We start from the raw sequence: 67,492 nt of genomic DNA, 5'->3' as shown, positions 1-67,492 counted from the left end.
TAGTTCTTTTAATTATGGCAATAGAGTGGATCTAAAAGGAAGTGTCCCAGCCTCACTCCCCTGCTACCACTTTTCATGGTTTGTTTTTATCTGTATGCTTATTTTTTACCTATGTTAAAAATTCCATTCCCTATTTTTTAAAAAACATAATCACATTTATTTTTAAAAATAAACTTTGGATCACTACCATAAATGGAGAATTATTAACACTTGCCCAAAATAGATGATCTTTAAAAAAAAAAAAAAAAAAAAAAAAAACAGGAGCTTGAAACATGCTTTCCTTGTTACAAAGAGAGGCTAGTGGCTGTTAGGTACTGAAAGCAGGCTAGGACCCAACTGAGACTTTCTCAGGGACATAATCATAAGGACTAAATGAGAAATGAAAAACAGGCCAGGTGCAATGGCTGACACTTGTAATCCCAGCATTTTGGGAGGCCAAGGAGGGAAGATGAGCCCAGGAGGTTCAAGACCAGCCTGGCCGACATGGTGAAATCCTGTATCTACTAAAAAGACAAAAATTAGCTAGGCGTGGTAGCAAGTGTCTGTAATCCAAGCTACATGGGAGGCTGAGGCAGGAAAATTGCTTGAACCTGGGAGGCGGAGGTTGTAGTGAGCCAAGATCACACCACTGCACTCCAGACTTGGTGACAGAGACTCTGCCTCAAAAAAGAAAGAAATAAGAAATAAAACAAACATTCGTCTGTCATTGAATAATGTGTTTGCACACAACCTGAAACCATTTCAGGAACAACTGAACCCCACATTGCAGAAAGCCCTGATTTAAAGCATTCACGTTGTCTGTCTAGAGCTAATGAGAGCCCCTAAGCTGCTCAAGTTGATGTGGCAGTCAGTAGAGCAGAGACTACAAGCATCAACCCTGGAGTCTGCTAGGGTTCAAATCTCAGTTCTGTTGCTTACCAGCAGTGGCCTTAGGTAAGTCACTAAACCTCTCTGTCTTCAGTTTCTGGTGCAGTAAATAGTACCTTTACAGGTGTACTGTAGACAAGGCACTTTGCACAGTGGGCACTCTGTAAGCTGCAGCCACCATCATTACTGAAGGAGCAAATCTCACCTGCCCGTCTGTGCCTTGTCAGCCTCCATGAGCTTCCAAGTCTCCTCCTTCTTGGCTTCGGCTTTCTGCAGCTCTGTGGTGCTATTGTGGTGCCTGCTGATGTCCCCCTATAAGAGGATGAGCTGCTGAGCTGTCTGGAGAAGTAAAGCACAGGGATGTCAACCGCACAGGCACACATGTAAACATATATGAACATGTACACATGTGCAACCCCCACCGCCATGTCATTCCCCAGGGTTATAGGTCCCCAGAAAAAGGGAATGCCTCAGGCAGGAATGAGGCCTGTGGAAAACACAATCTGTGATGATCTCTGAGGGTCTGCAAAAAGCCCATGACCACTGATATGCAAAAACAGTGCGTGCTTTTTTTTTTTTTTAAGATCAATTCTAATTGATCTCAAATAAAAGATAAAACAGAAAGAGCACATCTTATATCATCTTTCAAACATGAAAAAGTTTCAAAATATGAAATATGATGAAAAAATAAGGCAAAGTACCTAGGTTCGTTCAATTTTCTTGTTTTACAAAGGTGGTGGGGGTTGGGGTGGGATCTTGCCCTGGCTGCTCCTTCATGCAACCGTGTTACTCAAAAAGCACTTTTTGGCTGGGTGCAGTGGCTCACACCTGTAAACCTAGCACTTTGGGAGGCCAAGGTGGGCAGATCACTGGTGGCCAGGAGTTCAAGAACAGCGCAGCCGAAACGGTAAAACCCTGTCTCTACTAAAAATACAAAAATCAGGCAGGCATGGTGGCAGGCACCTGTAGTCCCAACTATTAGGGAGGTTGAGGCAGAAGAATCGCTTGAATCCAGGAGGCAGAAGTTGCAGTGAGCCAAGATTGTGTAACTGCACTCCAGCCTCAGCGACAGAGTGAGACCCTGTCTCAAAAGAAAAAAAAAAAAAAGCACTTTCTGTACATCAGTGGTCATTACCTTTATGCAGACCCCAGAGAACATCACAGACTGCACTGCCCACAGTTTTGTGTTCAGTGGCTGAGCTGGTGCCACTGCACTGAACTCTAGCCTGTGCAACAGAGGGAGACTCCATCTCAAAAAAAAAGAAAAAAAAGAAATTATAGAGACCATGCAAAACACAGATGTGGCTCTTTGCCGTGGAACTTTCTATGCCTTCCTCTACCTACTTATCTCCTGAACAAAATTACAAGCTAACTGAGGTCAAGAGCCCCACGTGATTCATCACTGCACCCTCAAAACTGTGTCCCCTGAAAACACTTCCTGAAAGCCAAATAAACCTCCAGCACCTCCCCTCTTCGATCTAGGGCCTGAGGGTGGGTAACCTTTCCTTGCCCATGAGATCTGTGCAAAGGTCTTTGGTTAAGGCCAAGTGAGGTGGAAGTGGCCCTCGAATCCAAAAGCAAGTGTGGGTTTTCAGGGAGCAGCAGAGGGAAGAATCAACCAACTCCGGATGAAATCTAGAATTCAGGTGGGGAGCCGGGGCTTCCTGCTTCATAACCCAAGGCTTCACAAATCCAAGCTAGCACCTGGGACGAAAATCTTACATCCTTCTGCACTCGTGCACTGTCTGGAATCTCCCACTAGAATGCAGGCTGTTTAAGACGATCACAATGGCAAAAGTGACATGTACCAAGGCACAGTGCTAGGCCACATCATCTTTGCCCTCTTCTGACCCCTATAGCAACTGCAAGTCCACCATCCTTTCTCAAATCCACAAGGTTCAGTATGTTTAGGCTCTGACTTTGTCAATGTTTGTTGTTCTTTTGCTTTTTTCTTTTTGTTTTCTGAGACGGAGTCTCACTCTGTTGTCCAGGCTGGAGTGCCATGGCGCAATCTCAGCTTATTGCAACCTCTGCCTCCTGGGTTCAAATGATTCTCATGCCTCAGCCTTCTAAGTAGCTAGAATTTACAGGCATCTGCCACCATGCCTGGCTAATTTTTCTATCTTTAGTAGAGACAGGGTTTCACCATGTTGGCCAGACTAGTCTTGAACTCCTGTCCTCAGGTGATCCACCCGCCTCAGCCTCCGAAAGTGCTGGGATTACAGGTGTGAGCCACCATGCCCAGCCAACTTAGCCAGTTTTTAAAAGCTAACATGGTTAACATACTGCATATGCTATAAATCCCGAGGGATCTAAGGAAGCCCTCTATAATCAAACAAGGATACTTCCTCTTTCGTAGAGATGGGGTTTTGCTATGTTGCCCATGGTAGTCTCAAACTCCTGGCCTCAAGTGATCCTCCTGCCACAACCTCCCAAAGTGCTGAGATTACAAGCATGATCCTCCATTCCTGGCCTTGAGATAGTTGTATATCGAATGCTGCTTCACAAAGATTGAACCTTCCAGGCCCTCCCGAGTGACCTGAGCAAAGACCCACACCATGTAGGGAACTCGAGTATCAGAAGCATGGGCGGATGGTGAAATCACAAGGCCTGCGTGAGTCACGCCACCTCCCTCCACTTACCTCTGCAGTTGCTTCCCCACACCGTCAGTCACCAGCATGTCATTCTCCATTTGCTTTGCTTCCTTCCCTGTACTGCTGATGCCCGTGACCCCTGGCAAAAAAGAGACAAAGGAGAGGAGGGGAGTTATATAAGCCAGATGATAAAACCAAGGGCAAGACAAACTGGCTACTTCAGGGAGGAGATGGCAGAGCACTGGACAGTCAGGATGCTCAGAAAGTAGACCTGCTCTGCAGAGGCCATAAATAGGCTGGCTGGTTGAGGGGCAAGTGGTATCTGCAGTTCAGTCTCTTGGGGCAGGAACAGTGCTTTGCAGCTGTGCAGAGAGCTCCATTCACTGAGGGCACTGGGCCCAAGCCAGCATCCTGTACCAGCAGCGATGAGTAAAACCCAGCCCAGATAACAGTATTAAGCTGTGTTAAGCTTAATAGTATCTTAACAGTATCTGCTGTGTTCAGCTCACTTCCCCAGGATCAGGATGCAAGGAACTGCAGGAGAGAAAGGGCATAGCCCCCTGGCTCCCAACACTGTAAGAAGAGGTGCTATTCAAAATAGATAACCAGTTTAACAAGGGCATCATCCAACAGGCAGAGGTCTAGGGACCCCTGTAGTGCCAGGAATTAACCCTTTAGTGCCAAGATCACAGGGAGCTCCCGAGAGTTCACTGTAAAAGTTACCTGGGGCACTGGCTGTTTCCACAGTAATAAGGAAGTATTTCAACATTTGAACAACTGGGGAACCTAGTTCTGCCAACAAACGGGTGAGCTTCGAAGTGGGCCTTTCCCCGGCTGAGTCTTAAGATAAGACCCCAGCCCTGGCAGATGCCTTAGCTGCAGACTTAGGGAAGGACCCTGATAAGGACACCGAGGGACAGGACAGCTGGGTATCTGCCCCGATCCCAAGAAGAATCCACCCAGCATCAGTAATCACCAGAACATCAACAATGACAATGACGGCCAACATTTATCAAGGGCACTTGGGCACTGTGCTGTGTTCAAACAGATCATATCTCTTTCCTGGTTCACAATACCCCAGTGATGACGACGACTACAGCCCCAACTCTGCACTGGCTGCCTCATTCTTTGGTGCCAGAAGAGAAAGCAGCACAATGTAAGGCAACAAAGGACTGACCCCAGAAGAAGTGGGAGAGGACCCAGGATGGAAGATACAAAGGGATAATATGCAGCCGGCAGCACGGTGAGGGTGACTGTGGGAACATGCTCAGGTGACACAAATAAAAGCATAACTCGAAAATGCAGGTCCCACAGAAACAGCCACAGGGAGACACAGACACACCTGGAAGGGAAGCAGAGGCTGCAGATCATTCCTGGGCTCGGGGAGGCACGCTGCACCAGGGATTCTCAATCTTGGTTGCAGGTGAATCACAGAGGGCTTTACAAATGAGCAGGTGGCAGTTGGGCACAGTGCCTCACGCCTGTAATCCCAGCATTTTCGAGGCCAAAGCAGGCAGATCACTTGAGGCCAAGAGTTTGAAACCAGCCTGGCCAACATGGCAGGCTAAGGCTTTATGTCAGGATGGAAACCAGTGCCTTCTGCTTCCTGCATTAAGAAAGCCTTGTAAGAAAAACAAATGTGAGCTGGGCTGAATGGCACGCTTGGTGCCATAGTTGATCTCTATCATGGTGCTGCCTCCTCATATGATCACCAACTGGTCACAAAGTGTGGACTGTCAGTGTCCGGTGGACAATGTCAAGTGTGGTTAGAACACAGATATGGCATGATCTAAACACACTTATTTTGGGCTGGGTATGGTGGCTCATACTGGTAATCCCAGCACTTTTGAAGTCCGAGGTAGGAGTATCACTTGAGGCCAGGAGCTCCAGACCAGTCTGGCCAACCTGGCAAAACCCTGTCTTTGCTTAAAAAAAAAATTGGTTGGGCATGGTGATGCATGCCTATAATCCCAGCTACTCAAGAGGCTGAGACATGAGAATCCATTGAACCTGGAAGGCAGAGGTTGAAGTGAGCCAAAATTGAGCCACTGCACTCTAGCCTGGGCAACAGAGCAAGACCCTTTCTCAAAAAAAGAAAATTAAAAGAAAGAATTTTTAAAGTATACTTACTTTACTTCCCCACTAGAATGTCAGCTCCAGGTGGGCTGCTGTATCCTCAGTACATAAAACAATGCACAGCAGTTGCTGAACAAATACTTGTCATCCACTGTAGGGGGAAAAAAATCATATAGAAAGATATAAAATAAAAAGTACATTGTCTTCTCTTCCATTAGTTCCTCTCCTCCAAAGTAACAGTTTTGTGCATGCTTTTAGAAGAAAATGTATAAGCATATAGGTTTTTAAAAAATATTTTGACAGATTTAAATGGGATCATATTGTACATAGAGATCTCTCTGTGTAGTATATCATCTGGGTTCATTCTGATCTGCTTTTTTTTTCCTTAGTTTTGGTTTTGAAATGAGGTCACGCTCTGTCCGCCAGGCTGGAGTACAGTAGTGTGATCATAGCTCACTACAGCCTCGAACTCCTGGGCTCAAGCAATCCTCCTGCTTTAGCCTCCCAAGTAGCTGGGACTGCAGGTGCACTGCTGCCATGCCTGGCTTGCTTCATCTGTGTTAATGATACATGCTTGTCTGGCATGTGGATGTGCCCTGCTGGAATTACCTTTCTCCCATTCATTGCAAAAACAGGTTGTTCCCTGTTTTTCACTATCATGATCCATGCCACACTGAGTGTTCTGGTGCCAGTCCTGGGATACGGTGACAGGTCTATCTCTGCCTAGCTGGCTTTGAAAAGTTTAAAGACAACAGTGCAGGCCAGGCACAGTGGCTCACACCTGTAATCCCAGCACTTTGGGAGGCAGAGGCAGGGGTGGATCACCTCAGATCAGGAGTTCGAGACGAGCCTGACCAAAATGATGAAACCTCGTCTCTTCTAAAACCAAAATTAGCCGGGTGTGGTGGCTCATGTCTGTAATCACAGCTACTTGGGAGGCCGAGGCAGGAGAATCACTAGAACCCAGGAGGTGGAGGGTGCAGTGAGCTGAGATCACGCCACTGCACTCCAGCCTGGTTGAAAAGAGTGAAATTCAGTCTCCAAAAAAAAAGAAGAGAGTGAATACATCAATTGTGTTAGATTCCTAATAGAGTATTATTCAGCAATGACTAATGAACAAACTACAGCTCCATAAAACAGGTGAATCTCACAAAACGACACTGGGTGAAAGCAGCCAAGTAAAGAAAACAAACTGAATGGTTCCATTTATACAAAGTCCAAAGAGCAGGGAAAACTACACTACCAAGTCTGGGTGCGATCTTAGACAAGTAAGAAAATGATTCTCATCAAAGTCAGGAGAGAGGTAACATTTTTGAGGAGGAGGAGGCATATCTTGAGACGGAGTCTCACTGTGTCGCCCAGGCTGGAGTGCAGTGGCACAATCTCAGTTCACTGCAACCTCTGCTTCCTGGATTCAAGAGATTCTCCTGCCTCAGCCTCCCAAGTAGCTGGGATTATAGGCACCTGCCACCATACCAAGGTGAGTTTTTTGTGCTTTTTAAGTAGCGACAGTTTCACCATGTTGGCCAGGCTAGTCTAGAACTCCTGACCTCAGGCAATCCACCTGACTCAACCTCCCAAAGTGCTGGGATTACAGGTGTGAGTCACTGTGCCCAGCCAGTGATGCCTTTCGTTAAGATAGTAAACAGCATTTTCAGAGGAAGAATATGAAATAAATCCTGGACATGCTGAGTTTAGAATACTTTTCAGACATCCAAGTAGAGATGTCCAGTAGGCAATTAGGTATTAGCAGATCAAGTTCTCAACAGCAGAAGTTAGGGTAGAGATGAAAATGTTGGATTTGCCCATGAGTAAGGCCATGGACGTGGCTGTGACTGCTTAGGAAAAGAAGAATGACAGAAGGGCCTAGGGCTGATTGGTGGAACATCAACATTTAATGGCCAAATACAGGAGAATAACACAGCAAAAAATAATGATAATAATGAGTGGTAGGAGGAAAATGAAGAACACATCATGAACCATTAAGCAAAAGGAAAGAGCGTCTCAAGAGTAAGAAGTCACTCTCTGGAGGTTGATGTGTAGCTGAGGAGCGGCTAGGGGGACATGGATTGCGTGTAATTCTCAGCAAGTCAGTTGTTACTCCACCTCTTTCTGGCTGATCTGACACAGGCAACAATCCAACAGAAAAACCAATGCTTCTGAGAATGGCTGCGAGTTTTTATGTGCTGTCTTTTGAGGTGAGAAATCAAGGAGCTCTTCTTTCTCCTGATTCTCAGGAAGGAGGAAGGCAGATGTGAGAACACTGATTGGGTCTGTGTGTCACGGGGCAGCATCACTGTTAAAAGGTCAGCACAGATGCAAGCTCATTTTTCTCCTTCTTCCATGTGACTGAAGTGGTTAGGAAGGTTGTCACTTCCTCCTGTACCCCCCACCATCAGGGACAGCCAGGGCCAAACCTACTGCTTTGGCAGAAGAGGCTAGGGCAGGTGTCCAAGGCAAGATCAGCAGTCAGCTAGGGCAAATAGGCTCACTCTGGTTACATGACCCAGGGCAACTGACAGAAAGGAGTGAAATGTGGGGAAGAGCTCGGTGTGTTTGAGAACTGGGGAGATGAAAAAGGTTCATCTCATGGCCTGCTTAAGTTTGAAACAATTTAAGCTTAACTAGATTCCAAAAAACCAGCATTTCCACAAGAACCAGCTGAACTCATTCCAGTCTTCTACCCTGGAGTTTGCTGCGCAAGTCCTAGTTAAGAATAAAATACACAACCCTTTTGTTTTCCATTTTTCAGTGCAAATATATAATACAAATCTTTCTCCCATGGACCCTATAGACCTGAAAATAGTATCTATAGATTGAAGCCAATTCTGATATTCCAGGGATCCCTGACCAGAATAATATGAAATTGCCATAATTTCTCAATTTCTAGTACCACACACATAAATCGCATCTCACACACACACACACACACACACACAGAGGCAGGCTTACCTACCTCTCAGAAAATTGCACAGATTCAACAAGAACAAATAGTAATTAATGTGTTCCTTAATGGTTAGTGAATAATAATGATAACTAAAACAAAAACAAGTATTGTTTTTAAATCCACTATTGCCCCCCCACCAAATATTTAAATCATGAACTCTAAACTTACAGAACAGCAAATTAATACAGTCCTTTGGAAGGGAAATCTCGCGATACATATTAGAAACCAATCCTGTTATTTGTTGCTTTTTTAAAAAAATGACAAAAAATAATTACAAAACGCTGTTTCATAAATCATAGTATATTCTTCCAATGAATACTATGTAAACAATTTAAAAATGAGATGCTTGTGTGAGAACTAGCTTTGAAGGAGACACAAGGTATTTACAAATTATTATATCGAAAGATAGCTAGTATTTGTGGAACACCTATGTACTAGGGCTGTGCTGACTGACTGTACACCTGCTGTTTAATTTTATAATAACCTTACAAGGGAGGTGGCATACTAACCTCATTTAACAGATGAAATGGAAGCAGAGGCTTAAGTTTATTAACTAGTATCACTGAGGGAGGACATAGCAGAATCAGGATTTAAAACCATGAAACCTTGATTTCAGAACCTATACTCACTGTGCCAGTTTGTCCTAAAGTATACACACTTTTGAATAAATCATTTAATATGCATCAATGTTATACATCTCTTAATATACAGCAATATACATAAAACATCAATGTTATATATTTATGTAATATGCATCAATGTACAAGTTCACAGCTCTTATCACTAAGGATTTTTGGATTTCTTTAGTAAATTTTAAGAGAACTGTTACGAACTGACAGTACAGATGATACAAATATATGGCAAAAGTAACAAGAAGGCACATCAATACTGAAAGTTTGAAGGACAAAACTCTCACCTTCTCAAAAGAGACTTTCTTCTTTATATGCAATACTATATCAAATTTTCACAATTACACATTGAGTTTTTTCAAAAAAAAAAAAAACCCCCCGAAACATTTTTCAAGTAAAACATGAGTAAAAGCACTACCTTAATGTGTACCCTCAGAAACTAGAAACATCCTTATCTAACCTAAGAGTTAAGTACAGTTATCAACTTGATTAAATAATCCTTAATCATTAATGACAATAAGAAAAAGATACAATACTGCCAGTTGTTACAAGAGCCTGAGTATACATATACCATACACCATGATAAAGTCTCTTCAGACCCAAAATTAAAGGTGAAACAGGAAGAGATGATATGAGGCTTTTCCCTCAACTAATTTACTCTAATACTATCTTTGTAATACATGGGTTTAGAACAAAACAGTGCTACAATGAGCATCTAGGTTAAAACCGTTATCAGAGAGGCAACTCCAGAATAAACAGACACAGTATGTTCCTTAACGGAAAGACCTGCTAGTGAGAACTGACTCCTTCCGATATTCATCTATAAATTTAGCACAATTCTAATCATAATCTCAATGGGATTTGTCTTAAAACTCGTCAGAATAATTCTAAAATTCACCAGAAACAGTAAATTAATGAGAATAGCTAAGAAAAATCTGAAAACGAGCATATTTGCCCTATCAGATATCAAACTTCTATAAAAAGCCACAGGGGAGGGGAGGTAATGGAATAAACACAGACAGACCTGTCACTGCAACAGAAATGAGAATCCAGAAAGAGGCCTTATGGATGCAGGAAGACCTTGTGGCATTTGAAATATGAACAAATCAGTGAAATATGAACAGAAGCCTATGGAAAAAGTTAGATTCCTACCCTCACACTAGACACAAAAGGAAATTCCATACAAACTAAATGAGCTCAGTGTGAAAAAAATTTTTTCACATAAAACAAATGAAAAATTTTTAAAGATAATCTTGGGATGGTAGAGATTTTGCTAAACAATTAAAAAAAAAAAAAACCAAAGCTATAAAGAAGTGAAAGATTTTCAAGTTGAATAATGAAGAATTTTTTTAAGTGAAAGATCTGACCACATAAGTTAAAACTTCTATATAAAGACACTATAAACAAAATTAAAAGACAAGTAACAAATGAGGATAAAATACGTGTAATATATCACAAAATATTAGCCATTGTGATATCTAAAGAATTCCTATAAAGCAGTAAGAAGAAAAGATAAACAACCCAGAAGGGGGAAAATGGGCAAAGGTATGAATAGGCAATATCCAGAAGACCTAGTAAACCTAGTATTAACACCTAGCAAACTACAGTCTAGGGGATTAAAGAAGTCATTTTTTTTTAAACTAATAAATTACACATATTTACATGATATCAGAATTGGAAATGCCCTTCTAAACTTGAATCTAGAGACAAAAATTACCAAGAAAAATCATTAAAATGTTCATAGACTTAAAAAGACCTCTGTACTAGCATTTGTCTAAATCAATGTGAAAAATTCTAAGATTTATCTAAGCAGGAGAAGAAACAGTTAATAAAAACATGAAAACCTCATTATCAAACAAGGTGAATATAAATTAAAAAATACTTTTTTAAAATGTGAAAACCATTAAACCTTGCTGATGCTTGGGGAAAATACAAATCAAAACAATGACATGACAGTTTTCATATATCATATTGGCAAATATCTAAAAAGTGAGAATGCCCAATATCGGCAAAGGTACAGGGCACCCAATATTCTCTTACATTACTGGTGGAATTTTTAACATGGGAAAATAGTTGTGATATTTTTGTTTTGTTTTGTTTTTTTGAGACAGAGTCTCACTCTGTCACCCATGCTGGAGTACAATCTTGGCTCACTGCAACCTCCGCCTCCCCAGTTCAAGCAATTCTCCTGCCTCAACCTCCCAAGGAGCTGGGATTAATTTTTGTATTTTTACTAGAGACAGGGTTTCACTATGTTGGCCAGGGTGGTCTCAAACTCCTGACCTCAGATGATCCACCCACCTCAGCAACCCAAAGTGCTGGGATTATGGCCACTGCGCCCAGCCGCAATATATTAAGTGAGGAAAAGACATATTAAACATAAAGTAAGATCTCAACCATGTTCTAAAATAATAATATGTTTTATGAGTACCTTTATGCCAGGGACGAAGACTGTTTACACGTACTAGTGCACTTCATATTCACAGTAATCCTATGAGTTAACACTATTATTACCCCCATTTTATGGAGGAAGAAACTGAGACAAGAGATCAAGTGACGGAGCCAAGACTTCAACTCAGGTTAACTCTGGAGTCGCAGATCTTAACCACCAGCACAATGTATGGAAATTAATTAAAATCTTTAAACACAGTGGAGTTGAGTATACCGTCTACTTTAATTCTCTATTTCGTCATAGATTTTCTACTACTTTACTTCTCAAATACAATGATTTTTAAAAGGATCAATAATCATAAGACAGCAACACTGTCCCTGAAATTCCCCTAAAGATGCTAACTACAAAATAAAACTTATAAATCATAATCCAATAGCTTTAAATATTTTAGTACAGTAACATTTGTCTAAATGAATTTCACGTGGATCTATAACATAAGAAACAGATTAAAGCAGTATTTTATTCTATCAGGGTATTTTAAAGCTCAAATGTGGCCAAGTACAGTGGCTCATGCCTGTAATCACAGCACTTTGGAAGGCTGAGGGCAGATCATTTGAGGTCAGGAGTTCGAGACCAGCCTGAAAAACATGGTGAAACCATGTCTCTACTAAAAATACACACACACACACACTCCACACACAAAATTAGCCAGGCATGGTGGCACATGCCTGTAGTCCCACTTAGGAGGCTGAGGCAGGAGAATCGCTTGAAGCTGGGAGGAGGTTGCAGTGAGCCAAGATTGTGCCACTGCATTCCAGCCTGGGTGACAGAGTGAGACTCTGTCTCAAAAAAATAAAAGGTTGGGCGCGGTGGCTCACGCCTGTAATCCCAGCACTTTGGGAGGCTGAGGCGGGCGGATCATGAGGTCAAGAGATCAAGACCATCCTGGCCAACATGGAGAAACCCCGTCTCTACTAAAAATACAAAAAAATTAGCTGGGTGTGGTGGTGCGCGCCTGTACCTCAGCTACTCGGGAGGCTGAGGCAGAATTGCTTGAACCCGGGAGGCGGAGGTTGCAGTGAGCCGAGGTCGCGCCACTCCACTCCAGCTTGGCGCCTGGTGACAGAGTGAGACTCTGTCTCAAAAAAAAAAAAAAACCCAAAAAAAAACCAAACCTCTAATGTAGAACATGTATAATGAGAATAAAATTCTTCTGATTAACACAAACTTTAAATTATGGATGATTAGGCAGTCTTATGTCAAATTTGTTTTGATTACATGATACCAAGAAAAACCTGATTCACAAAGATGAGTAGATGATAAAGCATGTTTTACAAATGTTTTCTGTTTTTTAAATAGTACATTAATGCTATCTAAGGATTTAATTACACTTGTCCAGAAGTTTTAAAACTAGAACATTTCTAAATTAATTCTGTAATAGTGTTAAGGAATGTGAATACTTGGTAGTTGTAAACTTTTTGGTAAAAAATAAAAACTTTACAATATGCACTAATGCTGATATATGCATAAGGCAGTCACGTTATTGCATAATGCAACTAGTTCTGATAGTACTGAATGTGCTTACAAAATGTTACAGGAGCAAACAAACACCACCCTAAAATTTCAAAACATCAACATAAAACTGCAGTCTTACTAATCAGTAACATTTTTATCCTTTCTGAGGAGGAAAAGAAAAAAACAATTTTAATTAAAAAATAAAATGGCTTTTTTTTTTTTTCCCTGAGACAGAGTCTTGCTCTGTCACCCAGGCTGGAGTGCAATGGCATGATCTCAGCTCACTGCAACCTCCACCTCTCGGGTTCAAGCAATTCTCCTGCCTCAGCCTCCCTAGTAGTAGCTGGGACTACAGATACGTGCACCACGACCAGCTAATTTTTGTATTTTTAATAGAGAAAGGATTTCACCATGTTGGCCAGGATGGTCTCAATCTCTTAACCTCGTATTCCACCCACCTTGGCCTCCCAAACTGCTGGGATTACAGGCCTGAGCCACAGCACCCAGCCTAAAAAATAAAATGGCATTTATTTCAAGTCTATACACAAAGTGAGAAACTCTATTCCAAGGATTGTTGTCCTGTGTATGAGCATTATAGACAATTTACATTTTCTTCCTTTCGCTTTTCTCTCAAATATTCTAAATACATGTTTTTGTTTTTGTTTTTTCCTTTTTTACTTTTATTTTGTGACCGAGTTTTGCTCTGTTGCCCAAGCTGGAGTGCAGTGGTGCAATCTCAGCTCACTGTAACCTCTGTACCCCAGGGTCAAAGCAATTTTCATGCCTCAGCCTCCCAGGTAGCTGAGACTACAGGTGCACACACCACCATGCCTGGCTAAGTTTTGCATTTTTGGTAGAGACAGGGTTTCACCATGTTGGCCAGGCTGGTCTCAAACTCCTGACCTCAGGTGATCCACCCACCTCAGTCTCCCAAAGTGCTGGGATTACAGGCGTGAGCCACCATGCCTGGACAACTGTTTATTTTAAAAGTAGTATAATTACAAACCACAGGAATTTGCAAAAAAAGTACACAGGGAGGTCCTAAGTACCCTCACCCAAATTCCTCCAATGTTATAACTTATGTGACTCTAGTACACTGTCACCATCAGGAAACCGACCTTGGTACAATCCCAAGTCTATTCAGGTTTCAACAGTATTGTATGCAAAATGGGACTTGAGAATGCTAGGATTTGTATGCAGTGTGTGTGTATGTGGTTGTACAAAATTTTATCACATTTGCAGCTTTGTATAGTCACACCTGAGACAGTGAACTGCTCCATCCTTACACAGCTCCCTCATGCTACCACTTTATAACCACACCACCCCTCGCCTCCCATTCTGAACTCCTAGCAACCACTAAATCTGTTCTCCATCTCTGCAGTGTTATTTCAATAATGTTACATAAATGCAATCATACAGTACGTAACCTTTAACTCCTCTTTTTTTTTTTTTTTTTTGAGACGGAGTCTTGCTCTGTCACCCAGGCTGGTGTGCAGTGGCGCAGTCTTGGCTCACTGCAATCTCTACCTCCTGGGTTCGAGAGATTCTCCCACCTCAGCCTCTCAAGTAGCTGGGATTACAGGTGTGCGCCGCCATGCCTGGCTAATTTTTGTATTTTTTGTAGAGACACGGTTTCATCACGTTTGTCAGGCTGGTCTTGAACTCCTGACCTCCGGTGATCCACCCACCTTGGCCTCACAAAGTGCTGGGATTACAGGCGTGAGCCACCACACCCAGCCTTCACTCAGTATAACTCTCTTGGGGATAACCTGGCAGTACAAATCAGTTGTCCTAATATATTAAAATTTAGCATGATATGCACTTGAGTGTATATAAACATTTATAATATTTTAAAGTTTAAAACATTAAAATGTGGGCCGGGCGCGGTGGCTCACGCCTGTAATCCTAGCACTTTGGGAGGCCGAGGCAGGTGGATCACGAGGTCAAGAGATCGAGACCATCCTGGTCAACATGGTGAAACCCCGTCTCTACTAAAAATACAAAAAATTAGCTGGGCATGGTGGCACGTGCCTGTAATCCCAGCTACTGGGGAGGCTGAGGCAGGAGAATTGCCTGAACCCAGGAGACGGAGGTTGCGATGAGCCCAGATCGTGCCATTGCACTCCAGCCTGGGTAACAAGAGCGAAACTACGTCTCAAAAAACAAAACAAAACAAAAAAAAACATTGAAATGTGACTCAAAGGCACATGAAATCCCTGTTTCACTGACACAAAACAAGCATTCTGAGATACAAATTTTGAAAACTGGTAATCTAATATATGTCTAGTACAATCCATTACAGATTGATTATTCCTTATCTCAACGCTTTGGAGCAGACATACTTTGGATTTGGAATTTTTTCAGATTTGGGAATATGTGCATTATATACCGGTTGAGCCACCCAAATCTGAAAGTGCAAAATCCAAAATGTTCCAAAATCCCAAAACTGTGAGTGCCAATATGACACTCAAAGGAAATGCTCACCAGGGAATTTCAGAGTTTGGATTTCGGATTAGGGATCCTCAGCCTGCAGAAGCACTTTATAGAAGCAAGGCCCCGGGCTCAGTGCCATGTCTTATCAGTGTTTACAAGAACGCCTGGTTTTGCACTTTTTACAGGCAAGCTCTAGATTCCGGTTCTTTCCCAACCCAGTTGAGTATGTTACATTCAAATACGACCACTTGCTCTTCTTCTCAAGTGACCACAGTTTGCTACCCTTTCAAGTTCTTCCTAATGATCAAGCAAATGAGCTCCTGTTAAATTTCCAGATCCGTGTGGTGCTTTAGCTAGCACCACACCTCAGGTCCAGTTCTCCCGTCTCTATGTGCAGCAGGTCCACATGACAAGGCCTCCCTCAGAAAGGGCTACCCCAACCTAGGACAGATTCAAACAAACTCTTCTCCCTCTCCCTCCCTCCAGGTGCCTAGATTCCCTATCTCCTTCCTCCCGAGGCTAACCAGCTAAGTCTTCTGGATAGCTCACCCTCAGTGCCTATCTGTTAGCTAACTGGATGTGACAAACCAAGTCCTCACACCTTCAGGTTTAGAAGGCAAACACTCCAGGAACTTACTTCTCGAGTATCAATACCTTCGCAGTAATTTCCGTGCCTTTCCAAAGAGTGCTCTAAACAGGTAAAAGTTGTAATACAAACTTTACATATTTTTGTGATATAGATACCAAAAATGGCAGCTTTTTTTTTTTTTGCAATTTCAAAAATCTGGTTGATATGGTTATCACTCTAACGATATTAGACCTAAGTGGATTTGAAGTAGTGGTAAAAGGCTGGTTGTGGTGGCTCACAACTGTAATCCCAGCACTTTGGGAGGCCAAGGTGGGAGGATCACTTGAGGCCAGGAGTTTGAGACCAGCCCAAGCAACAAGGAGAGACCTTGTCAGTACGAAAAATAGAAAAAATGAGCCAGGCATGGTGGGGTGTATACCTGTAGACCCAGCTACTTGGGAAGCTGAGGTGGAGGGATTACTTGATGTGGGGAGGTTGAGGCTGCAGTGAGCCATGACTGCACCACTGCACTCAGCCTGGGGAGACAGAGTGAGACAATGTCTCAAAAAATAAAGGAAAGGAAAGGAAAGGAAGGGAAGGCAGGAAAAAGGAGAGGAGAGGAGGGGAGGGAAGGGGAGGGGAGGAAAAAGAAGGAGAGAGAAGCAGGGAGAGAGAGAGAGGGAAAGGAAGAAAAAAGAAGGAAAGATGGAAAGACAGGAAGACAAAGTTTTAGAGAAAGAAAGAAAGAGTAGTGGTAAAGAGCTTGGACTCTTGAGCCAGACTGCCTGGGTTAGAATCAGGCCTCTGCTACTGTACTACCTGGATCAAGTGTTAGTTTGTGTGGCTCAGTTTACTCATGTGTAAAATGGTGATAAAAGCTACCTGCCTCATGGGACTGTTGTGAGACTTTAATAATATATGTAAAGCATTTAGACCACTGCCTAGCACATAGTATTATCTGTAAGTATTAACATTTATCTCTACTACAGTTCAGATTCACTTCTTTGTGATATTTCTCTATTCCTCTTGGACTCTTTTCAGTTCAACCTGCTTCTAAAATTTCCATACCAAGAAACAATGACAATGTTAAGAGTTTTATTTCTTAAATTCATCTTGGTTAGTCAAAACTACTAGAACAAATTCTCTTTTACGTCCTAGCATTTATTAACATTTCACTAAATATAAATACAAGCATTTAAACCACAGGAGTAATGGAACAAATGCCAAGCCAAAAGAAGGCTATCAGAACATATACATGACACTCCCATTAAAAAAAAAAAATGGGAGGAATAATATGGTCACATGGATGTTTGTCTATGCGTCAAATGGCTCTGAAAAGTTTTACAGAGGCCCACTGACAGGGAGAACTGTCTGTTTGGGGGAAGGGATACGAAGACTTTTCAGTGTACATGCCTTGTTATCTTTCAAATCTGAAGGAGCAAATGCATAACCTAGACAAGATTTAAGTTTTAAAATGGGGGTGCAGAGGTGACTCTAAGTAAGTACTCTGGAAGCCAGGTGTCAAGTATCAACTTGCTACTACCTATGTTATCTCAGGTAAGTTGCTTAACCTCTGAGGCTCAGACAAAGCAAGGAGCAATAAATACTTCTAGGTTCTATTTTTTTTTTTTTTTTTGAGACAAAGTTTTGCTCTTGTTGTCCAGGCTGGAGTGCAGTGGTGCGATCTCGGCTCACTGCAGCCTTCATCTCCTGGGTTCAAGTGATTCTCCTGCCTCACTCTCCCAAGTAGCTATTACAGGCGCCCCCGCCCACCAAGTCTGGCTGTTTTTGGTTTTTTTTTTTTGGAGATGGAGTTTCGCTAGTTGCCCAGGCTAGAGTGCAGTGGCATGAACTCAGCTCACTGCAACCTTTGCCTCCAGGGTTCAAACACTTCTCCTGCCTCAGCCTCAGGAGTAGATGGGATTACAGGAGCATACCACCACACCTGGGTAATTTTTTATATTTTTAATAGAGACGGGGTTTCACCATGTTGGCCAGGCTGGTCTCAAACTCCTGGCCTCAGCTGATCTGCCCACCTCAGCCTCCCAAAGTGCTGGGATTACAGATGTGAACCACCACACCTGGCCCTAGGTTCGATTCTAAAAGTTTTACTATCTAAATGGGGTAGTAAATAGATGGTACTTTCAAGATATGAGAGGTAGCAATCCAACATTTTGTAAAACAAGGCAACTTTTTCGTGGACTTCATTTTCAAATACAGTGGACCCTTGAACAACACGGGTTTGAGCTGCATGGGCCCATTTATATGTGGATCTTTTTCAACCAAATGCAGACCTGCATATATAGAGGCCCAACTTTTCACACACCCACAGCGGGGACTTGAGTATGCCAGGATTTTGGTAGAAATAGGGGTCCTGAAACCAACCCCCTATGGTGTATGTCCTATGCATATACCATAGGACAACCAGATTACTTTTACAGTGTTAAGAAACATAAATTTGTCAAGCCTATTAACCTTTCCAGATCATTTGTACTATTCTTACATAGAAACCCTTCTCACAGGGGGTCTTACATAAGAAATACAATATTTTGCATATTAGGGCTGGGCACGGTGACTAATGCCGGTAATCTCAGCACTTTGGGAGGCTGAGGCGGGCAGATCACCTGAGGTCAGGAGTTCAAGACCAGCCTGGCCAACATGGTGAGACCCCGTCTCTACTGAAAACACAAAAATTAGCCAGCATAGTGGTGGGTGCCTGTAATCCCAGCTACTTGGGAAGCTGAAGCAGAAGAATCACTTGAACCTGGGAGGCGGAGGTTCCAGTGAGCCGAGATCGCACCACTGCACTCCAGCCTGGGAGACAGAGCGAGACTCCATTGCAAAGAAAAGAGAATATACTGCATATTAGTTTCTCTTGCACAACTTCAAAAGTGTTTTAAATGAACACAACTTTACACTATGCCACGAAGTCAGCAATAAAATACATTAGAACAATTAACGTTTAAACATATAAACGACTATATACAAGAAACTTATCATACTTATAGGCATTTATTATCAAACACTGAAAAAAAAAGTAACATCTCCAATCAATGGTAACAGCTATAACTTAGGACAGACTTTATTTCAGGAACACATATGTAACTGCTTTTCATTTTAACATCCATCTGGCAAAGTAGGTTGGTTTGTTTGTTGTTTGAGACAGGATCTCTCTCTACCACCCAGGCTGGAGTGCAGTGGCACCATCATGGCTCACTCCACAGTGACCTCGGCCTCCTGGGCTCAAGTGATCCTCATGCCTCGGACTCCCAAGAAGCTGGAAATAAAGGCATGCACCACTATGCCTGGTTAATTTTTGTATTTTTTGTAGAGACAGGGTTTTGCCCTGTTGCCCAGGCTGGTCTGAAACTCCTGAGCTCAAGAGATCTACCAGGTGTCAGCCTCCCAAAGTGCTGGGATTACAGGTGTGAGCCAAGCCCTAACTAGGTGTAAAAATCCCTATTTAACATAAGAAATTGAGACACCATGAAGATAAGGCCACAAGTCTAAGAACTGGGAGAGCTGGAAGTCCCCCCAGGTCCCTTATATTTGAGCTCAGTATACCAAACCAAGGCAGAAGGGAGGACCAACTTAATGTTAGCTGGCAGGCTGGTGTAAGTTTGCAGCAGAATTTTCATTGATTTATGGGAAAATGGGGAAAAGTAAGGATACAAAAGTAAACTTTTTTTTTTTTGAGACGGAGTTTCAGTCTTGCAGCCCAGCTGGAGTGCAATGGCACCACCTTCGCTTACTGCAACCTTTGCCTCCCGGGTTCAAGTGATTCTCCCGCCTCTGCCTTCAGAGTAGCTGGGATTACAGGTACACGCCACCACACCCAGCTAATTTTATATTTTTAGTAGAAACAAGGTTTCACCATGTTAGCCAGGCTGGTCTGAAGGTAAACTTTTCAATATAACTAAATGATTCAATTTAAAGATCTTTTTGTTTCTTTGTTTTTGTTTTTTTCTAGGACTAGTGCTACTGAGCAACTTAAAGATCTTTTATTGTGGCCGGGTGCAGCGGCTCATGCCTGTAATCCTGGTACTTTGCGAGGCTGAGACGGGCAGATCACAAGGTCAAGAGATCAAGACTATCCTGGCCAACATAGTGAAACCCCGTCTCTACTACAAATACAAAAATTAGCTGGGCATGGCGGTGCATGCCTGTAGTCTCAGCTACTCAGGACGCTGAGGCAGGAGAATAACTCGAACCAAGGAGGCTGAGGTTGCAGTGAGCCAAGATCGATCATCCCACTGCACTCCAGCCTGCTGACAGAGCAAGACTCCATCTCAAAAATATAAAAAATAGACCGGGCGCGGTGGCTCACGCCTGTAATCCCAGCACTTTGGGAGGCTGAGGTGGGTGGATCACGAGGTCAAGAGATCGAGACCATCCTGGTCAACATGGTGAAACCCCGTCTCTACTAAAAATACAAAAAATTAGCTGGGCATGGTGGCACGTGCCTGTAATCCCAGCTACTCAGGAGGCTGAGGCAGGAGAATTGCCTGAACCCGGGAGGCGGAGGTTGCGGTGAGCCGAGATCGCGCCATTGCACTCCAGCCTGGGTAACAAGAGCGAAACTCTGTCTCAAAAAAAAAAAAAAAAATATATATATATATATATAAATAAAATTTATTGTGAGAGATTCTGTTCTTTCCAGTTGTTTGAGTGAAAATATCCTTTTGTTAAATGAAATGATGGTGACAGGAGACAGTGGTGTGATACTTGTTTTTATTGGCTGTACCTGGTAGAAATAAAAAATCAGGCCAGGCATGGTGGCTCACGAGGTCAAGAGATCAAGACCATCCTGACCAACATGGTAAAACCCTGTCTCTACTAAAAACACAAAAATTAGTTGGGTGTGGTGGCAAGTACGGGTAATCCCAGCTACTCAGGAAGCCTATACAGGAGAATCACTTGAACCCAGGAGGCAGAGCCTGCAGTGAGCTGAGATCACACCACTGTACTCCAGCCTGGCGACAGAGCAAGACTCCGTCTCAAAACAAAAACAAATCAGCATTTCTACTGCAGCCTCCTAATTTTGGGAAAATATTTCTTTAGAAATCTAAAAGTCTGGACCTTTACATCATTATGACCCCAAAATAACAGGGAACTTTATACACAGGTAACACATGCCCCTCAAGATTCTCTCTTTAACCTCTACCTTATTCTGTTTAGATTAGGACATTTGGGGATTGTGAAATGAGAATCAAGCTGAGTATAAGCAATCCAAAACCATGTGCTGACACTGGATCCTGGAAGAGGACTTTCTTCAGAATCTTTTTCATCCGTTAACTTTTCTCTGGGCTCGAACATTTTTTCTTTTTTTTTTTTTTGAGACAGAGTTTCACTCTTGTTGACCAGGCTGGAGTGCAGTGGTGCGATCTCAACTCACCGCAACCTCCGCCTCCCAGGTTCAAGTGATTCTCCTGCCTCAGCTTCCAGAGTAGCTGAGATTACAGGTATGCACCACCACGCCCAGCTAATTTTGTATTTTTAGTAGGGACGAGGTTTCTCCATGTTGGTCAGGCTGGTCTCAAACTCCTGACCTCAGATGATCCACCTGCCTCAGCTTCCCAAAGTGCTGGGATCACAGCATGAGCCAGGTGGCTTCAAACTTTATTTGAGATGGAATTTCACTCTTGTTGTCTAGACTGCAGTGCAATGGCATGATCTCGGCTCACTGCAATCTCTGTCTCCCGGTTTCAAGCAATTCTCCTGCCTCAGCCCCCTGAGTAGCTGGGATTACAGGCATGCACTACCATGCCCACCCACCTAATTTTGTATTTTTAGTAGAGACTGGGTTTCTCCATGTTGGTCAGGCTGTTCTCGATCTCCCGACCTCAGGTGATACGCCCACCTCGGCCTTCCAAAGTGCTGGTATTACAGGCATGAGCCACCAAGACCGGCCTGGGCTCAAACTTTCTTTTCGTAAGAGTCACATCTTTGAGTAGTACTGCTACCTGGCAACCACTACTCAAAAGAAACTAACTTGAGGTGTCCAATAATCAACTTTCATTTAAAGTCTCTTTCAGCTTGACAAAATAAAAACTTTCAATGGTTTGTCTACCTACTTCCAAAAGAAAATTAGTCTATATATGTATATATATGTGATTATATATGTAAATATACATATGTGAATTTGATCAGCCTGTTTATAAACTATTTCCAAAATAAGTTGACCTGTAAATTCATTTATTAAATAAATAGCTTATAAACTACTTGATTGTTCCAAGTAGTTTATAAAACAGGCTGATCAAACTGAATAAATTTCTTAAAATAATTTCACTGTATACACAGCAAGTAAGTTATTTACTTTTCTTATTAGCATATCTTATTTTTACCTATCCTTTCACAAACATCTAAGTTAAACTGTTTTATGTCCACAACTACACACTGAAACACTTTCAGTCACAATATATTAAATTCACATTTAAAACTATAAAGAGATCCAGTTACCTTTAGTCTTACATGTACATATATATACTTTTAACGTACTTCTTGATGTTTTATGATGCACAAACATGCAGCTCTTGCAGGATATATAACTATGAGAATATTTAGAGTGTAATGCTTATTAAATGGTTCAAAACTCTCTTTTTTAAAGAAAGTCAATTTTAAGAACTTAAGTATACAGTAAAGTACTCCTTCCATGCCCCAATGTTAAAAGATCCATTTATTTTATTTTTTTGTTTCAAAAAAAACTCTAAAATTGATCATAATTCTGCTTAAATTCCCTATTAACCTAGGATCAAAAGTTATTTTTAGTTCTTGTTTCTTAAATACTTGAAATGTGCTGCTGCATAATGTTTTCCTTATATATTTATTCATTCAACTAACTTCAGGTGGAAGGTACTTAGGAGTTTAAAAGTCCGTTCCCAAAATGGAAATAACATAAAAATTTTGCATATAAGACACTCAGTGTTTCTCAAAGGGTATCTGAGAGTCTAATGAGCCTATTAACTTGGTTCGGAATAACCACCACCACCAATTTTTTTTTCTCACATCTATGTATTTTCCCCTGTAAACTAATACCTACATTTTAAATGCATTTTCAAAATGTTTCATTTGGCCATGTGATAATTATTTCCCCTGTAAAAAGCTACAGGATTTTGGTTTAAGAGCAAATGAGATAGAGTATCTGGTCCATGAGAAGGCTAAGTGGAAAGATCCGCACCCTGAAGTTTGTAACCAATAACAAGACAAACTCCAATGCTACCTTGTTCATGTAATCACCAATATGTGAGTCGAAATAAACTAGTGAGCTATACATTTCTGTCTACATACCAATTTACCAATCAACAGGAGGGGAAGAAACTGCTCGAATGTGACTACTGTTAACAAACACGTTAACGAACATCTAAATATTAGACATAGTGTCTATTAAAATCGTAACCTATCAATTCTGAAATTATTCCTTCGACTTGTTATGTTTTTAATCCCCCCCAAAAAACAAACAAACAACAAAAAAAAAACAGCAGCCACCTTTAAAATGTAAATTCCTCCCTTTTTCAAAGCAACTGGCCTAGGAAAATTTAATGCGTTAAAATAAAACGTAACAGACAAACCAATTACATTTTTTTTAAAAAACTAAAATTATCAGTAACACAAACCAATCGCTCAAGTTTAGCAAAGCGTGTGTTTTTAATCTGTTGTGGGTATCCTATTATACTAATAAGCAACAACGTTTAAAAGTCATCTCGATGCCTAACCACCACCATACACATAACATACCTGTCCTTTACTCCAATGAAGCTTAAACTCAGACCATTTCCCCTTCCTGGCACACTGAAATATACGAGAGGAAATCCAAGAAATCAGATATGTGAAGTGCCGACATCTTCTTCCAGAGTAGGGTCAAACTCGTGTTTGCCCGCAAATGTCACCGTCCCAGTAAGTCTGCAAATTCTCACTAGCGCTGGAGTACAAAGAGACCTGACCACGGAAACACCTGTCCTAGCACCAGAAGACACTGGGAAACGCAAAAGGCCTCGGCTGCAGCGATGGGGGGGACAAGAGGTGGCCGCTGGCCTCGCGGGTGCGGCGGACAGAGTCCCACACCCCTGGCCCGCCTCCCGAGAACCAGGAAATCTGTCAGGCCGGCTTGGACCCACCCTCCTCAGACTCTCGCGCTCCAGCGCAGCGCGGCCCCCGCCCGACCGCACCCCAACCGCCCCGGCCTCCCGGCTGCACTGTCACCTCATCCCTTCCCGACGGCCTCGGGGCCCCGCCACCTTCGCCGCGCGGCCTGGGCTCGGGCCGCCCCTGGGGCAGGAGCGCCCAGCCGCCGCCCCCCGCCTGGCCCTGGCCGCGTCCGTTCCGCGGCAGCCCAGTCCCCGCCGCCCCCAGGCCCGAGCTTCCGCCTCGCGCTCCCCACCCCCAGCCTCCGCCCTTGCCCCGCGCGGCCGCTCCCGGCCCACTCCCCAACGCCGCCTACCTGGAGGCAAGGGCGCCGGGGCACTTCACCCAGGGCCCCAGGTTGCAGAAGGCCCGGTGCTCGGGGTCCGCTTCTTCTCCCGCTTCACGTTGTCAGCGTAGATAGACAGGAGGATCCCGGAGGCGCACACGGCGTACCAGGCCACACGCTCCCACCGCGGCACGGACACTCTCAGCGGGACGGGCGCCGCCATCTTCGCCCCTCCGTCGCCACCGCCTCCTTCCGCCTCCACCTCAGCCGCCGCTGCCCGTCTGGGCCCGACCCAGCCGCCGCCGCCGCGCCCCACTGTCTCGGTGGCTTGCTCCGAGCTTCGCCCCCACAGGCGCGCTGCCCAAACGCCCCGAAAAGGCTGAGGCGGGCGGAGTCGGGAAGGCGCGCGCGGGCGCGGAAGGAGGGGACGGAGCGCACATCCGCTGGGGAGGCCGGATTGGCCGGCGGAGACTGAGGCGGTGCGCGTGGCGGGCGGGGCCCGGGGCCGCAGCGTGAGGGGCGGGGCCCGGGGGCCGCAGCGTGAGGGGCGGGGCCCGGGGCCGCAGCGTGAGGGGCGGGGCCCGGGGCCGCAGCGTGAGGGGCGGGGCCCGGGGCCGCAGCGTGAGGGGCGGGGCCCGGGGCCGCAGCGTGAGGGGCGGGGCCCGGGGCCGCAGCGTGAGGGGCGGGGCCCGGAGCCGGGTCTGTGTGGCGGGCCCGGGGCCAGGGCGTGAGGGGCGGGACCGGGGCGTGAGGGACGGGCCCGGGGCCGGGGCGTGAAGGGCGGGCCCGGAGCCGGGGCGTGAAGGGCGGGCCCGGGGCCGGGGCCTGAGGGGCGGGCCCGGGGCGTGAGGGGCGGGCCCGGGGCCGGGGCGTGAGGGGCGGGACCGGGGCGTGTGGGGCGGCACCGGGGCGTGAGAGGCGGGACAGGGCGTCAGGGGCGGGACAGGGCGTCAGGGGCGGGACAGGGCGTGAGGGGCGGGCCCGGGGCCGGGGCGTGAGGGGCGGGCCCGGGGCCGGGGCATGAGGTGGGGCGTGAGGGGCGGGCCTGGGGCCGGCGGTGTCAGGGGCGCGCGAGGGGCGGGGCCGGGGCGTGAGGGGCGGACCCGGGGCCGGGGCGTTAGAGGCAGGACCGGGGCGTGAGGGGCGGCACCGGGGTGTGAGGGGCGGGCTCGGGGCCCGGGCGTCTGGGGCGTGAGGGGCGGGCTCGGGGCACGGGCGTGAGAGGCGGGCCCGAGTCACGGGCGTGAGAGGCGGGACCGGGGCCGGGGCGTGAGGGGCGGGACGGGGCGTGAGGGGCGGGCCCGGGGCCAGGGCGTGAGGGGCGGGCCAGTGGCGCGGGCATTAGAGGAGGCACCAGGGCGTGAGGGGCGGGACCGGGGCCGGGGCCTGTGGGGCGGGCTCGGGGCCCGGGCATGAAGGGCGTGAGGGGCGTGAGGGGCGTGAGGGGCGTGAGGGGCGGGCGGGGCGGGCCCGGGGCACGGGCGTGAGGGGCGGGATCGGGGCCCGGGCGTGAGGGGCGGGACCGGGCGTGAGGGGCGGGCTCGGGGCCGGGGCGTGAGGGGCGGGACCGGGGCCCGCGTGTGAGGGGATGGCAACAGGTTCTGTTAAGCCACTCAGTCTACCCAGGCCATTCATTGTGGTGCTATGTTGCAGCAGCTGTATAAAATTAATCCAGAACCTTCCCACACAGGTGAGCACCCATAGCTCTAACTGGTGCACACACTCACAGTCGCACACTCAGTCACACTCGGGCTGTCCTAGAGTCACACACAACAGCACATGAAAACACAGCGAACTACGATGCACACACAACAGCCCACGGCCAGACACAGACACACGGAAAACCTGAACACACACATTCCTGTGGCTCATCCAGGCTGAGATAGAAACATTCAGGCGAAGCATGACAATCACACATGGACATACACAGTCACATCCAGTCATATGTGCAAGACCACACCCCCCAACCACACAGAGTCAGAGAGAAACACAAACACATGCACATACAGAAGGACCCTCAATCCAACACACTCAAGGACACACAATCACGCAGACATGGGAGACAAGCCATTACACAGTTGTACAAGACAGTCATCTCGATATTATTTCCTTCCTTCCTTCCTTTCCTTCCTCCCTCCCTTTGTTTCTCTCTCTTTCTCTTTCTTTCTTTTCTTTCCTTCTTTCTTTCTTTTTTCTTTTTTTCTCTGTTTTTTGAGACAAGGTCTAGCTCTGTCACCCAGGCTGGAGTGCAGTGGCACAATCTCAGCTCACTGCAACCTCTACCTCCAAGGCTCAGTCAATCCTTCCACCTTAGCTTCCCGAATAGCTGGGCTACAGGCTTGCACCATCACGACCAGCTAAGTTTCAGATTTTTTTGTAGGTTGCCCAGGCTGGTTTCAGACCCCTGGTCTCAAGCAATCTACCCACCCCAGCCTCCAAAAGTGCTAGGATTACAGGCATGAGCCAGTGTGCCCAATCTCTTATTTGAAATTTTCTACTTTTTTGATGTAGGAGTTTATTGCATATACTTGCCTCAGTAGTTTTTTTTTTTTTTTTTTTTTCCTTTTTGTGGAGAACCAGGTCTTGCCATGTTGCCCAGGCTACTCTTGAACTCCTGGGCTCCAGCGATCCTCCTTCCTTTGCCTCCCTACAGGATTACAGGTGTGAGCCACCGTACCCAGCCTTGGTACTGGTTTGACTGCATTCCACAGGGTTTGGTATGGTAGGTTTCCATCTTAACTTAAGAAGTAACCAGTAAAATACTCACCTCCTTCAAGAGTGCAATGTGCTATTGATACAGATTTCAGAGGCACAGCTCAAACTCTCAGAGTTCATGACCTGGTGGGGGAAACAGGTAAACAGTCAGTTATATCCTGATGAGGGTCATAGAACAAGAGAACTAGCACACCTCTATGACAGCACTGAGGAAGAATTTGTTCTAACAATTATGGATACAGTGGCTGGTGAAAAAATTACAAAGAAGATGACTCTCTTTACTTTCTTTTTATTTTCTTTTTTGAGACAGAATTTTGCTTTTGTCACCCAGGCCAGAGTGCAATGGTGCAATCTCAGGTCACTGCAACCTCTACCTCCTGGGTTCAAGTAATTCTCCTGCCTCAGCCTCCCGAGTAGCTGAGATTACAAGTGCCCACCACCATGCCCCCACTAATTTTTTTGTATTATTGGGTAGATACGAGGTTTCACCATGTTGACCAGGCTAGCCTCAAACTCCTGACCTCAGGCGATCTACTCACCTCACTCTCCCAAAGTGCCGGGATTATAGCCGTGGCCACCTCACCCGGCAGACTCTCTTCACTTTCTTTTATTTGCCACATTATTAAAATAAAATTATATTTCACATTTATGGTAGAAATGCCCAAAAAACCCCACCTAGCTACTATTTCTTGATTGCTTGCAATGTATTGGTGGGCACCAGGTCAAATCCTTCCCCAGTCCCAGCCCCCATTTGTAGGTGAAGGAGGTGGGCTCAGAAGGGCAAATATCTTCCCTAGGATCACCCACAGAATAAATGTTGGGGCTGCGGTTTGTGAACTCAGGAATCTACGTTCAACTTCCTCATCTAAGAATTCTAAACTTATCCTATGATCTTCCTTTCCAGACACAACCCACCTTGCCCCCCCGAAAAAGGATGTAAACTTATCCTGTATTAAAGGAGTTCTCTGGAAGGCCAGGTACAAATAGCTCAACATACCTTTCACTGAAATTCTTCACTGGGTTAATTATGGTAAGCAGTGTGGAAAATTGATAACAGCAAGACATACCTGGGTTACATTTCCCATGAGAACTGAGAACCAGGGAAGCAACTGGATAGCTTCATAGTAATTTGACATGTGTATGAAAAGCATTGAGTCTGCATATTCTTCCACCCAGCCAGCTGATATCTAAAAACTTAACCTAAGGAAGTAATTCTTAAAGTTTTTAATCTCAGGCCAATTTTGTACATTTTTAATCTATTGAGAACCCCTAAAATTTTTTTCTTTGTATGATCTATATTTACATACAATTATATATTGACACTGAGGAAATTATAAATTTTAAACTTAAAAATATATATATATAAAAACATTACACAATTTTTATAAGCAATTATACAGTATTTTCCAAAGAATTAGTAATAAAATTAGCATTGTCGTACATTTTTGCAAATTTCGTTAATGTTTGCCTTATTACACCAAAGCTAGATTCTCAAATCTGCCACTTAGTTCCAACATTTGCAATATTACATCATGCAGATAAACTGAAAAGTCAATAGGCAAGTACATTCTTAATTTTCTTAGGAAAATGTTTGGAATTATGGACCCCTAGAAAGGATCTTGATTCCCCAGGAGTCCTTAAACTACATTTTTGGAACTACTGGTCAAAAATAGGCAAACAGTTGGCCAGGCATGGTGGCTCACATCTGTAATCCCAGCACTTTGGGAGGCCAAGGTGGGCAGACCACAAGGTCAGGAGTTCAAGACCAGCCTGGCCAACTTGGTGAAACCCCTTCTCTACTAAAAATACAAAAATTAGCTGGGCATGGTGGCATGTGCCTGTAATTCCCAGCTACTCAGGAGGCTAAGGCAGGAGAATTGCTTGAACAGGGACGTGGGAGACAGAGGTTGCAGTGAGCCGAGATCACTCCACTGCACTCCAGCCTGGGCTACAGAGCAAGACTCTGTCTCAAAAAAAAAAAAAAAAAAAAAGGAAACAGTAGACATGAAAAACTAAGTGGAGACCACCTGAATATACAGCTGAGAGGTTATTCATTTTAAAAACCACGTCACATCTACATTACTTTTCCTGAGTCTCTGCAGCTACATGTGGCTGAGACAGAATAGCGCTTCTGCCACTGCCTGTTCTCACTCTAATTCCTTCAGGAGTCCCCTCTTGAGAGTCTAAGCATTGCTAGGCAACCAGAGGAGGGCTTCCGTCCTCTCCTCCTCCAACGCATACTCCTGCTATCCTACTGTTCTGTCATCACAGCTGCAGCTGTGAGCCCAGTTACTGTTGATTCTTTAAATGTTAGGGAAGCGTGGCAATATTAGACCTCTGACACACATGAACCGCCACCTCCAGGGGTTCACAGTTTCAGCCTAAGATCTCTCTACACTTTTTTTTGCTGACCTCATGCTTTGTGATGCTGGGTTGGCAGTGGTTGCTGTGAAGAAAAGCCAGAATCGCCTTGTGGAAAGTAGAAAAATTCCTGTTTAAAGTTTCCTTTCTTCTTAAAGAATAAATTGCTAGTAGCTCTTTGTTAAGCCCTATGCTATGTAGCTATTAGACATGCTATGCCTACAGGCACGTAGTGCACTCTATGTCCTTGTACTTTAACCATGTTATCTGTGCTGGATGTGCTCACAGGCATGTCCCAGCTCTCCGTTGCTTTTACCTGTTTAGAAAAGTTTTAAGCTGTTAGCCAGTCGGGTTTCAGTTTAGATTGCGAGGTCTGGCTCCAGCCAGTCGAGATCAGACACAGCAGCAAGGATAACCCCAAATGCATAAGGGATAAATTCGTGTGTTTTCCTTTGCTCACTGTACTCTCATGGCAGGATGGCTATCGAGTGTACCCTTCCTGCAGTCCAGGAAGTAAAAATTGTGTTGCTGAAAGATTCTTTGTCTCAGGACTAATTTTTCTTTGCAGCACCGAGCATCTATTTCCAACATCCTGAAAATCAACAAGGAGGAGGAAGTGAGGGGGGCGTGGTCCAGTCTGATTCCTACATTTGAGAAGGTACAGAATGCCCAGCAGGCACACACGTTCTATTATTATGCAATTATTACTGAAAACTGAAGGAAATCATTACCTTTGCAAATCAGAAGCCACTTCACTTTCATTAACATGGCTACTATCCATAAAACGCAATGTAAGAAATTTTGGGAGGATTTGGAGAAACTGGAACACTTCTGCACTGCTGATGGGAATGTGATATGATGCAGCCATTGTGGAACATGGTCTGAAGGTATCTGAGAAAAATTAAGATGATCCTAATTCTAGATATAGACCTTAAAATGAAAAGCAGTGACTAAAAGAGACATTCACACACCCATGTGCATAGCAACATTATTCATAATAGTCAAATGTGGAATCAACCCACGTCTCCATCCAAGGATGAACGGATAAGCACGATGTGGTCTCTACAGACCATGGAATGTTTTTCAGCCTTAATAAGGAAGAAGATTTTGAGAAATGCTATAACTTGGATGAACCTTGAGGACACGATGATAATAAGTTAAATAAGCCAGTCACAAAAGAACAAATACTGTATGATTGCAGGTGCAGTATATGAGGTGCCTAGTGAGGTCAAGTTTGTTAAAACAGAAAGTAGAATGTCGGTTCTAGGGACAAGAAGGGGAGGAGAATTGAGCAGTTATTGTTTAATGGAGTTTCAGTTTTGCAAAATGAAAATTGGAGATAGATGGTGGAGCTCATGCAGAACAATGTGCGTGTACTTAATACCACTTCCAAATGGTTAAAATGGCAAATATTACACCTGTAATCCCAGCACTTTGGGAGGCTGAGGCAGGCAGATCACCCGAAGTCAGGAGTTCAAGACCAGCCTGGCCAACGTGGTGAAACCCTGTCTCTACTAAAAATACGAAAATTAGCTGGGTGTGGTGGCAGACGCCTGTAATCCCAGCATCTTGAGAGGTTGAGGCAGGAGAATCACTTGAACTCGGGAGGCGGAGGTTGCAGTGAGCTGAGATCGCACCATTACACTGCAGTCTGGAGTTTTGAGAAACTATGTCTCAAAAAAAAAAAAAAGTAAATATTACATGATGTATTTTTTACCACACATCTGAAAAATAAAAAATAATTAAAATAATATGCTCATGGCTTAATATTTTAAAAAATCTAAGATGTTAAATTGTATGTGTATTGTCCCACAACTCAAGATTGAAAAGTGAAAAAAATTTAATGAAAGCTAATTTTTAATTATGCAACACTGCCATCTGGTGATGGCAAGGGTGCTGGAAACGTTCATTCGCAGCACCTGAAATTCAGAAGAAAAAAACAACATATTTTCAAAATGGGTATGCTGATATTTGGGGGTTTGTTTTAATACGATTTTTCCCAAATTCACCAATTCTGCAGATGCTGTGGGTGGGATGTGGGACTTTGGTTAGATTAATGCAATGCTGTAATGAGAATCCTGCAGCCCTGTCATGAACACAGGTTGGAGAGAGTTCAGGCTGGATTCTATATCTAGCTTATGTCCTTGGATGCTTGCCTGAGTGCAGACAATATACACAGCCATCCCCAGCAGCCCTGGCTGTGAACAAAGACCTAGCAGTGTCTGCATTTTTTTTTTTTTTAATAGAGACGGGGTTTCGCCATGTTGGCCAGGCTGGTCTCAGACTCCTAACCTCGTGATCTGCCCACCTCAGCCTCCCAAAGTGTTGGGATTACAAGCATAGCCACCATACCCAGCACAGTGTCTGCATTTTACAGAGGAAGACACTGGGCTCAGAGAGGGGAGGTCTCCTGGCTGCCTGGCCTTGAGCCCGTGTCCCCATCATCTGTCCTCATCCTGTCTCTGGACATACAAGGAGGGGTGTCCTGCTGGCAATGTCCAAAAGTTACCTTATAAGATCTGAAAGGAGGAGAAACCAGTTCCAGGAATTCCTTACCCCCTTTCCCAGAAAAACTCATGAATAACCCACCCCTCATTTAGCATATGATCAAGAATCAATCATAAAAGTAGCCAACACCATTTCCATCTCAATTCCAGCCACTCTTTTCCTCTTTGATTCCTTTACTATTCTTTTTTTTAAAAAAAAAAAAAAAAAAGAGTCTTGCTCTGTCACCCAGGCTGGAGTGCAGTGGTGTGATTTTGGCTCACTGCAACCTCCACCAGGGTTCAAGCGATTCTCCTGCCGCAGCCTCCCAAGTAGCTAGGATTACAGGCACACGCCACCATGCCCAGCTAATTTTTTTTTTTTTTTTAAGTAAAGATGGAGTTTCACCACGTTGGCCAGGCTAGTCTTGATCTCCTGACTTCAGGTGATCCTCCCGCTCGGCCTCCCAAAGTGCTGGGATTGCAGGCGTGAGGCACCGCGCCCGGCCTTATTCCTTTCCTTCCTTAATAAACTTGCTTTCGCTTCACTCTGTTGACTCACTCTTGTGCAAAGCAAAGCGCCTTCCTGTGCAAAGCAAAGAGCCTACGTGGCCTCCTGGACTGAACCCGATTTCGGGATTTACCCTGTGATACTGGCACCTTTGAGAGGTGAGATCCCAAGGCTGTCTTGCTGTGGGCCTGGGCCTCTGTGGTTTGGGCAGAGTCCTGATAAGGCAGCTACGGGACAAGGAAAATGGCCTGAGACTCCAACTTGGTTGTCCATGGAGAGTCTCTCAAACTCCCCTTCAGCCATACACTTGCACGCGCGCGCACACACACACACACCCCCACACATACATGGACACACAGGACAAGGAGATGCTTCCGGGTATTTAAGAGCTCACAGAAAATGGAATTCATAGTTATTTCCATTGCACAGACCAGCAGAGGACTGGCATTGAAAAGATAGTTGTCCACATTCACGATGGGAGGGACACACTGTCACTCAGGGCCATGTGGGGAGCTATAAGGTCATGGGGAGGAGGAGGCAGAGGTCTGTGGAGAATGTGGGCATGAGCCTCTATTTTACTTTTCTTGAGAAGGAACAAGCAAGTCAATGTAGGTGCGCTTAGGAGTGGCTGGTTTAAATAACTCCAGTGGCCCTGGGATACACTGGCTGTCTGATGACTCGCCCAGGTGATGAGGGCTGGTGAACAGTGTCCTGGATTGTGAGCACCTGATAAAGGAGGGGGTTAAATGTAGGCTCTGGGAAGCTCTTCCATGAGCTCTGGAAATTGACTAGGCCTCAGAGGGGCAGTCCCTCAAGGGTCTTCAAAGTCACAGATATCAAAACATCAGAACACAGAATATAAAAGGCTGGTTGGTGCTGTGGGAAGTAGAAAAGTTTCTCTTCAGTTTCCTTTCTTGTTAAATAATAAATCCTTCTTGCTTTTCGCTAATAACTCTTTGTTAAGCCCTATCCTATGCAGCTGTTACACATGCGTATAGGCACGTAGTACATTCTATGTCCTTGTACTTTAAAATATCTGTGCTGCACATGCTCACAGGCGTGTCCCAGCTCACAGCCTATGCCCCTTCCTTAGTTGGACTCCCTTTTTGTTCTCCATTGCTTTTACCTGTTTAGAAAAGTTTTGTTATTAGCCAATCGAGTTTTAGTTTAGATTGTGAGGTCTGGCTCCAGCCAACGGAGATCAGACCCAGAAGTAAGTATGACCCCAAATGCATAAGGGATACATATGTCTGCTTTTCCTTTGTTCATTGTACTTTCATGGCAAGATGGCTGGCAAAGGTACCCTTCCTATAGGAAGTAAAAATTGCTTCTCTGAGAGATCCTTTGTCTCAGTGCTAACTTTTCTTTGCGGCACCGAGCTTCTGTTTCCAACAGTACAAACATCCTCACAAAACTCCCCTGCTCCTTGGGCATCTTAGCCCTCTGCAGATTTGCACTGTCGCCCTCACCAACACCATTTCCATCTCAATTTCAAGTGACTTCATATTCAGGTGGAGGAGTTATTTTGAAACAGGGTGACCACCCCCAAGGGACAGTTGACAAGGTCTGGACATACTTTGGTTGTATGGACTAGTGACATCCCCTGGGTAGAAGGCAGGGATGCTGCTCCATACCCTACAATGCAGAGAACATCCCTCCCCACAACATACAGAATTCTCAGCCCTGATTTTCTATATTGCCAAGGTAGAGAAACCCTAATCCTCCCAATACTCTTGATTATCTACATACAGACCTCCTGTCCTCCACGCCTGTGGTCTACACTCCCTGAGCCACCCACTCCCATCTGGCTTGTTATCAACCATGACCCAAATTTCTCCATCCCCCCTAGTTCCAGCATCCCATCACCAAGGGCACCTCCTCCCTTGCAGGTGACTTCTTTTGCACACCTGATGCTAATATCCATTCATCGCTTGAAGATCAGCGCTCTGTTGATTAAACTATTTTCCTCTGACCTTCACTCCCACCCCCAGGTCATGTTCTGTGGTCATTCATTAACATTAATTCCTTCTGGCCAGGTGCGGTGGCTTATGCCTGTAATCCCGGCACTTTGGGAGGCTGAGGCAGGCAGATCACTTGAGGTCAGGAGTTCGAGACCAGCCTGACCAACATGGAGAAATTCCAACTCTACTAAAAATACAAAATTAGCCAGGTATGTGGTGGTGCATGCCTGTGATCCCAGCTACTCGGGAAGCTGAGGCAGGGGAATCGCTTGAACCCAAAAGGTAGAGGTTGCGGTGAGCCAAGATTGCACCATTGCACTCCAGCCCAGGCAACAAGAGCAAAACTCCATCTCAAAGAAAAAAATTAAATTCATTCCTTCTACACAGACTCACCTCTCTTTCATATTCTCGTTCACGGGATTCTCTTGGAAGCCCCATCCCTGCAGGGCTCTGACTCTGCCTGCTCCATCCCTCACTCCTGCAGCCGCAGGTGGCTGGGGAGAAACAGTGCCCCCTCCACAGCCTGTTCCCACTCTAACTTCATGGTGGCTCCTCTCCAAAGATGCTGAGTAGAGCCTGGAAACATGGCCAGCTCCTCCATTCTTTCTCCCTCCAACGCACGTGGCTTCACATTTCATATCCTTGTTACTACAAGATTACGATTAAATTCTCTAATTGGCTACTTAATTCAAACACTTACAACATTACATCATACGGAGAAAAAGAGAAAGAAAAGGCAAATAAATTGTTTTTGAGATGGAGTCCTGCTCTATTGCTCAGGCTGGAGTGCAGTAGTACAATCTCCTCAACTTCCTGGGTTCAAGTGATTCTCCTACCTCAGCCTCCTGAGTAGCTGGGATTACAGGTACCCACCACACCTGGCTAATTTTTGTTTTTAGTAGAGACGGGGTTTCACCATGTTAGCCAGGCTGGTCACGAACTCCTGACCTCGTGATCCACCCGCCTCGGCCTCCCAAAGTGCTGGGATTACAGGCGTGAGCCACCGCACCTGGCCAAAGTGTTAATGTTGCTAGGAAAATACTTCAGAATTGTGAACAACCTTAGAGCATCTTGATTCCCCCCGGAGTTCTTTAACTACATTTTAGGAAAAGCTAACCTAAGAGATATACAGGTAATATGTGAAAGTATAAATGGAAGCCATCCGAATATAAAATCAGAAGGTTATTTTAAAGAAAAACAAACAAACTGTGGGACGTCCACATCACCTTCCTGTGCTCTGCAGCTGCATTTGGCTGGGGCACAACAGCCCTTCCCCCACTACCTGTTCCTGCCCTGTTTCCATGGTGACTCATCTCCAAGTACCCTGAGTGTTGCTATGCAACCAGACCAGCTTCTCCATTCTCTCCCCTTCCCCAACGAATTCCTACTTTGTTTCTATCCTCACAGCTGCAACCCTGCACCCAGGTAATGTTAAATTTGAGGGAAACACAGCTTGTTTGACATCTGACACCACATGGAATTCTCTGAGTTACAGGTGTTCACCGTGTCAACAGTTGCTGTTTCACATTTCCTGTGCCGACGCCACATCTGTCTGTGTGATGCTGGGGTGTCCGTGCTTGCTGGGAAGAAAACCAATCGCCACATGAAAACTAACAAAGGGCCAGGTGAGGTGGCTCACGCCTGTAAAAAAATAAATCAATAAGGTCATTAGGGTGGGTCCAAAGTCCAATATGACTAACATTCTTTGTGTGTGTGTGTGTGTGTGTGTGTGTGTGTGTGTCGCAGTCTCACTCTGTCTCCCAAGCTGGAGTGCAGTGGCATGATCTCAACTCACCGCAACATCTGCCTCCTGGGTTCAAGCGATTCTCCTGCCTCAGCCTCCCTAGTAGCTGGGACTACAGGCACCCACCACGACATCCGGCTAATTTTGTATATTTAGTAGAGAGGGGTTTTGCCATGTTGGCCAGGATGGTCTTGATCTCTTGACCTTGTGATCCACCCACCTTGGCCTCCCAGAATGCTGGGATTACAGGCGTGAGCCACCTCGCCCGGCCTGTGAAGGTGTTTTCTCAGTGACCACAGACATACATTTTCTCCAGGCTAGGAAACAAAAGAGGCAAACTGCTTTAAAGAGGAAGCGCCAGCTTGGTGCAGTGGCTCACACTTGAAATCCCAACACCAGGAGGCCAAGGCAGGAGTTCAAGACCAGCCTGGGCAATACAGTGAGATTCCCCCATCTCTACAAAAAATAAAATAAAAATAAATGTAAATACCAAGGAGGCAAAGGCTTCACACAGACAGGGGCTCAAATCCCAGCTCCTCTGCTTGCAGCCTTCTAAATCACAGACAAATCACTTATCCTCCAGGAGCCTCCATCTCCCCGTGTGTGAAATGTGTGCCGCAGCGTGCTGGGGATGTAAAGAGGTGCGAAGGTGACTATCACAAAGCATCGCCAACCTGTGGCTGCAGCAACAGACGTGTATCGTCTCACAGTTCTGGAGGCTGGAAATCTGAAATCAGGGTGTAGGCAGGGTTGGTTCCTTCTGAGAGCCGTGAAGATGAATTTGCTCCAGGCCTCTCTCCTTGGCTCGCAGACAGCGGCCTTCTCCCTGTGCCTCTTCACACAGGCTCTCTCTACGCGCGTCTCTGCGTGCAAATTCACCCTTCTCAGAAGAACAGCTGTCATATTGGGTTACAGCCCACCCTATTTACTCATTTTAACTTCGTTACCTCTGTAAAGAACCTACCTCCAAATAAAGTCACATTCTGAGGTATGGGGGTTAGGATTCCAATATATATTTGGGAGGGGGGGAATAAATAACCCCCCAACAGGTAAATGTGGTTTTCTAAAGAAAATTGTCTTAAAAGCCATATTTAAAGGAAATGAATATTTGAGAATGTAGGAAGTAGGAAAGTCCCTTTTTAAAGTTTCCTTTCTTGTTAAAGAATAAGTGTGCTACTAGCTCTTTGCTTTTTCTTTTTCTTTTTTTTTATTGTTAACAAATATTTGGTATTTTCTCATCTAGTAGCTCTTTGTTAAGCCCTATCCTATGTAACTGTTGGACATGCCGTCCTTACAGGCATGTAGTACATTCCATGTCTTTGTACTTTTTTTTTTTTTGAGACGGAGTCTCGCTCTGTCTCCAGGCTGCAGTGCAATGGCACGATCTCGGCTCACTGCAACCTCCACCTCCCGGGTTCAAGCAATTCTGCCTCAGCCTCCCGAGTAGCTGGGACTACAGGCGCACGCCACCCCACCCAGCTAATTTTTGTATTTTTAGTATAGACAGGGTTTCACCATGTTAGCGAGGATGGTCTCGATCTCTTAACCTCGTGATCCACCCACCTCGGCCTCCCAAAGTGCTAGGATTACAGGCGTGAGCCATCACGCCCGGCCTATGTCGTTGTACTTTAACCAAGATATCTGTGCTGGACATGCTCACAGGCACGTCCCAGCTCTCCATTGCTTTTACCTGTTTAGAAAAGTTTTAAGTTATTAGCCAATCGGGTTTTAGTTTAGATTGTGAGATCTGGTTCCAACCATCTGATCTCCAAGATCAGATACAGCAGGAAAGACGCCCTCAAATGCATAAGGGATAAATGTGTGTGTTCTCCTTTGTTCCTTGTACTCTTGTGGCACGATGACTACCCAGAGTACCCTTCCTGCAGTCCAGGAAGTAAAAATTGCGTTGCTAAAAAATCCTTTGTCTCGGTGCTAATTTTTCTTTGCAGCACCCCCAAGCATCTATTTCCAACAGAGCTGTTTCTGTTGTCCATCCTTTGAGGAAAATGTCTCCTCTCATGAAGCTTCCAGAAGGAAGAGGAAAACGCACAATGCCTGTTGAGGTCTACATATAAATAAAATATGAACTGTGAAGAAAGCATGGGTCATGGTGTAAGGGTAGCCTTGGAGCTACATAAAGTCATGTGGTATCTCACAATCAATGGCATGTTGGTTTGGTGAAATGCATTTTTCTTCCCATTCTATGTTCACACATTTCTCTGCTTTCCCAATTATCTAAAAATGATCTCATGCCCATTTTTCTAATTATCTAAAAATGATCTCATGGCCATTTTTCTAAGGGAACAATTTAGGAAAGCTAACAGAATTTCTTCAGAGAAGGCAACTTAAAATATTGCTGGCCAATAGCAAATACCACGTGCATGTCAACTATTAATATTAAAATTATTTAAGACCGAGGTGGAAGGATTGGAGTTCGAGACTAGCCTGGGCAACATAGTGAGACCTCATCTCTACAAAAAAATAAAAGTTAAAAAAATTAGCCGGGTGTAGTGGCACATGCCTGTGGTCTCAGCTACTTGGGAGACTGAAATGGGAGAATCGCTAAAACTGGGGAGGTCGAGGTTGCAGTGAGCCGTGATTGTACCACTGCATTCTAGTCTGTGCAACAAAGCGAGCCTCTGTTTCTAAAAAATAAAACTGAAAAGTAAAATGAAATTATTTACCTATGCCAATGGATTTGCCATAGACTGCAATGACATCAACTACCTGAGACCAAAACAAAAGTGTGGGTTGCAAACTCCAGCACCCGCCTTTCTAGATTGTGCATCCTGCAGTAAGGGACTTAGCCTGTCTGAACCTCAGGTTCCTTCTTTCTTCTTCTTCTTTCTCTTTTTGAGACGGAGTCTCTCGTTTTCACCCAGGCTGAAGTGCAGCGGCACGATCTCAGCTCACTGCAACTTCGCTTCCCGGGTTCAAGTGATTCTCCTGCTTCAGCCTCTCGAGTAGCTGGGATTACAGGCGCGTCACGCCCGGCTAATGTTTTGCAATTTTGGTAGAGATGGGGTTTCACCATGATGGCCAGGCTGGTCTCGAACTCTTGACCTCAGGTGATCCGCCCTTGTAGGCCTCGCAAAGTGCTGGGATTACAAGCGTGAGTCACCGCGCCCGGCCTCACGTTCCTTCTTTCTAAGCCTATGGGCTCAGCTTCATCCTCTGAGCAAGAAAAAAGTCCCACGCCTGAGTTACTGGCTGCGCCCACCGCCCTGCACTAAGGCTGTGGTGGGCAGGGCTCTGGGCAGCCGCCCGGCCCTCTTTGGGTCTCCAGGGATAAAGGCCCTGCGGACCCAGGCGGGCAGACGCTTAGCCTTCTGGGAGTTGTAGTTTTGATGACCCAGGCTCTGCAAGCCTTAGTCGCGGTGCCGGCCAGCGCGCAGCGCCCCCTGGGAGTTGTAGTTCCTAAGAGTCAGGCAGGACCGATGCGCAGGCGCAGTCCGCCCGAGCCTGGCGCGCTGGCTCCTCCTCCGCAGCAGAAGTGTTGACCTTCTCTCCTCTGAGGAAGGAGGCTCAGGGTCTGCGATGGCCCAGGAGGACCCAAGACTGAGTAGCGCGTTCGGAGGTGATCGGAGGCCAGCGCGTTCGGAGGTGATCCCGGAAGGCGAGAGCAACGGTGTGTAGTGTGCGCGTGCGCGCGTGTTCGTGCAGGTGTGTGACCGCCTGTGAGCCCGTCCCCGAGTGTCACTGTGTCTGCATCTGCTCACTCAGTACCAGCCCGTGCAGGTGTGTGACTCCGTCTGAGCACCGTCCCTGCGTGTCACTGCGTCTGCACCTGCTCCCTCGGGGTGCCAGCCCCTCACTGTGTCTGCACGTGCTCACTCGGCGGAGCCAGCCTGTGCAGGTGTGTGACTGCCTGTGAGCCCGTTCCCGAGTGTCACTGTGTCTGCACCTGCTCACTTGGCGGTGCCAACCCAGGCAGGTGTGTGACTGTATATAAGGGCATGTGGCATTTTATTGGTGTGTTATGTGCTCGTGTATGTGAAGCAGTGTCTGCGTATCACAGCGTGTCCCACACACATGTGTGACTGACTTTGGGCAAGTCTGAAATTTCTCCTGGACATGAAGTGTGTGATCCCACGTGTGCATGTCTGGGGGTGCCACCGTGTAGGCTGACTAGGTGCATGTGACTGCCCGCACAATGACGGGTGACCTGGGTGTGTGTGAGCCTGTAGAGTGCCATGCTGCCTGAAGTGTGTGCATCTGCACATGATGGAGACGCTGCACACGTGGGCTTTGGCCGTGCTGGAGCTCTGCCCACCAAGCGTGACTGCATGTGTCCAGGCTTCTCCTGTGTGTGTGTCCTGGAGATGGCCGGCCTGGGTGGAGCAGGTGGTGTGTGCAACAGTTTGCTGGTCTCAACTCCTGGGATCAAGCAACCACCTTCCTTGGCCTCCCAAGGTGCTGGGGTTACAGGTGTGAGCCACCATGTCCGGCCTGGAGACGTTTTTCATCGTTACAACTTGGGGGTTGGGGGGTGGTGTCCCTGGCATCCAGTGTGGAGAGACAAGGGATACTGCTCAATTTCTCACAACACACAGGACGGGTCCCACCACACCAAATTATCAGACCCAAAATGTCTTTGGCATAGAGGTCCAGGAACCCCATTCTAAGTCCTTCCCAGTTCATCTGTTAGCCATTTTTCCAGCTCAGGACAAGTGACAATCTTTTTTTTTCACCTTTTTTCTTTCTGACCTAGAGAAGAGATGTGAGATCGAGACAGCAGCTCAGGGATCAAGGATGGAGGGACTCTTGAGCGTCGCCCTCGAGGGTACGGAGTTGGATGGAAACTGGAAACGCAAGGGCAGGCTTGAGGACGCGCAGGAAAACCAGGAAGGCTGTCCAGAGCCAGGGGCCATGGCCTACAAGGGAGACCCTGCAGGGGACGGCGCCCAGGAACGCGACGAATTACGCCTAATCCCAAGAACCACATTGAGTCCTACTGCTACCCAAGCCAGCGTCCCCGGCGACAGCAGGCCTGGCAGGTGCAGCGCGCCCGGGAAGAGCCAGAAGCGGAAGCCTTCTGATAGCCGCCCGCCGGAGAAAGGCGGCGGCCCGAGAAAGCCGTGGAAATGCGAGGACTGCGGGAAGGCCTTCAGCTACTGTTCCGCGTTCATCCTGCACCAGAGAACCCACACCGGGGAGAAGCCGTTTGTGTGCCCCCAGTGCGGCAAGGCCTTCAGCCAGAGCGTGCACCTGACCCTGCACCAACGCACGCACACGGGCGAGAAGCCCTACGCGTGCCCCGAGTGCGGCAAGGCCTTCAGCCAGAGCTCCTACCTGGCGTCCCACTGGCGCACGCACACGGGCGAGAAGCCGCACCGCTGCGCCGACTGCGGCAAGGCCTTTGCGCGCCCCACGCACCTGACCCAGCACCTGCGCGTGCACACGGGCGAGCGGCCCTATGAGTGCGCCCGGTGCGCCAAGGCGTTCCGCAACCGCTCGTCCCTGATCGAGCACCAGCGCATCCACACCGGCGAGAAGCCCTACGAGTGCGCCGAGTGCGCCAAGGCCTTCCGCTTCTCCTCGGCGCTCATCCGCCACCAGCGCATCCACACCGCGGAGAGGCCCTACCGCTGCGGCCAGTGCGCCAAGGCCTTCTCGCAGATCGCTCACCTGACGCAGCACCGGCGCGTGCACACCGGCGAGAAGCCCTACGCGTGCCCGGACTGCGGCGCGCCCTTCAGCCAGAGCTCTTCGCTGGCCGAGCACCGGCGAATCCACACCGGCGAGAAGCCCTACGCGTGCGGCCGGTGCGCCAAGGCCTTCACCCAGGTGTCGCACCTGGCGCAGCACCAGCGCACGCACACCGGAGAGCGGCCCTACAGCTGCCGGGACTGCGGCAAGCGCTTCGGCAACCGCTCCCACCTCCTCCAGCACCACCTCGTGCACAGCGGGGAGCGGCCCTACAAGTGCCTGCAGTGCGGGGCCGCCTTCAGCCACGTGTCCTCCCTCATCGAGCACCAGAAGATCCACACCGGGGAGCGGCCCTACAGGTGCAGCGAGTGCGGCAAGGCCTTCAGCCAGGCCTCGTCGCTCACCCTGCACCTGCGCACGCACACGGGCGAGCGGCCCTACGCCTGCCACCAGTGCGGCAAGGCCTTCGGCAACCGCGCCTACCTCATCCAGCACCACATCGTGCACACCGGGGAGAAGCCCTACGAGTGCGGCGGCTGCGGGAAGGCCTTCAGCTTCTCCTCGGCGCTCATTCGACACCAGAGGACGCATGATGCGGACAAGAAGCCCTCCTCGCGCGGCCAGTGCGGGGACGCCTTTGCCCAGCTCCCACACCTGACTCAACGCCTGCGCGCTCACAGGGAGGGGAAGCCTGTGAACAGGGGTGCCCTGGCAGAGACCCGCACGGACCAGCAGAAGATTAAAAGCTGAGGTTAACTGGGGCCGCGTACGCCAGGCGCGCCACTAAGTGCTCGCCCCGTTTCCAACCTCACAATGCTATGGGTGAGATACCCTGTTATCCCCGACGCTTCCGGTGAGGAAACCGAGGCTCAGAGAAGCTTGTTAACTTGCCTGAGGGCACGCAGTGGGGAAAACATATGGCTGGGACTGTATCCCACGTCTGCCAGACTCCCCGCAGTCTCCCTGGTGCAAAATTTTAAATGGGGCACAGGCAGGTAGATCTGCAGAAACGCCTGTGGCTGGCTTTTTCTCTTTTCTTTTCTTTTTTCTTTCTCTTTCTTTCCCCCTTCCTTCCTTCTTCCTATTCTTTTCTTTTTTCTTTCTTTCTTTCGACAGAATCTCCCTCTGTCACCCAGGCTGGAGTGCAGTGGAGCGGTCTCCAGACACTGCAGCCTCCGCCTCCCGGGTTCAAGCAACCTCCCAAGTACACCTCCCACCACTACACTCTGCTAATTTTTGTGTTTTTAGTAGAGACAGGATTCCACCATATTGGTCAGGCTGGTCTCCAACTTTCGACCTTGTGATCCGCCCATCTCGGCCTCCCAAAGTGCTGGGGATATAGGTGTGAGCTGCTGCGCCTGGTCTGTTTTCCTTTCTTTTAAGGGCTGGTTGCTTGTTGCAGGCAATAAGCCTGAGCGAGGAATGGAGAAATAATAATCCCATACTTTGCCCTGTTAATTTCTCTAGACAACCTCATATACACAGAGAATTTTTTAAAAGAGTAGGATGGTAATATCAACCAGTATTAGACAAGTAAAATTTAAGGCAGAAGATTAAATTGATGGGAGACAATCATTTTTTATTTAACAAAGGATTCAGAATCAGGTTTTAATTAACATTTATTGAGTGCCTACTATCTGCCTGGCTCTGTGCTTGGTGTTTTACATATATTATTTAATTGTCAAGGACATAACAATGCTGCACTTATATGCATCGAATTACACAGCTGTTGAGTACATAAAGCATAGATTATAAACATTTATTGGCAAAAATAATTGTACTAGCAGATTTTCACATAATCTTATTGGTTTTTAATGAATACAGTAGGCCAAAATTAGATAACACATGAATCTGAAGAATATAATTGATGATACTGAGTTAATTAACAGGCATGTAGAGTTTTCAGTTCTACAGACAGAGAATATATATTCATCTTAAATGTTCATGAAACAATTACGAAAAGTGGGTATGTTCTAGGCCACACTAAAAGCTTTTTAAAAAGTTTTGGAAGCAGATGTATTTTAGATCACATTCTGTGTTCACAGTGCAGTAAAACAAGAAAAAAAAACTATTATTTTTAAACCAAGAAACCAAATCACTGATTTTCAAAGTATTATTTAGAAACACTACAATGTAATATTTAGACAACCTAAACAAAAATGAATAATCAAACATTGAGCTGTGGCTAAGGCTATATCCAGAAGTACATTTGTATTAATAGGTATACTATTATAAAAAATATGAAGAATATAAATCAAATATTCAACATAAGGGAGACAAAGAAGAAAAACAATAAAAAATAAACACAACACATATTAAAGGAAAACAAATTACAAATAAAAGAAATAACAGATATAAATGAATCCTAATGCTGGTTCTTTGGAAAAACATAGTAAACCAGATAAATCTTCAACAAATCTAATAATGAATAAACCACAAACAGAAGTTGACAGGATAGAGGGGATAGAACAAAATAAAGGGAACATTTTAATTATAAAAACAGTATGCATAATTAAGCTAATAATATGAAACCACTCTATGGAATGAAAAATTTTCTAGAGGATAAAAGAACTCTATAAATCACCAAAATAAATGCAAGAGGTTAAAAGTATTAATAAATTGATAACATTGGAAATAACTGAGAAAGCTGCCCAAGAATTAGCTGAAATGCTCTCTCCATGGCTCTATGACCTCATAACAATGAATTCTTTTAAAATGTCAAGGGTCTGATACTTTTCAAGCTACAGAAACTATTTAGAAGCATAGAAAAGGTAAAAGTTATCCAAGTCTTTCTATGAGGCAAGCTTAACCATGATAATCAAACTTCACAAAGATAGCACCAATCTCACATATGAAGATAGAGGCAAAAATCCTACATAAAATATCAATAAATAGAATTTAGAGTATGAAAGGACTGGTGCACCACAACCTTAAGAATGCAAAGTTGGTTTGATGTTAGGAAATGTACCAGAGGTCACCGATCTTCAGTTGCACATGTTTTCATCTTCTCAAAGTCAGGAGTTATCTTCCAGTCGATGGCATCTTACGAATAATTAGCATTTTTCTTTCTCCATGGTATACAAAATAATGTGTTACAATCAATGATGTCTTCATTTCATGGAAATAAAGTATGTGAAAACTCACACCAAAAATATTTTTTAAATCATCTCAAAGGATGTTTGAAAGGCATTTGAAAATATTCAACATCCATTTCTGATTTTTAGCCCACTTCCTTAACATGACAGGGCATCTATTTCATTAAATTAAACCTTTAGAACAACAGCCACCATTGTAGTTAAATGTGAAACATCATAGGCATCCCCGTTAAAACCAGGAACAAAAAAAGCACGCACACTACCAAGACTATGGTTGTTTGTTGTGGAGCTTTTGACCACTCCACAAAGCCCTGAAACAGAAAAAAGGAAAAGGATAAATATTGGAAAGGAAGGGGCCGCCATTGTTACTTGTAGGAAAATAGAATTATATGACTGGAAATGAAATGTCATATCAAAAGAAAAGCTGTTTGAATTTAAAACTGTACAACTGAGTAACTAGATATAAAATAAACAGAAGAATGTAATGGGTCTATTCTCTATCAGAGGAAATGTCACAATGATGGGATGACAGTTTGAAAATCTCATTGGTATATTAAATCTCAGTTTCGACATACCATCTATGCTCTAATGACTCCACCCCCTCCAGAGATATGTGTGTGTGCATATGTATGTGTATTTGTTGTCCCAACTGTACATCTCGCTGCCTATTTGCCGTCTCCAATTGGATATCTGATGGACATCTTAAACTTCACACGTCCCCAAACAAATATCTAATGTTCCCCCACCAAAAAAAAATTCTAAAAAATATATTCTAATGGTGGGGGGACATTAGAATATTTGTTTGTTTTCCTTACATTACCCCTTCAGGCCCCTCCAGACCTTCAACTGTGACATCCCTGACTCCGCTCTTTCTGTCATCACCCACATTTAAGACATCAGCAAATACTGTTGGCTTTATCTTCAAAACCTCCAGAATCTGACCATTGCCCTTCCCTTCACTACCACCACCCTGGTCAAAGCCACTGTCATCTATCCTGTACTCTTTCTACAGAATTCAGTTTCTTATCTTGATAATCCCACCCAATTCCTTCTCCATGGGTCGGTCACAGTCCTTCTTCTAAAGTGGATGTCATTCCTTGCCTTTCTCTGTTCCAGCCACAGTCACGCCCAAGCCTTTGCAGTTACGAGTTCTTCTCCCTGGAATGTCCTTCCTCCAGATACCCTTAAAGCTTTCTCTGTTACGTCCTTAGAAAACCCTTCCCTCGCCATCTATGTAAACCAGCATGCCCTCCACAACCCCTTCCCAACAAAGACCCTGCACTATGCATGCTTCTTGCCTTTCTCCCCCATGCGCTTATCACCACCTGACATGCTAGATACGTTTATGGTTTCTTCCTCCAATGACACTAAGCACCACGAGGGCAAGCCTTTGCTTTGTTTTCTACTGTACTCCCAGTGCCCGGAACAGACCGTGAGCTCTGTAAATATCTGTTGAATGAGCTAATAAATGAGAAAACATACCATGATGAAAGATGAGAAGACAAAATGTTTAACAATGACAATTTTCCAAATTAATGATGAATTTAGTGCAATTGCTCTTAAAATATCGAGGAAGTTTGGTGAATGTACGTGACACAGTGGATTATCTGGAAAGTTAGGCAATGGCGAACACTGAAAACAACCCTGTGAAAGAAGAAGAACGGAAGGAGACATGCTAGGAGTTGTTAAAGTGTATTATAAATATTGATGGAATTCACATTGCTAATCTTTGGAAAACAATTCCTCCCTCTAGCCTGCTGATTCCCTCTGGGTGACACCTCATTTCTAATCTTCCTTTACAACCAGATAAATGACCCACTAGAGACACTGACCCGCTTAAGCACTTCCCAAACCTGGCAGAGTACCAAAAGTTGTTGGGAGAGTTTTTCAAATATCTTGGGCTCCTCCTTGGATTTTCTGGTTCACTGCATCTCAGGAGGACCAGAGAATGTGAATTTTTATAAAGTTCCTCATAATCCATCCATAAAATTGAGCCAACTCAACAAACGTTCATTGTAGCATTTCCTTCTGTAGCGCCACCATGCCCAGCTAATTTTTGTATTTTTAGTAGAAATGGGGTTTTGCCATGTGACGCAGGCTGGTCTCGAACTCATGACCTTAAGCGATCTGCCTGCCTCTGCCTCCCAAAGTGCTAGGATTACAGGCATGAGCCACCGTGCCCGGTCAGCTTCTTGAAACATTCTGTTAAAGGAGAATGTATGAAGAGAAGGTTGCACACATCCTAGGTGTACAGCCTGAGGCAACTTCAGAAGGTGAACGCCTCATGGAACTAGCACCCCAAACAAGAAGCAGATCATTATCAACCCCACAAATCCTCCGCTTCAAAGGTAAACACTACCCCATTTTTCACACTGTGGATGAATTTGGCCTGTTACAGCAACTTTTACCAGGGGTTATTTCCGGGCATTGATCTTTTTAAAATCTTGTGCACTTAGATAAGATTTGCTGGTGTGACATATGCTTGCATTTTACGGAACGGGAATGACAGGACCGTTTTCCCCTGTTTGCTTGCTTTCCTCTGGGCCCGCAGACTGGGAACTTCTGCATTCTTGGAAATAACTCTTTTTCATTCTTCCACTCTTTCACTCACTCCTCTCCACAGGAGGTATAGTGACTAGTAGAACAGGGAGAGGACTTCATCTCTGTCCCAGTCCTCTCTCTCGGGAAGATCAAGCCCCAAACAGGCAGGACACCTCGTGGTTAAGAGACATGCTGGGTTCAAATCCTAGCTCTGCTGTTTACACGTTGTGTGACTAGGGAAAGTCACGTAACCTCTCTGGGCCTTAGTTTTCCCATCTGTAAAATGGGATGACAGGTCCTACATTAAGGACTGATAAGAGGACCAAATAAACCAAGGTAAATAGAGCACAAAGTCCAGCTCCCAGCCCGTGTCGAGGGCTGTAACTGTCGTTGAAGGCCTCTGGTTCAGACAGCCCACTCCTCTTTGTTTTTTGGAAGGAGGGTCTGTCTGTGCAGAAACCTGACCCAGGGCCTGCCAATGAGAGGCCCTCCCCTGTGAGCCCCCTGGTATGTGCTCCATCGATGCTGGTTCAATGAATTACAACTGGCGAATGAGTGGATGAGTGAATGGATGACGTCACAGAGGCCTCTCCCAATCAACATGTGTAAAATTGACCTTGTCACTTCTTCCAGACTTTCTTCGTGATCCCTATTCTGGGGGCCAGAACCTCCCTCTGCCCTGTCCCCACACCAGAATTTGGGTGTTGCCCCGGGCTTACCCCCGTTCCTTCACCTTTCATGCCTCACAGGTTTGGAAATGTCATTGGGTCCCCAACTCCACACGCCCTGGGTCCCGTTCCCACAGCCATGCTGCCTCAGCCCCTGTCCTCCCTCCAAGCCCAAATTCCATGCCAGCTCTGCTACCCACTCACTGTGGGACCTGAAGCAAGCCATTTGGTTTCTCTCTGCCTCAGTTTCCTCATCTGTAAAGGGGGAAACCATGCTAACCATCTCACAGGAATCGTGAGTTAATCGTGAGGGTTAATGAGTGTCGAGTTACTAGGTGAGTTATAATAAGATGTGCTTACAATGGCATCAAGCAGCTGGGTGCAGCGGCTCACGCCTGTAATCCCAGCACTTTGGGAGGCCAAGGCAGGTGCATCACAAGGTCAGGAGATCGAGACCATCCTGGCTAGCACGGTGAAACCCCGTCTCTACTAAAAATACAAAAAATTAGCCAGACATGATAGTGTGTGCCTGTAATCCCAGGTACTTGGGAGGCTGAGGCAGGAGAATCGCTTGAACCCAGGAGGCGGAAATTGCAACGAGCCAAGACCGCGCCACTGCACTCCAGCCTGGGTGACAGAGTGAGACTCCGTCTCAAAAAAAAAAAAAAAAAAAGTATCAAGCTTGTAACATGCACAATGAAATGACCACTACCCTTCCTGGTGTTCCCCAAATGTACCTGGCACATCTGTACCTCAGGACCTTTGCACTTGCTGTGTCTTCTGCACAGAGACCCTCCCCCTAGACATCTGCCAGTCTCAGTCCCCACCTCCTCCAGGTCGTCACTCAATAGTTCCCTCTCAGTGGAGACTTTCCTAGATACCCTTCTTAAAATAGCAACCCCCAGCCCCAACTCCTACTCTCAAACCCTCTCCCTGTTTTATCTTTCTCCATAGCAGTCATCACCATTCAGCATAATTCATATTTTAGCTGCTTCTTTCAATTGTCATCTGTCTACCTCGGTGACTGTGAGCTCCATGAAGGCAGGGGCCATTTCTGGCTTAACTATTGTACACTCTGTGCATTGAACACCGCTTGGTACTGAGTAAGTGCTCAAGAAATAGATGTGCAATGAATGAATAATGTCATCCCAGTCATATTTTCACCCAAACCTCCCACTGTTCTGCCCTCAACTTCAATGTCTCCCAAACGTGCCTTGCTATGCCACCCTGCCTGTGCATATGCTGTTTCCTTCGCTGCTATGCCTGTGAAATTCCTACTATCCCTAAAACCCCAGGTCTGGTGTGTCCTCGTCTCTGGGATATCCAAGAATAAACTCCTGGCATGCAGTTAACTTCTTCCTTTGGCCTACGCCACTGTGCCCAGCGCCTATCTCTACACTATCAGGTTTGTTGGCCGGTTTGTGCCCCTCGCCCTTACCCCTGCACCACGAGTCAATAAATCCCTTTTCTGGCTTGAGCCAGCCAGAGTTAGATTCCTGATATGATTGGGGGATGGATGGGACTCTCCTGTGCTCACTGAGGGTAATTATGTGATGTGTCTCATGTATGAGATGAATGTGTAAATGAAAGAAACACTGGTTTCCTTATATTGATGTTTTATCCCTCAAAAAAGAAAACGTTTGGTCTTCGAGTGAAAGGAATGTGTTTGAGAATTCTGTTTGGTTTTACTCACAGTATATGGATTAAAACTCAGTCTGTGGTTGGATAAATGGAGTAGTGGGTGGATGGGTGAATGGGTTGATAGGTGGTCTTAGGACTGGATGTGTGAATAGATACAGATGGATGAATGAGTGAGTGGGTATATGGGTGGACACACGCTAGCCATACCCTCACCACAGCCAACAGGAGTAGAGGGATGAATGGGTGGGTGGACAGATGGGTGGATAGGGGATGGGTATGTAGGTGGGTGGATTGAACAGATGGATTGATGTAATGTGGATAAAAGGGTGAATGAGTAGGTATATGGGTAACTGGATATGTGGATAAATGAATGGATGGATGGATGATAGATGGATGGAATGGCCATATGGATGCATAGGGGATGAAAGGTTGGGTAAATAAATGAGTGGACAGATTAATGGTTGATGAATGCTCAATGGGTAGATGAATGAATGGATGGGTGAATGGATGGGTGAATGGACGGGTGAATGGAAAGGTGGGAGCATGGGTAGAAAAGAGGGCTTATGGATGGATGGATAAGTGGATAGACAGCTGAGGTATAGGGACGGGTTGATACATGCATGCATGGACGGATGGATGGATGGATGGATGGGTAGATGAACAAATGAATGGATGGGTATACAAATGAGTAGGTGAATAAAAGTTTGGGTGGATGAATGACTGGACAGATGAATGAATGGCTGGTAGATGTTTGAGAGGTGGACAAATGAATGGATGAGTGATTGGAAAGGTAAGAGGGTGGGTGGAAGGGAGGGTTGATGAATAAGGGGACAGAAGATGAAATACAGAGGTGGATGCAGGATGGATGGATTTGTGAAGAAAGTGTTGGAGGGTAGGTGTGAACTGAGTCACACACACTACATGGAGACCCTCCAGTCTGCGTCTGATCACCATAGAGATCAGACACAAGAGATCTGATTTCCCACAAGAGATCTCTTGAGATTTCTATGGGGCAGGTAAATTCCAAGCTGAGAATGCAAAAGTGACAAACTACTGAGATCTATAGAGTGGGACATTTGTGGAAAAAGAGCAAACCCCCCAATGTACCTGGGAGCTCTCTGATTCGTCATCTTCCTCCACCGAGCTCCACTCCTGGGAAAGCCCAGTCTCTTGAGAAGGCAGGTCTGGGTGAGGGTGGGAGTGGAGGAAAAAGGAGCCGTGAGTGAGTGGCCAGGCGGTGGGGGTGGGCTCTTCCCCCTGGCATCTTGTCCCTTTTCTACCAATAGCCGCCTTCTCTCTGTCTCTTCACCTCCAGTCTCTCTCTCTCACATACACACATACACACACACACACACACACCCCACACACACACACATGCCTATGTGGTTTAGGTGGGGCTGAGAGAATGAGAGACCTGAATTCTGTGTATAACTACCTGGAAAACTTCAACTACGCCTCCTGATGTGCCCTGCCACCTGAGTCTTCCCTCCCTTACCTGTCCAGTAGGTAAAAGAGTTCACTCTCTACAGGCCCCCAGCAAGAACTGGGTGAAGGAGCAGAAGAAAAAGCCGCAGAAGTAAACCAGGGTGATGGAGGCTTCCCCAGCTTCCGAAGAACAGACACTAGTGGAGACATGTCCCCACAGTCAGAACCTTAGCATCGCTCTCATCCCTAAGCTGCATAGACTGGGCAAGTCCTGGCATTTTCCACTCTTCCTGCACCTTAGCCCCAGCCAGGAGCTCCAAGCCTCACTAGCAGAGCTGGCCTCTGTTATCCATGCCTTCTGTCCGAGGCTTGCTCATCCCCAGAAGAAAAAGATAGTGCCTAGTAAGTGGTATACTATTCAGCCCCTTTTCTGCCTTGGGGTGCCATTGAGATGTCAGCAAATGACACTGCCCTTTATCCGTCTGTTTGAGCCAAAACCCTGAGTGATCTTGATGCCTCGCTTTTCCTCCCCTTCCCCACATCCATCAGCAAGAACTGATTCCCTCTCCCAAAGGTGTCCCAAATCTCTCCACTTACCTCACCTGTCTTGGACTGTTGCAGGAGTCTCCTAACTGGCCTGCCTCCTTCCCTTCTTGACTTCTAGCCCTACAATCCATCCTCACATGCAGTGGGACTAAGGGTTTCTCACATTTGGCACTATCAGCATTTGGAGCCTCACCATTATTTGTGGGTGTGTGTGTGGGGTCCATCCTGTGCATGGTAGGACATTTATCAGCAGCGGGGGTCCGTCCCGTGCATGGCAGGACGTTTATCAGCAGCGGGGGTCCGTCCCGTGCATGGCAGGACGTTTATCAGCAGCGGGGGTCCGTCCCGTGCATGGTAGGACGTTTATCAGCAGCACTACCTGCTTCTCCCCACCAGACAACAGCAGCATCTCCACAATTAGGATAACCCTAAACATTTCCAGACATTGCCAAAAATCACCTGGGGAGGAGAGGTGGGGTATAAGACCGCCCCCAGTTGAAATCCACTGAGTTAGAAGAATATTTTTGAAATTCAAATGAGATCATGTGATTTTCCTCTTCAAATCTTCCAGTGCTTGAAAACTGGGATGCTCCTTCTCTTAGCCATTCCTGAGAACCCTGCAAGCAGGCCCATGAGGATAAGCCTGACAAATCCTGCTGGAGACATATGCCCTGTCCTCAGCACTGCCAAGCCAGCCAACAGCCAGTACCAGCAGACATAGGAGTAAAGCCATCTGAGGTTGACCAGTGGGCCCACCAGCTCTCTGAGGCTGCACAGACAAGCATAGGCAGCAGAAGTGTCCCCTGAAGCCAGGCCAAACTGCTGACCCTCAGAATCATGAGCTGATAAGTGATTGTTGCTTTAAGCCACTAAGTTTGGGGATGATCTGTTACACAGCAACAGCTGACTGACACAGTGCTCCTTGAATAGCTGTTGAATGGATGAGTGAAGGAGTGTATGTTTAGTCTATCCCCAGGCTCTGCCATTTCCTTTCCCTCCACCTATGCACCTCCCAAAGGACCCCTGCATCTCACCTTTCTCATCACTGTCACAGCTGGAGGCCCCAACCTCCACAACCTCCCAGTCTTTGGTGCAGGTGGGATGGGGAGGCTTCTCCCAGGCCCGGCTCTCCTGAGGCAGCAGTGTCTTGGTCCTCTCGGGCTCCAGCAGCCCCCGCGTCTGCTCAGGCCTGAGACTCTGCATCGCCCCAGGAGGAGGTGGAGCTTCTGAGATAAGCTTCTCTTTCTCCTCCAGCTCCAGGGTCCTCTCTGGTTCCCCAGGCACAGGATTCAGAACCTGAGGACTGAAGGACATTTCATCATTCCGTTAATCATTACAGAGGGCCAGCAAGTGCAAGGCATGATTCTAAGCATTAGAAATACAGCAGTAATCAAGTGGAGACTCCCGTCCTCCTGGGGCTTACATTCTAGTAGGGAGAGAAAGAGACTGGCAGGGAACAAATAAAGCATACAGCATGTTAAACAGTAGAGAGTGCTCTGGAGACAAAGCTGGAAAGGGAATGACTGTCATGGGCAGGCACACGCAGACACACACACACATATACACACATACAAACATAAACACACACATACCTACACACAGTCATATACACACACATACTTACATATACACACATATAAACATAAACACACACACATACATACCCACACACACACAGTCACATACACACACACTCACATATGCACACATGCAAACATAAACACACACACATATCCACAGACACACAGTCACATACACACACATACATAACACACATCCAAACATAAACACACACATACATACACATACCCAGAGACACAGTCACATACACACACATACATTACACACATACAAACATAAAGACACACACATACACAGTCACATATACACACACATTCACATATACACACAAATATTAACACACACATACAGACACAGTCACATACACACACATATTCACATACACACACACAAACATGCACACACACATACACATACCCACAGACACACAGTCACATACACACACACATACTCACAGGTACATATACAAACATAAACACACCCACACATACACACACACACACACATATCCACATACACAGTCACATACATGCACTCACACTAACACAAATACACACATACACATACACACAGTCACATACACACATTCACATACACTAATACAAATACACATACACACATATGCCCAGACACACAGTCACATACACAAACACACACATACACACTCACACTCACATTCATACACATACACTAACAAACACACACACACTCATACACATTCATACACTCACATTTACACACACATACCAACATACTCATATACACATAACCACACATACACATAGATACAAATAGGTGCACACACACACACATACACATACCCACACACACATAGACCAACATACACACACTCATACACACCCACAGTCACATACACACTCATACACACATTCATAGACACACATGCATGCATTCACAATCACACACACATACACCCTCACATACATAAACACACCAGACACCCAGTCACATACACACATGCTCACACTCACATACACATGCTCACACACACATACACACTCATACACTTACACTAACACATACACACACATACATACATTCACACATACACTCACTCCCACTCACACACACTCACATTCACACTCACACATAGTCCATATTCCAAAGCATATAGAGGGGGTTTTTAGAGAGGGTTGCCCCCAGAATCCCTCTAGCTACAGAGAGAAGAATCCTAGTCTTCCCACCAGGCCCCTGCAGCCCCAAATTTCTCCTTGGGTGTCATAAAAAATGATGTATTCACCATATGAGGATTAAAAGTCTAATTTTATCGGTGGCTCACACCTGTAATCCCAGCACTTTGGGAGGCCGAGGCGGGTGGATCACGAGGTCAAGAGATCGAGACCATCCTGGTCAACATGGTGAAACCCCGTCTCTACTAAAAATAAAAAAATTAGCTGGGCATGGTGGCGCGTGCCTGTAATCCCAGCTACTCGGGAGGCTGAGGCAGGAGAATTGCCTGAACCCAGGAGGCGGAGGTTGCGGTGAGCCGAGATCACGCCATTGCACTCCAGCCTCTGGGTAACAAGAGCGAAACTCCGTCTCAAAAAAAAAAAAAAAAAAAAAAAAAGTCTAATTTTATTTTATTTTATTTTTTGAGACAGTTTCACTCTGTTGTCCAGACTGCAGTGCAGTGACAGGATCTCAGCTTACTGCAACCTCTGCTTCCCGGGTTCAAGTGATTCTCCAGTCTCAGCCTCCTGAGTAGCTGGGATTACAGACACACCACCATGCCCGGCTAATTTTTGCATTTTTAGTAAAGACGGGGTTTCACCACATAGCCAGGCTGGTCTCGAACTCCTGACCTCAAGTGATCTCCCCACCTCGGCCTCCCAACGTGCTGGGATTACAGACGTGAGCCACCTCATGCAGCCTCAAAAGTCTAATTTTAAATGAACTATTCTTTAATATCCTTATCCTATATAGCTGGTCAACCTGAAATTCAGGTGATTGTTTGCAAGAAGCTGTCTGAACTCTAAGAAGTTATAATTATATAACCCTTTGCCTTAAAACTCTAAAGCTGGTCTACGTTCTTGTTTTAGGAAATTGTATCATCAATTTTGTACGTGTAACCCAAAAACTATTCTTGTGAATAGTAACTTTAAAAAAAAAAAGAGTAAGTTCTCTTGGAGTGAATAGAAAGCTTTTGCAAGCCTTTTTCTCTTTGCTTAGGTTTATGTAAATTTTAAAACCATGGGGCAGACACTCTAGATCAAGAAGTTTGTGACTCCACAACCAAAACCATGTAGAGAATATGATGTTTGATCTCAGATTAAAAAAAAAAAACTTCTGTGAAAAGAAAAACTTTTTAAAGAAAACCAAATAAATGTGATTATGGACTGGATATTTGATTACACCAAGGAATTATCACTGACTTTTGTTGGGTATGGGGATGGCTTTATGGAGAGACAGGGAAATGTCCACCCTAGTTTTCAGAGGTGCTTTGGTTGTATGTAGGGGTGAATTAACCTGATGGCCGAGATTTGCTTTAAAATATTCCCACATGCAGCCATAAAAAAAGGATGAGTTCATGTCCTTTGCAGGGACATGGATGAAGCTGGAAGCCATCATTCTCAGTAAACTAACACAGGAACAGAAAACCAAACACTGTATGTTCTCACTCGTAAGTGGGAGTTGAATAATGAGAACACATGGACACAGGGAAGGGAACATCACACACTGGGGCCTACGGGGGGTGGAGGGAAGGGGAGGGAGAGCATTAGGACAAATATCTAATGCATGTGGGGTTAAACCTAGATGACGGGTTGATAGACACAGCAAACCACCATGGCACATGTATACCTATGTAACAAACCCGCACATTCTGCACATGCATCCCAGAAATCACAGTTAAAAAAAAAACTCCCAGCCGGGCGCAGTGGCTCACGCCTGTAATCCCAGCACTTTGGGAGGCCGAGGCGGGTGGATCATGAGGTCAAGAGATCGAGACCATCCTGGTCAACAAGGTGAAACCCCGTCTCTACTAAAAATACAAAAAATTAGCTGGGCATGGTGGCGCGTGCCTGTAATCCCAGCTACTCAGGAGGCTGAGGCAGGAGAAATTGCCTGAACCCAGAAGGCGGAGGTTGCGGTGAGCTGAGATCTCGCCATGTCACTGCAGCCTGGGTAACAAGAGCATAACTCCATCTCAAAAAAAAAAAAAAACTCCCACAAAGTAAAAGCACACAAGAAAATGATAACTGCTGAATCTGGGAAATTGGTAGATGGTATTTCATAGCACTATCCTCATATCGAAGAGTATGTTTGAAATATTTTCATAATAGAATATGTGTGTGTGTGTATATGTATGCAAAATATGTTATTTTTTTCTGTATCACCAGTTAGCATTTATGATGTCTCCTTCTTGGAGTGGGGTGTCTCACAGGTCCCTAGGACCCAAATTCAAGCTCATCATTTCCCCAGTCCCCTCTGCCCACTGTCCCACCCACGGCACTCCCTCCTCCTGGGTACCCCACTCTTGGCCAGGACTCCACCGTCCTCCCAACAGTCTCTACAGGACTCATCTTCGACTTGCCCCCACCTCACCCCTCACCCGCCACATCCAAGCCATGGCCAAGGCCTCCTTCCCTTGCCTCAGAAAATGTTCTGCCCTCCTGCCTGCTGCCCAGCCCCTGTCCCGTCTGCGTTTTTGTTCCTCCGGATAGAGTGACTTCCACTGTGTTCACCCTGCCTCCTAGGGGTCCACTCAGCCCTTCACTCACTGATCTGGCTCCCCACTGCCCCCCACCAGCTTCACCCTCCTCACGTCCCCTCTAGTTAAGAGATTCTCAGTGCCCAGGAGTGAGCACGCCCACCCCTGCATGCTCTCACCTCCCAGTCAGCCCAGGTGGAGATCCCAGGCACAGCCAGGGCTCCGTGACACTCAATTCCAGGAATAAGAGAAAGCGTCTCCTGCTTCAGCCTCTGCAACCCTCCCCATTACCTCAAGGAGAAAGTTTTCATTGAGTGCCCCTATGCTTTTAGCATCTCTATGGCTGAGCTTCCTTCCTAACAAAGGGAGAGCAGCTTCAGGCCAGGCGGGCAAAGCAGCCAGCCCAGAGCTAACCTTCAGTAACACATGAACATTAAAAGCGATACTGGCTTTCCCTTTGCAACGGTGATACAACGTTTGCCTTTGAAATCCACTGAGGTCAAGTTTTAAAGCAGGCTGACACATGCGTGCTGGTGGGTGTGTCTGTTGGTTCAACCACTTTGGAAAACTATTTGGCAACATCTAGGAAAGTTGAACAGTGGTGCACCCTGGGACCCAGCGATTCCACCCCCAGACACTTAGGAGCAACGAGAACCTATGTCCACACACACGTGTATGTGAATGTTGATGCCTGCTGTATTAATAACAATTCATAAGAACAGAGTGGTTTATATGCATAGTCAGAAGCACTCATAGGCATAATACAAATTTTAAAACACCAGGTGTTTCTCAAAAGGATAATACAGACATAAATTGCAGTTTACGCATACAGGGAAGTACAGCTCAGTAATGAGAAAGGTCAACAAAACGATACAGGCAGCAACATGGGTGAATATAATATGTATATTTAAATATGCACATATATTTTAGTATATAATTATTTTTTATAAATATATACTTATAAATATATAAAATAAATGCATTTATAATATAAATATAAATTTTCAAATGTTTATGTACATTTTTATAATTTAAATATAAATATGCTATAAATATAATTTATATTATAAATATAATATTACAAATATATTATAAATATAATATAAACATAAAATTATAGAAACGATTTTATAATATAAATATAGTTAAACATATAATATATTCATACCATAAATATAATACACATAAGTATAAAAATATAAATTTGTTTATATTATCAACATATAAGTACATAATGTGTCTATGTATATATTACTAAGTGAAAAAAGACATACAAAGAGTACATATATGTGATTTTACTGAGATTAAAAGATATCTGGAATAGGTAAAAATGAATTGATCTCAGTGGAAGTCAGAACAGTGGTTATGCTGGGTTGGCAGACGTGAGAAAGGCTATGAGGAGCTTTCTGGGGTTGCTGGAAATGTCCTCTATCTTTCTTAGTGGTGGTCACATGGGGGATTACTTTTGCACAAATTTATTGAGCTGTACCTTCACCCAACTGTACACTTTGTGCACATCACTCTGTCTTTTTTTAGATCTCACTTCACTTAAAAAAGAAAACTAGGCCAGGTGCGGTGGTTCACTCCTGTAATCCCAGCACTTTGGGAGGCCGAGGCGGGCGGATCACCTGAGGTCAGGAGTCCAAACTAGCCCAGCCAACATGGTGAAACCCTGTCTCTACTAAAAATTCAAATATTAGCTGGGCATGGTGGCACATGCCTGTAATCTCAGCTATTCGGGAGGCTGAGGCAGGAGAATTGCTTGAAGCTGGGAGGCGGAGGTTGCAGTAAGCCAAGATTGTGCCACTGCACTCCAGCCTGGGCAACAAAAGTGAAACTGTCTCAATAATAATAATAATTAATAATAATAATAAAATTGTTAGAAGAAAAAAGAGGTAATTTAAAAAATAGTAGGTAAATGTTTGCTAGTACAAGTGTTGCTAAACAGAGAAAATACTCAGCATGGTGGGGAAAGAATGACAGCCATCAATAAAATGCTAACTGCTGCGTGCATGGCTGAGTAGTTAAAAGCCAGGCGTTGAGATGACAGCACAGGTGTGAATTTCAGTTCTGCCACATATTTCCCGTGTTACCTGGGGCAGGTCACTTTAACCTCTCCAAGCTTCAGTTTGCTCATCTGTAAAATGGGGAGGTGATAACAGTGACAGCTACCTCATAAAGCTGCTGTCTCCACTGAGACACACGATTTAATACGCAGTGTAAGTATCTGGTGAATGGAGGAAGCAAAGGGTCCTCCATCCCAGCCTCAGCTTGTCCTTCCTGCATAGGCTTCTAGAAAGCCTCCCACTCATCAGGCCTGAGTTCCACATCACCTTTTGAGGGACCCTGTGGGTATTCGCCACCCATGAGTGCTTGACTGAATACAACTTTCCCCAACCATTTCTCAGCCAGAACTTTGGGGCAGAACTGTGCTGAGTATCGGGCATTTGAAGATGGATTTGACACCCTCAACAGCTCACATTCTCTTGGAGGAGAAAGATAAGTGAGCAGACAGGACCAAAGAGAGCACAGACCCAGCATTCCAGCAGACAGAAACCCCAGGATCGAGGATTGGAACTCACAGGCCTCCAGAGGCTCAGCAGGTAACACAAACGGGATAGGAAACGACATGAATTAACAAATAAATCAGCCAGGCAAGGTGGCTCACACCTGTAATCCCAGCACTTTGGGAGACCAAGGTGGGACGGTTGCTTGAGCCCAGGAGTTTGAGGCCAGCCTGAGTGAGACCTGGTCTCTACAAAAAAAAATTAAAAAATTAGCCAGCTGTGGTGTCACGAGCCTGTAGTCCCAGTTACTGGGAGGATCCTTTGAGTCTGGGAGTTCGAGGCTTCAGTGAGCTGTGATCATGCCACTGCACTCCAGCCTGGGTGTCAGAGCAAGACTCTGCCTTGGAAATCAGTCAATGAATCAATCAAGAGCACTCTTTTACTGTCACTTTTCTACAAATGAAAACTAAATATAGGTGCAGACAAGTACTCTCTATTGTAAGGAGCACATGAAGCAATGGCAGTGGATGTATGGCATGGGGAGAGACGATGGGGGTGGTGGGGAGTGCGGCAAAAGAGCGATCAGGTCTCCTGTCTGAAGAAGCTTCACCACACAACTCAGCTAATGTTTGCAGAGCAAATGTTTGCAGGGCGAACCCCTGGGACTGATGTCACCCCTCTTCTAATTCCCCAAAAGAAGACTGGAAATCTATATTTTCAAATGGCATCTTCTGCATTTCATGATGTCAGTAATTATTTCCCGTGTTTATGGGCTAGCATCACTGACTCCATCTTAGCTGTAAACTCCAACCTAGCTTCCCCCGCCCTACCACAGCCCCTTTGGGTGCATAACTGGGCCACACTGACGCTGCGCTTACGTCACGCTGACTCTGTGCTTATCCTACCATATAACCAGTGTAACTGCATCCTGCTTGAAAAGCACACCTGCTATTGTGTATAACTCTTTTTAAAGCCCCCTAACTGTTTGGAAATACCCTTAGCAACCAACAATCCTGGGAACCTCCCCCCCGCTGGTTACTAGCTAATTTGCCTGTTCTGCCTCTGTAAAATTCCGCTTCAGCTAGGGATCCCCTCCCCTACCTAAATCAAGGTATAAAGGAAAATCAAACCCCTTCCTCGGGGCCGAGAGAACTTTGAGCGTTAGCCATCTCTCAATGAAAAGGACTCTTAATTTAGAACTCAGTGCTTGGCGCATTTCTTCTAACTCTCTCCATTATTACAACAGGAAGGGACATTTAGTCAAATAGTACAGGTTGTGGGGCCGAGTTAGACCCTGGGGCTGCCAATTTTCAGCCTCAGTGTGGGCTGGGCAGTCTGTTGGGGGTGAGGAGAGCAGGCTGCCTAGACATTTTTCAGGGGAAGAAGATTCCTATGGGACCTTCATGGAAAAGAGTGTTAGAGAGTACCATTAGGGAGTTCTGCTTTGTTTATTGCTTTGGAGTTTTGCTTTGTTTTTAATATAAGACATAGTTAATCACGGATCTAGGTTGAGGGGAGGGGAAGGCATGGGAAAGGAGAAAATACAGGCAAGTGGGGTGACAGATGAGAAAGACGAGAACCATCAGGTCAAGGTCAGGAGAAACTGGATCCGCAGTGAGTCAAGGAGGAAGGAAAGAGGATGAGGTAGAGGCGTGTTGAGGGGAGGGGATTCACACCCCACAGCCTCAGTGTTCTTGGTGAAATAGCAAACAAGTCATCCCCTGGGAAAACGGAGACGCAGTCACAACAACGACAACCAGCAACAACCATCAAAGCAGTAACAGTATCGGCAGTTTCCTGGAGCGCTCCTGCGACCAGCCCTGCTGAGCACCAGAAACCCTTTTTCTCACATAAAGCTCGCCATACTTCTCGCTACAGATACTATTATGTTTCCATTTCACAGACAGGGACATCCCTTGATGAAAGGCACACAGCTCAGAGGAGTGGGGGCGGGGCTGCTGCACCTGCGACCCCAGAGCCTGCGCTCCTATCGTTGCAGGGTGGTACATAGGGGCTCAGACGGACACAAAGCGCGAGCGCGCACAGGTGCACCCGCGGGCAGGTGCGCTCAACACCCAGGGGCAGCGAGCATCCACACTGGCCCCCCGCGAGACGAGCGCACGTGCCGGCGGCGCCCCACGAGGTTACACAGACCATCAATGGGCACTCAGGGCAGGTGCGTCCTCCCCTCCTGGTTCGGAGGCTGAAATTCACCCTGCAACCCCCCAACCGGGACCCAGACCGCCGTTGCGGAGAAGTAGACCGGCCCCGACAGACTCCAGCCCTCTCCCACCGGACAGACAGACGGGTTTGGAGACGCTCCCTCCGCGGACCCCATACCTGGAGTGCCTCTGCCCCTCAGCCCCACCCAGGCACAAACACGCTCTGCGCGTTCACACTCGCGCGCGCATCCCCGATCGCCGCCCGCGCCCCCAGCCCCTTTTCTCCACCTCCTTCCCGCTCGCGGGGGTCCCTCGAAGGACTCACCCTCCCCAACCAGACCCTGTCCGGGCTCTGCAGAGCTGGCGCCGCACTGAATGCGGCTGCGCAGACGCGGAGGCTGCAGGGGGGTGGTGCGTGGAGGTGGGAGGTGGGAGGTGGGAGGTGGGGGAATTGGGGAGCGTGGGCGGCCTCCTCCCCTTCTCCGCTCCCGTGAAGCCTGCACCTGGAGGGGCGTGGGGAAGGGAGCGGAGGGGCCACACGCCCCTCCAGCGGCGTGCGCGGTTGCAAGGGGGTGTGGTACCGTGCGGGTCCATCCCCAGCTGATGGACACGTAGGTTATGTTCTGACACACGCCCCAAGGCCAACGGCTTTGCACGCGCCCCTCCCCGCCCCCAGGGTTCTCCAGTCTGCAAACGGGGGTCCTGGGTGGGCGGAAAGGGGAAGAAGCTGGGACAGGGTGTAACAGTCCGGGGACCCTGAGGCCCGACCGCCTGGGGCCAGCGGCTGGCTTTGCCACTTGTTACTAGTTAGCACTCGGGTGTGTCACTAAAAACTTCTGTGCCTCAGTTGCTCGTTCTGTTAAGTGGGAATAATTACGGTTAACAAGTCCCAGGATTGCTGGGAACGTAAAACAATAATAACAATAATAAGTAATATACTTACAATTCTTAAAAAAGTACCTAATGGCTGCTATTATTAGCAATGATCATTGTTCAAATTTACAATGCAGTGACTACAGCCAAGTTGTTCTCATGGAGGCTACATTAAATTTTAAAAAATTTCGACAAAGCCATAGGTAGAGGGAAAACGGTGTCCTTGTGTAGTCTTAGCTACACTCCCCTGATTACTAGTGATGAAAGCAAACTCAAGTTTGTTGAACAGACTTATTCTCTCATCTGTGAATTACCTGTTTATCACCACATTGCTTTATTTGTTTATGTAGCTTTTACTTACTGATTAATGGGCATTCTTTTTATATTCTGGACATTAATCCTTTGCCTGTTACTCTATCTGTGGCGAGTATTTTCTCCTGGCCTGTCCCTTCTGTTTTTATTGTGTTTACACAGTGCCTGAAGTTTTGAATTTTAATAAAAATCCAAGATATCATTTTTTAAAATTTTATAACTTTTGCTTTTGGGATCTTATTTAAGATGCCCTTCCTTGGTGCGTGCCCTCTCTCTCTCTCTCTCTCTCTCTCTCTCTCTCTCTCTCGCTTGCTCTTTAAGACAGGGTCTCACTCTGTTACCCAGGCTGGAGTGCAATAGTGTGATCATAGCTCACAGCAGCCTTGAACTCCTGGGCTCAAGTGATGTTTCTGCGTCAGCCTCCTGAGTAGCTGGAACTGCAGGCATTTGCCACCACAACTGGCTAATTTTTAAATTTTTTGTAGATATGGGGTCTCACTATGTTGCCCAGGCTGGTCTCACACTCCTGGCCTCAACTAATCTTCCTGGCTCAGCCTTTCAAAGTGCTAGGATTACAGGCATGAGTCACTTCACCTGGCCTCACCCTACTCTCATAAACACTTTTTCCTGTATAATCTCATATTTTATTTTACAGTCTTATTTTATATGTTTATTTTGTTTTAAACTTCTAGAACTTTTTGAATGGTATGAGGTAAAGATTTAATTTCCTTTTCCAAATGGATAGATAATTGAATTACCCTGATCAATCAGAAAAACAAAAATAACTGTAATTTATTCAAAAAAAATACTATAAGGAAAGGCATCTTATTAATATTATCTCATTTAATTCCAACAGCCAAAAGTGGTAACATTATTATCCCCATTTTACAGGGAAGGAAACTGAGGCACAAAGGCATTAAATGAGTTATGCAAAGGACACAGAGCAAGATGATGGAAGGACTCAGATTGGGTTTGCCTAGGAGTTTTCAGATAGGTGATGTAATTGGGAGGGGAAACTTCTGTCATTTATATGTTTAGGAGATGAGTTTCCTGCCATTCCAAAGATAGTTCAGAGTGTGCAGAGAAGAGAGATAAACTGCCAAGAATTCGACATTTCACCCAATCCTCACTTCCTCTGATAAGAAGACATTTAGTGCAGGAAGCCAGGGGAGTTGCCCCGAGTCAGAGTCTTGAGAGGGTTAAGAGCTGGGTGTCCAGATGCAGATCTAACCATGTACCATCTGTATAACTTTGGGAAGTGAATTAACTGGGTCTCGGTTTCCTTAACTGCAAAATGGGGACAATAATAGTTTCTACCTAATAGGGTTATTGTGAACATCATATAAGTTAATACATATGCCTCATAATTTTGAGAGCACAGTAAATGCCACTAGTATTATCATTATAATTCTCGAACAGCAGGTCCTCAATATGGGGAAAAAAACTTCAGTTACAATCCTGATAGTCTAGATAAGTTATGGTTGTTTCAAAATGGACTCAAGTTTGAGGGGCTTCCCCAGAATTCTGAGGGAAGGAATGTTACTGAATGACCCCTTAGGGGTGATTTCTTCCCAAAAGAGAAGAAAACAACGAAGGAAGAGTGTCTGGAATCCTGTTTTATGTCTTATTTTAATGTTTCTCAAACTTCAACCTCTAAAACATCCTTTTTCAATATTTGCCCTGTGTCTGCAGCAGCGAATAACACCTTCATGATTGCTTCCATTTCCACATAACATCCGCATTCCTATTTACATAATATTTTTATTTAAAATGAATTTGTCTTCTAAAACCATTTAAGAAGTACCTTTAAATGGAAACTTTACAGCATTCCTATAAATGGAAAATCAGTTTCAAGTGCCATAACCTAAAAGGGAAATAAAATCACGATTAATAAATTATAGCTACATGCCACCACTTGGTGTGGTAGATTGCATTATTGGTTCCAATTCTTCATTATCCTGTTGTAACATAACACATTCTTTACCTTGTCACAGCCTCAGGGCAAGTCCAGGGGTGGAGTACAGATGTGTTATGCCCATGGGCCTTTTCTCTTTGTTGATTTTGCTTTGTATACTTTCACTGTAGCAAATCATAGCCGTGAGTGCTGAGTCTCTCATGAGTCTTCCCAGGAAATCATCAAGGCTGAGGGTGATCTTGGGAACCCCAACAGAGACCTCAAACCCTGGACCACAATTTTACCAGGAGGTGAGTGCTGTTGACACCTTTTTAGGGCTCCATGACTAGCCAGGAAAAGAAAAATTAATGCAGGGCTGATAATTCATCGACTCATTAATTCATTCACTCATTCAACTAATATTTATTAAACAACAGTCATGTGACAGACGCTGTTCCGGGTAGCTAAGGCAGTTGATGTCTGTGGCCTAATGGAGCTTACATTCTAATAATGAAAACAGACAATGTCAAGTACACCACTAAATGCAAAATGAAATATAGTTTGCGCTAAATTCTGTGAAGTACTAAATTCTGTGAAATAAATCACTGTGACAGTAACTTTGAAGTCACTTTAGATGGGGATAGTCAGGGAAGGCCTGTTAGAAAAGGTAACATTTTGAGCTCAGAACCAAATGGTGGAAACGAGACAGTTACGGTTGAATCCACACTTGAATGCATTCAGCACCATGGACAGAGCACATCAGAGGCAAAGGCCCTGAGGAAAGAACAAGGAGGTGGTGTGGCCAGCGTGACCAGGAGAGGGAGGGAGTAACGGGATGTAAGATAGAGAGGCATCCAGGGTCAGGAAAGTCACAAGAAGATCTTTGAATTTTATGGTACGTGTACTGGAAAGTAGTGGCAGGTACTGAGGAATGGTGTGATAGACGCTGGTTTACATTTTCTAACGGTCACTCAAACTGCTGTATGGGGAATGCACTAGAAAGGGCAATAAAGTAGGAAGATCACTTAGGAGGCTCTTGCAGTAAACCAGGTGAGAAGTGACGGTGGCCTGGAGTAAGGCAGTGGCAGTGGGGATAGAGAACAGTGGGTAGATTCAGGATTCGCTCTACAGGTGGAGCTGAGAGGACTCACTAATGGGTGGAGTATGAGGTGTGAAAGAAACAGAGAAATCGAGGGAGACATGGCCTTTGGGCCTGAGCAACTAAGTGCCCCGAAGTGCACTAAGCGGGATCAAGTTTTTTGTGTGTGTGTGGAGAAAATCCAGAGTTCCTTTTTGAGCATATTACCTGTTGGATGCCTGCATTTCCGAGGTCAACTCCAGAAGAGCCTGGATTACCCAAATAGCCCCGTCAGAGCCTCCAGGGGTGAGGGTTACAAAGTGGGATCAGGAATCAGCTCAGAAGAGTGCCTACAGCTAGCACAGGTGGTGGCGAAATGACACTTGTTTCTGTCCATGTTGCAGAACCAGTCCATTGGGGCTTTCCGTGATGCTTGACTAGTTCCAGCACAGGCTGTCCTGCGAGGGGGGACTGTCCTGCGAGGCTGGGGGCTGCCCGTGGTGCTGAACCATTCTGGCATGAGCCGCCCGGGGTTCTGCTGGAATAGTCCCAGCACAGCCTATCCTGAGAGGCTGCGGTGAAGGGGGGACTGTCCTGCGACGCTGTGGGGCTGCCTATGGTGTTAAACCATTCTGGCATGAGCTGCCCGGAGTTCTGAAGGATACTAGCAGAGCTGTCCGTGGTGCTGAACCATTTCCAGCAGTACTGTCCTGCAAGGCTGGAGGGGACAGTCCTGCAAGGCTGGGGGGCTGCCCCTGAGCTGAACCACTCTAGCATGAGCTGCCCGGGGTTCTGAAGGATTTTAGCAGAGTTATCCGTGGTGCTGAACCATTTCCAGCAGGGCTGCCTTGCGAGTCTCGGGCTGTCTGCAGTGTTGAACCATTCACATCACGAGCTGCGTTTGGAGGCTGTCCGTGGTGCTGAATCTGTCTGGCATGTGCTGTCCGCAGTTCTGAACCATTCAATCATTAGCTGTTCCGTGGTGCTGACCCGCTACACAGACTAGTGGGAGATTTTTTCCCCCTTCTTCAAAGAACCCATCCGCCTGGGGAAAGCCCTGCTGTTGCCTGGAAACAAAGATCTCTGGACTGTGGAGAGCGTGGGATGAAAGTAGATGAGGGCAAGAACTGCAAAGTCATTTTTAAGTGACAGCTTTGGTTCTTAGGACAGCAGGGCCTGGACACAACCTGATTGAAATAATTAACATGATTTCCCAAACAGCTCTTAAGAGGGGAAAAGTACAGAAAGGAAACTCAGGGAAAGATGTGCCCAGGATTCAGGCTGTTTGTTATTCTGGGTTGGGAGAAGGAGGGGAATGGGGAGGAGAGTGCTATACATGTGAGCTATTGGCAAAGCCCTATTTTTTAAGTTCCAAGGTGGGGTCACAAGAGGGATGTTATTGTAGATTTACAGCATGGCTACAATTTCTCATGCTTTCAAATATAACCAATTACATACATTGTAAACTATGGCTTTTATTTTAGTGTCACTTTAGCTGGTGAATAGACATACCCACAAGCTTTTTGTCAGACTTAGTCTTAAATTATGTGGTCCCTCTACAAGAGTGAGTCCTTCACAAAATCAAACTACTCTGGAATTGTTGAATGGATGAATAAGTGTTCTTACTAATGATTTGGTCACCAGAAA

At 45.9% G+C, this 67,492-nt stretch overlaps 2 protein-coding genes and 1 long non-coding RNA gene across 3 annotated transcripts; 2 read left to right on the top strand and 1 right to left on the bottom strand.

Moving 5' to 3' along the window:
- Positions 1-26,027: 26,027 nt before the first annotated feature.
- On the top strand, positions 26,028-30,886 carry LOC135270930 (uncharacterized). The gene is made up of 3 exons (XR_010339072.1): positions 26,028-26,118; positions 28,048-28,120; positions 30,073-30,886. It is a non-coding gene; the product is annotated as an uncharacterized LOC135270930 (long non-coding RNA).
- An 8,824-nt stretch (positions 30,887-39,710) lies between these two features.
- Positions 39,711-45,524, top strand: ZNF835 (zinc finger protein 835). Its single transcript, XM_012465249.2, is given in 3 exon segments — positions 39,711-39,831; positions 40,915-42,479; positions 42,482-45,524. Coding segments are annotated over 3 exon segments (1,770 nt in total). The 5' UTR covers positions 39,711-39,740; the 3' UTR covers positions 42,596-45,524.
- Positions 43,454-62,053, bottom strand: SMIM17 (small integral membrane protein 17). Its single transcript, XM_064367360.1, has 5 exons — positions 62,014-62,053; positions 52,803-53,071; positions 50,905-50,981; positions 46,430-46,591; positions 43,454-45,258 (listed from the first exon to the last, which is right to left on the bottom strand). The coding sequence occupies exons 2-5, from the start codon at positions 52,969-52,971 to the stop codon at positions 45,148-45,150; spliced, it is 519 nt and encodes a 172-aa protein (XP_064223430.1). The 5' UTR covers positions 52,972-53,071; positions 62,014-62,053; the 3' UTR covers positions 43,454-45,147.
- Positions 62,054-67,492: the final 5,439 nt, after the last annotated feature.

This window comes from Aotus nancymaae, unplaced genomic scaffold (assembly GCF_030222135.1).
Source record: "Aotus nancymaae isolate 86718 unplaced genomic scaffold, 86718_ANA_hifiasm-v0.15.2.pri h1tg000069l, whole genome shotgun sequence".
In the NCBI taxonomy this organism is placed as follows: domain Eukaryota; kingdom Metazoa; phylum Chordata; class Mammalia; order Primates; family Aotidae; genus Aotus; species Aotus nancymaae.
This window is presented reverse-complemented; position numbering and strand designations above follow the sequence as displayed.

Bases quoted from the DNA above. Each gene is read 5' to 3' on its own strand.
- SMIM17 (XM_064367360.1), bottom strand. From the start codon at position 52,971: ATGCAGAGTCTCAGGCCTGAGCAGACGCGGGGGCTGCTGGAGCCCGAG. The intron at 46,592-50,904 runs GTACATTGGGGG...CTTCTTTCACAG, and splicing joins ACGAATCAGAGAGCTCCCAG to GGTTGTTTTCAGTGTTCGCC. The intron at 45,259-46,429 runs GTATGTTTTCTC...TTTCTGTTTCAG, and splicing joins TCTTCTCATCTTTCATCATG to GGCTTTGTGGAGTGGTCAAA.